Source organism: Notothenia rossii, assembly GCF_949606895.1.
Source record: "Notothenia rossii genome assembly, chromosome: 10".
Taxonomy (NCBI): domain Eukaryota; kingdom Metazoa; phylum Chordata; class Actinopteri; order Perciformes; family Nototheniidae; genus Notothenia; species Notothenia rossii.
This window is the reverse complement of record NC_136908.1, coordinates 63,770,101-63,842,189: the sequence shown is the minus strand read 5'-3', so window position 1 is coordinate 63,842,189 and position 72,089 is coordinate 63,770,101. Positions and strand designations below refer to the sequence as shown.

Sequence of the window (72,089 nt, the reverse complement as noted above, 5' to 3'; positions counted from 1 at the left end):
AGGAGAGGACTCTTTAAAGTAGAGACAGTAGATTCATGTGGTTCTTAGAGATGTTTTAATCACTACAACTTTATCACAGCGGAGGGAAATTATCATTCTGCGTTGGCGCTGATTGACTTTTGATGAAGGATCTATTGTTAGTTTTTATTCCTCGAGTGTATTTCAGGAGAAAGTATGCTGCGCTGGAAATTATACCAGCATCATCCGACATGTGTTAGAAACTGTTTCCTTACACGCGTGATAATGAGCAGCAGATAATTAAAAAAGAAACCTAAAAGTAGATATTGTCGTCCTTTTTGTAAAATAAAATCAAGCAACAATCTAAAAATATTTGGGAAAAGTAAATACAGTCTGTTAGTATTAAAAGTCTTAAATAAAAACAAAATTATTTGCATTTAAAATATTTTTAAAGAACTGAAAGTGAGTTATGTATTTATCCCTTTTATATCGATTAAAATTACTTAATTATATATTTTTAAATTTATATTTTTTTGCACACAAATTACTAGTTTTCTGTAATTTATTTTTATTTCTTCATTCATAAGTATTTGTATCCCTAGATATATATGTATTTCCACACAGTTATGTATTATTAATTTATTGCCCTCATATGACTCCCCCTGCAGGTACCACACACACACACACACACACACACACACACACACACACACACACACACACACACACACACACACACACACACACTCTCTAACAGGTGTTCAATGTGTGTGTGTGCGCGTGTGTGTGTGTGTGTGTGTGTGTGTGCGTGCGTGTGTGTGTGTTGGACGGCCGCCTGATAAAAGATGCCAAATGCAACCAGGGCGCTTTATTTGGCAGGAAGTCAGCGGGATGGAAAATAAAGGGAGCATGAAGAACAAACATGGCCTTTCTCTGGTGTCTCGCTATGAAGGAGGCAGCGCGCCGTGAGGCCGGACACACCCTGCCGCTCACTTCCTTCTAATAACAAGACCCAAAAATAACACGTGTCAAAGTGCAGCTTGTGTCCAGCCTGTGGGGTGGAGTGTAAACAGGTTATGTTATATAATTTAATGATATAATTACAAACATCGTTAAATAATTTAATACTTAATTCAGTTGCCACAAAGTGTCTGGGCTCCCAACGGAGTTCCAATTTCATTTCACATTAATTTGTTAAAAACACTTTTTTTGAAAACGTATTTATTGCTTAAAATTTTATTTTTGGGTTTTTATTATTAGTGTCATTTCTTTGTAATTTGTTCTTCTTGTTCTTCCTATTGTTTTTGCTTTTCTCTGATTTTAGATTTGATTATTTTTCTTAAAATGTTCTTATTTGTTACCTAACTTTTCTTTATTTTGTATTTCTCTTTCCATTTTTTTTTTTTTTTTACCTCTTATCTATTTCTCTTTATATTTCCACATTATGAATCAAGTCATTATTTTCTGGATTTTTTTTATAGTTCCAAATTTGTATAGTTACTTACTCTTTTGTATTTACTTCTATATTTTTTCCTTACCACATTTTTCTTTTTATACGTTTACCTTTTATTAATAAATAATATATCCTCTCTCAGATGGACATATTTCACCGGAGGAGAGAGTCCCTCGTTGACCTCTATAAATCCTCTTGACCTCTGGAGGCCGTTACAGAGCGCCAGGACTCGGACACACGATCCATCAGATTCTCCTCCCAGCAAAATCACCGTCTGACAGCAAAGAGATGAGTAGAGGAGCTTCATGGAGCCGTTCAGGGACAAGAGACACGTTTGACTCCTCCGATCAATAAGTTACTGTGACTCCGATACTCAGGAGGAGCATTAACCCCTCTAACATCAGAGAATAACCTTTAAAGAGTCCTCTCCTGCTGATGTTCAGGTGTATATCAGTATGTAGTGTCTCTACTTTAAAGAGTCCTCTCCTGCTGATGTTCAGGTGTATATCAGTATGTAGTATCTCTACTTTAAAGAGTCCTCTCCTGCTGATGTTCAGGTGTATATCAGTATGTAGTATCTCTACTTTAAAGAGTCCTCTCCTGCTGATGTTCAGGTGTATATCAGTATGTAGTATCTCTACTTTAAAGAGTCCTCTCCTGCTGATGTTCAGGTGTATATCAGTATGTAGTGTCTCTACTTTAAAGAGTCCTCTCCTGCTGATGTTCAGGTGTATATCAGTATGTAGTGTCTCTACTTTAAAGAGTCCTCTCCTGCTGATGTTCAGGTGTACATCAGTATGTAGTGTCTCTACTTTAAAGAGTCCTCTCCTGCTGATGTTCAGGTGTATATCAGTATGTAGTGTCTCTACTTTAAAGAGTCCTCTCCTGCTGATGTTCAGGTGTATATCAGTATGTAGTGTCTCTACTTTAAAGAGTCCTCTCCTGCTGATGTTCGGGTGTATATCAGTATGTAGTGTCTCTACTTTAAAGAGTCCTCTCCTGCTGATGTTCAGGTGTATTTCAGTATGTAGTGTCTCTACTTTAAAGAGTCCTCTCCTGCTGATGTTCAGGTGTAGCAGAGGGAACAACCCAATAAGCAAAATAGGGCCTCTTTCTGGAAACAAACACTCACAAAACGTTGAACAGGTGTTTTTGGTTTCAGGTTATTTTTAACCCCCATAGAGAAACATGGAGGGTGGGTGGGGGGTGGGGGGGGTTCTGAGCGTGATAACGAGCGAGTCACGATGACAGCTGCAGTATCAAATCACATCAAAAATAAAACAACAACACGGGAGCTGACACCGGTTTGATTTCCTGTAAGGGAACTTTTTAATTCACATTGCTAATGTTCCCATAACCATTTACTGTAACCGATCATTTACATTTGTAATGATTCCGTTAACACTTCTTTCCAAATCTGATTTTTTGTTTGCTTTTATTGTTTTGTTAGAATTTTCAGTGTTTGCACAAAATTATTATGCAAAATGTTTTGGCATTTTAGGAAATATTTGAGGAAATATTTGGAGTTTGAGTAAATGTCGGCGAAACTGTTGACATTTGTGGACATTTATAGCATATTTTTCATTATTTATTCTCTAAATCTGAGCATATTTTGCTTTTATTCAAACACCAACCTTTTAAACCAGACAACAGGAAAGATATTTCAAGATCCTTTTATTTGCAAATTGTTAATGGGCATAAAACACGTGGTATATAATCAGTGAAAAACGCTGTAGGTTCTTGTTTCAAAATACTGAAATGTCCTCAGTGTGTTTGTCTTGGAGGCCGACTGATATTTCCACTCATTTTTCAGACAAACAGAATCAGTTTGCCTGGTGGCCAGTGTTCAATGGACCATCACACTGATCAACATTAAATAAGCACTGCAGAAATATGCATATTTCCCTGATATTGGACACAGGATTACTCACCGCGGGGGCATTTCAGCACTAATTACTTCCAGATGTACTTTAGGAGTGGGCCGCTGGTTTTACCTTCGAGAAATCCTTCGGTTGTCATTTCTGAAACCTCAAAGAGAAGCAGAGCGGGTGAAAAACTTTGATGAGGATTCAGAAATGTGTCAGGATGTCTGCGCTGTGTAGAAAACAAGATCAAAAGAAGCATGGATCTACGCAGGAGAGGAGAGGATTCATGTTTTTTTGGAAAACCTTACTTTACCACGTCTAATGGGACGTCTCCATGACTTCTATAGCAGAGTGCAAGAAAAACTTTTAGCGATTCCCAGAACAGAGAATGTAAAATTCCCCATATACCAGGATGTTCTACCAGACACAGTTTGTTGTCACTTTTTTGAAACTGCAACAGAGCTGATTAGATTTGAGAAGAAGCATTTATTGTCATTATACAAGAACAACGAGAAGAGTAAAGCTACTCCTTTTGAGGTGCCATCAAAACATTCAGAATGTAACAACGACACGCAGCATTCATTCATACATCAAATAATGACAAAATAAAGTGCAGGAAATAATCCAGTTAGTAGAGTATAGTGAATATGTATGTGTGTATAATACATTATATATATTGCACATGTATGGGTTGTATCTCACACAGGCTCCTCCCTCTACTGGACTCTACAGATCAAGGGCAGTACCCATAAGTCCAGTAGAGGGCTCCGCCTCTGCGTATATAACTAGGGTTACAATACGTAACCCACCGTTATTGCACACTAGTCCTATTAAACAATGACACTAAACATGTTTGTTCGCCGTTTAAGGATTTACGAAACTTTTGGATTTGTGGTGTTCCTCAGGGCTCTATTGTAGGTCCTCTAATATTGATCAAACTTTAGGCTGTTTTTTGCGTTCATTTATTATCAGAAACTCTAATACAAATGCATTTATCTTATTTATTTAGCTAGCATTGACATTTCACAGCTTACAAGTATCGTTAGGATTACTTACATGTGTTGCAAATGTTTGTAGATCTCACTTTGACATTTTCTCTCGTTTCTTTCTGAGTCAGAAACTTCAGATAAATCGTTTTTGAACTAATATGATTTGTTTGTCTGAACAATTATGCATGTTATGTTTTAGAGTAACCCCTAAGGCCAAAATAAAAAAAGAAATACTTCAATACTTAAAATCTAAGAGAGATAAAAAATGCGTTAATAGAAATGGAACTATAGCCACCTGCGGCTGAATTGCATTTATTGACCATTAGAGATAATTTCTGCACCTTCATGACTTACCTTTCCATCAGGATGAACTGGAACAAACTGGTTCAAACTGGTGGACTGGTACTCTAACGTACATCCGTGAATATATCTCACCTTCAACAAACAAAACCTAACTTCTTCTACTGTTAGCGGATCATTAGAAGTTGATGATTGCTCAATTATCTGATTAACGCCACAGATGTTCCCCTGGTCGTCTGAATGATTACAGTAACAGTTTATTCAGAGGCGTTTCATACATCCTGCTCTCTGTTTGTTTTACAAATTCCTTTATAACCGTGCGGTAAAATATCATCATACCACTGGAATAAAGACAAGTGTTTTACTGCCGCTCGTTAATGTAAAGTAATCGATATCAGTCCTTTATACAGGAACACACATGCAGTTTATACCCAATAAAGTGTGTGTGTGTGTGTGTGTGTGTGTGTGTGTGTGTGTGTGTGTGTGTGTGTGTGTGTGTGTGTGTGTGTGTGTGTGTGTGTGTGTGTGTGTGTGTGTGTGTGTGTGTGTTATCTCAGGGGAACAGGTAACAGTCCATAAAACAACTGGAAAGCGAAGTACATCCGTCAGGGAGGAGATGGGACACTTCATTATCTTGATATGTGTGACACGCAACAGAAAATATGAACACGTGGTTCCATCCCTGAAATCAATCAGAGTGAGTTGAGTCTCTTTACTTTGTCTCAGAATTTATTTCTAAGAATATCTTTTTAGAATTTATTCTCAGAAATTCAACCTTTTTTTCTCAGAATTTTTCACTTTTTCTCTCGAAATCTTTTCAGATTATTTTCCGAATTTTCCCCATTTTTTCTGGTTTATGAATCAATAACATTTACAAGACATTGATTTAAACAGGAATATCACCTAAATAGACAAGGTGACAACAACAACACAACCTTTGTAAAACAAACAAACGTCTCTTCTCTCTAACAGTAAATAAACAAACTGTAATGAAGCTCAGCGCAAGTTCAACCAGGAAGACCGTCTTTACTCATTTACTATTCCCATGTTACTGCTCTCTCTCCTCTCAATAAGTGATCGGGGGCGTCACTCCCCAGCTCAACCAATCACTTCGCTCTATTCTCACAAGTCTATCATAGCACTCCGCTAACCCTTTTAAATCTGCTCTCCCCTCTGACAGCTGTCATTTCTGGTGACTCTAAGCAACCCCCCTCCCCCCCTTTCACCTCCTGTCCCTCTGAATCCAGGGTCAAGCTAAGCCATACTTGCCAACCTTGAGACCTCAGAAATCTTATTGTAGTTCTGAGTGCAACGCCTTGCGGCCTGTAGCACCATCCTTGATGGAGCATTGTGTGGGCTGGAACAGGAAAGGAGTGAGCAGATGGTCGAGTTGTCAATTCGTGTTCTGTTTTCCTGTGACTATCTAGTTGTGCGCGCTACTAAAGAGACGCGCTACCATGGAAACCAAACAATGGTGTGGCTGTAATAAAGTCCGAGTGGAAACAATTGTGTGAAAATCTGATTTTGTCAGAAATCGGGAGAAATGCGGGAGAAATATGACCCCGGGAGGAAACCGGGAGAGGGCAGTGAAATCGGGAGTCTCCCGCGAAATTCGGGAGTGTTGGCAAGTATGAGCTAAGCCCCTCCCCTTCAGACCGAACCCAACCATCTATTCACCACCACCAGGTTCTAGACCCCGGGGGGTCTCATCGGATCGGTTCTCCCTTCCCGAATGATACTTCCTGCACAACGGGGCCTAATCGCCAAAACTCCATTATATTCATTTGTTTATTCCTGGCAATAAATATGTACTCTAAAGGCACGGACACACCAAGCCCATTTTGGCCGTCGGTGGGCGTCAGGCCGACGATGAGCGTCAACATGCCCTACTCAGATTGGTGTGTCCAACACCGTCGGGTCTTTTCAGCTGGGCCAACGCCTTTTTGGCCGAAATGTTGAATCGGCGGGCAGTCGGCCAAATAAATCACTCTGATTGGCTGTTCAGCTAGCGAATCAGTGCATGAGAAGCGAAACGGAAGTGAGGGACCCAAACAAACTATTAAGAAGGCAAATCTGAGATTCATTGAGCTCCAGCTCTCGACACAGGTTGGGGAAAGCCCCGTGAGCTTCTGCTGGAGAGGGAACATGGAAGCTATTTGTTGTTTGCTTATATCACGCAGTCTGTTCTTCTTCTCTCGGTTATCACGCAGCCTGTCTTCCGCTTGTTGCCTCTTTTGAATGACGAATACACACTACCGCCGCCTGCTGGTAAGGAGAGGTATTGCCACTCACGCATGCGCCGTGCATACGTGCTTCTTGGCCGTCGGCTGAAGTCTTTGCGGTGTGTTCCAGTGCGACACATGGCCAAGACGCAGGCGACACAACAGTCGGGTCCGTCTGCGTGAGTTCTTTGGACTCAGCTTGGTGTGTCCGGGCCTTAACATCAAAACCGTCTCTCCTGATTGAAATGTCATCGATTTTTGACCTTTGCTCGTTAAAGTTTAAAAGAATAGAAGAAATACAAATCACCTGCTGTCAGTGAACGCATCACTTCAATCAGAGAGAAGCTGTTAACGCAGACACATCCATTACTGCTGACAGGACAACAAATACAAAATAAAGAAACACTCTAACCTTCATGTTACGTCCCAGTGGACCCCTGACCTGATGGGGATACAGTAAAAACCATGCCTTATCAAGGTATTTTATTGCTTCTACGGTCCAACGACATTATAAGTAATACAGTTCAAAATAAAAATAAAAATATTAGAGTTGGTCCCATTGAATACATTGAAAACAAAAAATGATTAAAAAACAAACAAAAATAAAACGTCTTGATTTCTTAAGGCTTCATACTTATTTTTATCTTAAATATAATCCTTTGCATGCGTTGGCATGTCAGTTGATTGATTGATTGATTGATTGATTAAAATGCCTTGTGTATCAATTTTTCCAGTAAAAAATGATGTCATAGTAAACATGTCCCCATCTTTTGTCATTTTGCCAACACGCCACAAAACCTCATTACAAATCCCATTTACATCCTAAATGAATCCTATTCAAACGGCACAGACCCCGCATGGTAATCACACCTCCAAACACACTATTTCTTGTATTTAAATTCAGTAGCGTCCCACATTATCAGCATGCAGGCAGCGTTCAGGCCAACGTCACGCAGAATCAGACCATTTTATTCAGATTTGCATCATTTGCCGTGAGCTCTGGCAGCAAATCGACTCCGACTGCAGAAGAAGAGTCTTTTCTTCATCGTGAGGCAATAAAGTGGCTGCAGAGAGACAGGACGAGCCTCAGCGCTCCGCTGCCGCAATCACTCAGCGTGTGTGTGTGTGTGTGTGTGTGTGTGTGTGTGTGTGTGTGTGTGTGTGTGTGTGTGTGTGTGTGATCATGTATGTGCAGGCAGGGGGAGGGTCTCACTTTCAATCTCAAAGGCCATAAATCATGTCATAAACTTCACCTTCACTGTGAGCCCGGTCAACGCTCTCTCTCCTCAGAGACCCTCCGCTGCAGCGCCGATCAATAACACACACATATAATAATAATAATAATACATTACAAATACGCGTGTGTGTGTGTGTGTGTGTGTGTGTGTGTGTGTGTGTGTGTGTTATACTTCTAAAATACCCCAAGACCTCCGTGAGTCTGATTCCCTCACCCTGTTCCAGTCCCGTCTCAAAGCCCACCTCTTCAACTCTGCTTATCCTTAAACCCGCCCCTCCCCCCTCTGAACCAACATCCTCCTGACTGCTTTTCTGTTTTTGTTTTGTTTTTGTTTTTGTTTTTGTTTGTGTTTTTGTTCTTGTTTTGTTTGTCGACCTTACTCATAATGTAAAGCGTCTTTGGGTCTAGAAAAGCGCTATATAAATCCCATTTATTATTATTATTATTAAAATACACAAATGAATCGTATAACGTGTCATTTTCTGCTGGTGGTGAGGTGTAGCAGCAAGGCATCATGGGAGATGTAGTTCGACGCGTTAGGATTCCTTCAGAGCGGCTACAAGCTAAAGGCTAATATTATAGCAACTTGTTTTTTAGTTTCACTTTATCACGACAATACACTGAGCATGTGAGATGGAACTACGACAGATGATGAGCTCGATGTATATTTCTTTCTCGATAATAATAATAGATTTCATTTTTATAGCGCCTTTCAAGGGACCCAAGGCCGCTTTACATGCTGTGAACAAACAAACAAACAAACAAACAAACAAACAAACAAACAAACAAGTAGGGCAAATAATGAAGTAAAAATGAAATATCGATGATCTGCAGATGTGTCAGATAATTTCTAATAAACCGTTTCCTTCAACACGGACGGTTTCTGGTTTCATTAGAACAGGAGGTTTTATAGTCACGTCAGCAAAGTCAAATGTCATTGTGGAGATGGGGGAGATGGGGGGGGGGGGGGCTTCATGTCCTTGTCAACGACCTAATTACCTGCAGTAGTGGAGAGGGGGGGGGGGGAGACTCAGTCCACTTAGTCTTATTTCCTGAAAACACACAGATACAGACAGATCGCTTTTTAGTGACAGGATAACGTAAAAACGACACGACCAAATGTAATGAAAGTTGGTAGAAAGGTGAAGCATTGGCAAAAGAAAGACATATTTCAATTTGGAGAAGATCCGTATTATGGGATGGATAGACGAGCTGAAAATACCCCACGTGAAAACTAGCTTTCTCCTAAGGCTACCTCGGTCTGTCAGAAGGATCATTTAAAAACTGCTCAAATGATTTCTATGAAACTTGGTAGAAAGGTGTAACATTAGCAAAAGAAAGACATATTTAAATTTGGAGAAGTTCTAAAACACGGGACGGATATGGGACCTGAAAGCACCTGTGTGAAACGTCTCTTTTTCATTAGGCTACCTCGGTCTCTCTGCAGGATAAAGTAAAAACTACAGAACCGAATGTAATGAAGATTGGTGGAAAGGTGAAGCATAAGCAAAGGAAAGACATATTTAATTTTGGAGAAGATCCAAATTACGGGACGGATACACGACCACTTTGATTAACACTGGGAGAGTGCCACTTCAGGTCCGAAATACAACGTCTAAGGATCAATGTAATTGCAGAAGTCAATATGTCAATAATATCGTATTGTTTGTCTATTGGGTGATTCCAACCCCTGTCATTGCTAACGAGAAAAAAATTATCCTCTAATCCTTCCCTCAGGCCGTCATCACTCACCCATTATGTCCGGACATTGATTTTAGAAACACACTGCACTGATTTACTGACACATCAAATACACATGAAGGAAAAGGATTCAGTCTCTATTGACTCGTTGTTTAATAAGGGGAAGACGTAGATTAAACGTGCTTTCATTTCGTGTCTTGTACATATTTCTTGTTGCATCATATTTTATTTTGTTTTATGTTACACTTGCTTTATTTAGTTTTGATTGATCTTGCTATGTTTATTTAAAGAGTGGTCATAAACAGAAATATAAACCTGATGTATGCAGTGTCGTCAGCGCTCACAGAAAAAAAAACAACCTCAGCGTTTTTTGTCCTTATTGACGGACATAAAATGGGGGGGGGGGGGCAACAGGTGCAGCATGAAATCAGTCCTCTAAGTATAGAAGTATAGACCCCCTTAATTCCTCTCACTGCATGGTGAATCACAGAGGCTCAGATGACAAGCACTTCCTCCTGCATCATGTGACCCCCCCACCCTTAACACTCTGTATATAAACAAATAGCGTTGGTGAAGCCCCCGAAGGCCAAACAGCTCCTTCCGTTTAATATAATTATTTTGGACACGTTTGATTGAAGTGTAACTATAGTGTGTTTGATTTGTTTTAGTGCATGTAAATGTTCTGCAAAGGCTCAAATCACCAAGGTCCGAAAAAACAACTGAATTAGGAGAAAATTGGGGAAATTTGGAGAAAACTCAAAATGCTGGGAAAAATGAATAAATTATGAGAAAAAATTCAAAATTATGAGAAATAAAAAAAGAGATTATGAGAAAAAATGTGATATTTAGAGAAAAAGTCAACATTCTGGGGAAAAAGGAACATTTTGAGAATACATTTAAATTCTGAGAAAAATAAGTGACAATTTGAAAAAAAAATATTCTTCTTGGAAAAAACTAACAATTCTGAGAAAAAAAAAACTGAGAACATTTGGAGAAAACTCAAAAGGCCGGGAAAAATGAATAAATTATGAGAACAAAGTTAAACTTCTTTCAATATTTTGGGAAAACAGTCAAATTCTGAGGAAAAAGGTCATATTTGGCGAAAAAGTCAACATTTTGAGAACATTTTTTAATTCTGAGAAAGAAAAAAACTGAATTCAGAGAAAAATAAGTCACAATTCTGAATTTGTACTTGTGATAAACCACTTTGATCTAAACTAAAAGCAGACGTATTTCTCCAGATCTAAGAAATACGTTTTATTCCTACAGATTCCACTTTGACCCTTCTGTAAATATGTCTCAGACGAACTATTAAAGCTCCCCCTGTGAGTTTCCACACTGAAGACCTAACCCAGAGTTTCTTCTGATTATTGATTTATTTTCTCCACAGAAATCTTCAGCTGCTTTTTTTTGATAAAACTCGTCTTTCATACATATTTATTTCCCTCCCACAGCCTGACCTCCGCCTCGTCTCCCTCTGAGGAATACTAACTAAAACACTAAATGCTAAACACACGACCGCAGGCGAATGAAGACGAGCTGCGAAAGATATTCAGACCTCATGGGAACGACTTCAATGCCAAACACAACGAGAAATAATCAAAGAAACCAGGAAATGATTTCCCTTTTGTTTGTTCCTTTTACGTCATTATTTACTCAATATGTTTTCCTTTACGCAGCACCCGAAACACACCGTAAGGCCCGGACACACCGAGCTGAGTCCAAAGAACTCACGCAGACGGACCCGACGTTTGTCTCTCCTCGCCTCTCTGCGTCTGGGCCATGTGTGGCACTGGAACACACAGCAAAGACTTCAGCCGACGGCCAAGAAGCACGTACGAACTGCGCATGCGTGAGTGGCAATACCTCTCCTTACCAGCAAGGGGCGGTAGTGTGTATTCGTCATTCAAAAGAGGCAACAACCGGAAGACAGACTGCGTGATAACCGAGAGAAGAAGAACAGACTGCGTGATATAAACAAACTACAGATAGCGTGTTCCATGTTCCCTCTCCAGCGAGAAGCTCACGGGGCTTTCCCCAACCTGTGTCGAGAGCTGGAGTTAAATGAAATCTCAGATGTTCCGTTTCGCTTCTCATGCACTGATTCGCTAGCTGAACAGCCAATCAGAGTGATTTATTTTGCCGACAGCCTTTAGCCTTTGAATCGATTTTTTTCGGCCAAAAAGGTGTCGGCACGACTGAAAAGACCTGACGGTGCGGGACACACCAATCTGAGTAGGGCATGTCGACGCTCATCGTCGGCCAAAATCGGCTTGGTGTGTCCGGGCCTTAAGACAGAACAGATAAAACACTTAAAAAAACAAACAAAAAACTCATTTCAAGATTGATTTGGGTGTTTTTTGGTGACATTTTCGACACATTTCTGGCAATTTCTTCTATAATTTTTTTAAATTTCCCTCAAACTAAAGTCTCCGGAAAACAAAAGTGTTGAATCCACATTGAATGTTTTTGTTCGCCTCTCCCCTCACTTCTCTCTGCATAATGAGAAATGAAAATATAATTATTTGAATGACCCTCTGTGAGACGACCCCAATTAAGAGATCCAGGAAGCAATTACATCGTTAATGAAAACGAGGAGCGGACGGAGAGGAAGTGAGTGACGCTGATAACGGCATTTAAACTGCAGGTATTTAGAATAAATAAAAGTAGACATCGTGCAACCCTGAATGCTTATTGTGTTTCACTTTTGACATCGTGCTTCCTTTTTGGGTTGTTTTGTGTCCCTTGATTTGGATCTGATTGAGTTTCTACTTCCTACTATTCTTTTTGAAGGTTCTGGAGGTGAACCCCTTGATGCTAATCGAGGCTTCTTTGTGGTCGTTTCCCCTGTCGGACTGTTTTGATTCCCCTCGGTAGATTCTTGTCTCCTGAGACGTTTTGCGTCCTTTTGGGTTCTTTGTGTCCCTTTGGGTTCTTTTGTGTCACTTCTTATGCTTTGAGACTTTTTGACAATTCGTCACTTTTAGTTTTTTTGTATTTCCTTATTGGTTTGTTTTGAATATTTGTTTGTGTGGATTGAGAGTTTTGCTTCCTGTGTGTTTCTGAAACGGGCCTTTTAGCAGACAGGTAGCTTCCCTGAAGATCTGGATCTCTTCTCCTCGAACACAGATCTCACTAATCTGTTGACGAGGCGTAAAAACAAACAACAAGTAGGAACAACGCTTTCTGTCTCCACAGCCCAAGTGTTTTTGGACGATGAAGTGGAAACGTGGACTCTGGCACAACGTTCCCACAGACCCCCCCTGCCAACACACACACACACACACACAAACACACACACACACACACACACACAACACACACACACACACACACACACACACACACACACACACACAGTGATGGATGATCTATTTATGCGTCCCGTCACGTCTAAAATCAGAGAGCAGGCACACACATAAACACCCGCCACTGTGAGTTATCGATGTGTGTGTCCTGAAACAATAAATAACCATAAATAAAAAACGTTATTTCATTTATTTATAATAAAACACGTCCATGAAGCGGGAACAACTGAAGTTATTGAGTCAGTCTCAGGAAGTCAGATCAGGATGTTCCTGCACCAGCGCTAAGTGTGTGTGTGTGTGTGTGTGTGTGTGTGTGTGTGTGTGTATATGTGTGTGTGTGTGTGTATATGTGTGTGTGTGTGTGTGTGTGTGTGTGTGTGTGTGTGTGTGTGTGTGTGTGTGTGTGTGTGTGTGTGTGTGTGTGTGTGTGTGTGTGTGTGTGTGTGTGTGTGTGTGTGTGTGTGTGTGTGTGTGTGTGTGTGTGTGTGTGTGTGTGTGTGTGTGTGTGTGTGTGTGTGTGTGTGTGTGTGTGTGTGTGTGTGTGTGTGTGTGTGTGTGTGTGTGTGTGTGTGTGTGGCCTGGCATTACTATACTTGTTGTTCTGCCTTCTTTCTCAGCTCAGCACCGAGCAGTTATTCTGAGTGGTTGTGTGCTTTGGACCTTTTGGTCGTTTTACTTCTTTTGTTGGTAGTTTTTGTCTCTTTTGGGCAGATGTACATCCTTTTAGAGTTATTGCTCTTTAGACTCTCTGTTTTATTTGCACGTCTTTTTAGAAGTGTTGCATCTCTTTGATGTTGTGGGGCTTCATGGGGCGTTTTGCGCTTTGGTCGATGTATTTCCTCTTTTGGTCACGTGACGTCTCGTTGGTGCTTTTCTGTTTTCTGTCCTTTCTTTGTGCAGTTTTTCATTATTTTTGGTTGTTATGCATCTTTTCTCTCTCCAGTCCGAGCAGGGCTTTACCGAGCAACCCTCAGTATGAAACACATTCACATGCAGAACACACACATGATTATAAGCGTGGTGTGAAAGAACACAAGACGCGTCCTCGTGTCGGGGGAAATCTCACGGTGACTTCAGCTCCTGATTTTTAATTCATCCGCTGCTGGTCCAGGATCAGATCTTCAGGGAGCTGGGGGTAATTAAATAAAACTCATTAAGAGAAACTACAGCGAGCGATGAGACAGCTGCTGATTCACCTGCTGAGGACGAGTGAGAGAAACACTGACGAAGAATAACGTACAGATGAACTCATTCAACGCCCTTTCATTCTTGCTTTTACAATTTCAGAGAGAATTCCAGTTTATGGGGTTTTTGTGATTATCCTAATAAATGAACCTTCAAACCAGAAATTCGCACAAATGTATGATTTAATAATCCAAGAGAATCTCCAAGATACTTTAGAGCAGTGGTCAAAAACCCTTTTAAGCCCACGATCCTCGACCTCGACCTCGACCTCGGTGAAAGGTTCTTATTCTCTCTGGCTGTCCATCTCATAATGGACCCCGCATCAAATCATCTGGTGCAACTTCCAATTTGATTAAACCAAGAACACAACTAACATGTCAAAAAGGATAAATATATATATTTACATCATACCTATCATTTTAAGTTTCATTCATTCCTTCATTACAATCCTAAATATAAATGTATGTCGCTTATTTTCCATTTGTTTGAGTGAAGGAGTAAATGATTTTGTTGACAGCAAAAACCACAACAAAGAAAGAAACAACATGTTGCAGTGAGCAGATAACAAAGTGCCGTTTGAACTGTGAGGCGTATCCACGGAAGCTTCTTTAACATTAACATTCAAACTAGTTATTTCAACACAATTTTTACAAATTCAAAATTCTAACAACATTCTTTATCCGTGCGTAGACCATCGGTGCGTTCACACCGGACGCCATTACATGTAAAGTCAATGCAAAGACGCGGACAGACGCGGTTGATGCGAATGACGCGTTCTCGTTGTAGCCAATCAGCGGTGAGGATCTCAGACTGCCGTCACTGACGTTAGCACTCAGAGCTCACAGCTCCTCATATCTGTTCAGAAACTTGACAGAAGTGAAACAAGTACAAACCACAGACTGTCTGTGTCATGGAGAATACAGTCGCTGGTTTATTTCTGTCTGTATGATGTTGTTGTGAGAGTGGACGGTCGGAGCAGATACTGCGTTAACTTAGCCGGTCTCCATTAGAAAAAGTGTTTAAAAAGGTGTTTCTCCTGCCGTCTGTCTGCAGACTTGTGAAAGCATTAATTCATGGTTTTTACTAACCGGTATCAGTATGTTGTTACTTCGGCATCATTTTGAAACGTGTATTACAATTAAATCACGGTCAAATATGTTCATTTTTTTGGTATTATTTACATGGAGATAAGCCCCGCCCCCTCTCCAGCGCGTCATTGTTTGATCATGTGGCCTTAAAAACACTCTGAAATACTGAAAGTACACAAGAAATATAAATCTATGTTCTCTGAAAATCTCAAAAGAATGTAGTCATCCAAGCTCTACGATTGCATTTTGCGTTAGTTAGTGCAATGCATTCTGGGAGATGCAGTTGACTGAATGTCCACAGGATTCCTGTTGCTCTTATTATAGCAGCAGATCTTTTCTAACTCTCTACGAGAAACATGAGCGGCTGTTGTTTTTGCGGCTCTATATTCTCAGTTCTCTCCACTTTCCCACGTCTACAGATCTCTGCTGTCATCATCATTCATTTCTACACATCTGGAAAATGTCTAAAGTCCTGCAGCTTCAGCGTGTCCACACTCTCCGTTCCCCTTGCATCTTTTTGAGGGGAATCGTGCAATAATGAAAGTGTTTTTCAGAGACTGGAAATCCTCCGCTGAATTTTGAGATGATTTTCTGCGTCAGATTAATTTGACGTTTTAAAGTTTGAACGAGACTCAACAGTAGCCGACATAAACCTGGACCAGAGGGTCCTCCAGAGACCTGCAGTGACATTTAAACTGTGTGTGTGTGTGTGTGTGTGTGTGTGTGTGTGTGTGTGTGTGTGTGTGTGTGTGTGTGTGTGTGTGTGTGTGTGTGTGTGTGTGTGTGTGTGTGTGTTCTAACAGAGTACAGGAAGTGAGATAGTCGAGGCTCCAGCATGAGTCAGAGGGTTTGAGAGACATTGGAAGCTACAGAACAAAATTAATGAGACTTTACAATAAAACTGTTTAAATGTCCTTAAAATATTTTATATGCAATCAGAAAACCCTTTTTATTTGAAAGGTAGATTTTAAAGTGTTTTTTGAGACATTTTGAATCTAAAAAGTACCATGTTTTCTATGTTCTCAATGCTAACTCACTGATATGGGCAAGTTGGACGAACTCAAACTGTTTTTTTGTCACTCAAACTGTAATTTATTGAGTAAAACCCTCTTAATATGAATTGGCAGGCACATTTTGTGGGTTTTTACTGTCTTTTTGAGACTTTTCTGGTGCTCTTGACATTGTGGCTGCATTCAAACACAGCATTGGATGTTCTCTACTCATGTGTTATTACTTTAGATTCCCTTACAGTGGGATAACATCTGCATGTTTCTTATTCTCTCACTGAATTAGCCGAGGGTTTTGAGACTGAAAGTGTGTTTTGGTCACTAAACCAGTAACTTATTGACGGTTCCTCACAGAAAACCCTTTTATTTGAATGGGCAGGTACATTTGTAAATGTTTTCTAAGTATTTCGAGACATTTTGAACTTTGACAATTTTCTCAATGCTTTCTGACTAATATGGGCAAGTTAGACGAACTCAAACCGTATAGAGAGGCGAGGTCCCTTCTCTTCCGGGTAGCTCCATGGACCTTATTTCAGAAAAAGTATGTATTGAAGTCAATGGAGAGAGAAAGATTATCTTTCGATCCCGTTTGAATTGTGTTACAGACATGATGTTTGTCAATTTAGAAGATCATTTTGCAAGTCAAAAAAATAAAATGTGTTGTAAAAATGTGAAGTAACACTTTGTTTTGTGTGAAACCGCTCAATGAACTACAACTCCCATCTCACACCACACACCAAGATGGCCGTCACGTTGGCACATTTGACTTCTTTGTTTCAGAACGAGGCGGAAAGTATTAAAAGAGGTGAAAATCACTCCAAGTCTGGGCACGTTGAGAGCTGTGCACACACACAAGGGGAGTTAGTCGGTTCCTAAGAGCCAGCATGCGGGACCGGGACTCTGGGATTTGTAGTCTTTCTAGTTGCATATTTTTCATAGTCTTATATTTCAACAGTTTTACGACAAACTGTGACTTTTCTGACACGGAAATGATTTTTTAAGATTGACAAACATCATGTGTGTAATTCATGGCACAATTCAAACGGGATCGAAAGATACGTTTTCTCTCTCCATTGACTTCAATACAAACTTTTTCAGAAATAGGTCCCATGGGGCGGAAGTAGATGGGCGGGACTTCGCCTCTCTATTGTTGTCACTCAAACAGTAATTTATTGACGGTCCCTAGGTAAAACTCTATTAATATGAATGGGCAGTATTGTTACGTTTTGACTCTTTGAGACCTTGTGTGGAGCTTTTGACAGCAGGCAAACACAGCATTGGAACTTCTCTACTGATACACTTGTGTTTTATTATTTTTGGCTTCCCTTCAAGTGGGATGAAATCTGATTGTTTGCTATATTCTGAATGACAGTTTTCTAAGTTTTAACTGGCTTTTTGAGAACATTTGTGGTACTTTTGACATTGTTGTTGCATGCGATCACAGCATTGGATGTCCCACATGTTGTTTCGTGACTTTAGATCCCCTTAAAGTGCTGTAAAACCTGCATGTTTGCTCTTTTCTGAATGACTTCACAGTCTTCTTGCTCAGAGATGCAGATCTGTGTTTTCCTCTCATATCATTCCTCCTCCCCCCCGTCGCTCCCTCGAGCTCTTCCCTGGGAAAAGACTCTGTTTTCCTGCAGCCCGGAGAGAAATGGGGTTATTTTGGGAGAACACGTCATGGCTTTGAGCCGCAGCCCAGAAACTCTCCTTCTTTCCAGCTTGCCCTGGCTGACTTGTTGCAGCTCTGTTTACCTTCTTCTCCGAGACATTTAAAAACCTGCTCGCTGTGGAGAAGAGGAGAAAGTTGGTTCTGCTGCAAAAAGATGATCATTTGTGGTTCTTCTTTCAAATTCTGGTTCCGCCCAAACACCATTAAATGTCTTAATTAAATCTGCCTGTTTTCTGAATTACTTTTTTTGCATCATTTTCACAAATATCTCCAAGCTAGACAAATGTTTTTTTTAACTCAAATTGGTTTTAGGTCATTTATTAACGGTCCCTAAAGGAAACCCCTTCTTATATCCTTTTAGTTATTTTTAGGGGGCATTTTTGGATAATTTGTAGTAGTTTTTAAAATGTGGATACATGCAAACACTGATAAATGTCTGTCAATATGTTTTTATTATTATTTGTATGACTTGTTTCACAGCACAGGACTGTTAGCCTTCCTCTCTGAGACTTTTAAAAACCTGCTCGCTGCGAAAGGAGGATATAATTGTTCTTGTTTCTGCTGCAAAATACTTGTAATTTGTGGTTTTTCTTTAAAATTGTAGTTACGTCCAAACACTATGTCTTCAGATGCAATTCAAGTGGGCTTAAATCTGCATGTTCCCTATTTTCTGAATGACTTTTTAAGGACTGTCCACTCCAAGTGAATGAGTCCTTACCCTAAGTGAAGGAGTTCAAGTATCTCAGGGTCTTGTTCTCGAGTGAGGGAACAATGGAGCGTGAGATGGGTCGGAGAATCGGAGCAGCGGGAGCGGTACGGCCGTCGCTTTACCGCACCGCTGTGACGAAAAGGGAGCTGAGCCAGAAGGCAAAGCTCTCTGTCTACCGGGCCATTTCCCTTCCTACCCTCACCTATGGTCATGAAGGATGGGTCATGACCTAAAGAAGGAGATCGCGGGTACAAGCGGCCGAGATGGGTTTTCTCCGCAGGGTGGCTGGCGTCTCCCTTAGGGGTAAGGTGAGAAGTTCAGTCATCCGGGAGGGACTCGGAGTTGAACCGCTCCTCCTTCGCGTCGAAAGGAGCCAGTTGAGGTGGTTCGGGCACCTAGTTAGGATGCCACCTGGGCGCCTCCCTAGGGAGGTGTTCCAGGCACGTCCAGCTGGGAGGAGATCGAGGGGTAGACCTAGGACCAGGTGGAGGGATTATATCTCTTCTCTGGCCTGGGAGCGCCTTGGGACCCCCCAGTCAGAGCTGGTTGATGGGAAAGGAACGTTTGGGGCTCTCTGCTGGAACTGATACCTCCACGACCCGACCACGGATAAGCGGGAGAAGATGGATGCACTTTTTAAGCATCATTTTCACTAATATCTCACTAATATATATAAGTTAGCCAAATGTTTTTAAACAAAAATGGTCATTTATTAACAGTCCCTAATTATATGCCTGGGCAGAGACTTTTATTGAATTCTTTGGGTCATTTTGAGACATTTTGTAGTAGTTTTTAAAATCTGGTTACATTCAAACACTGATAAATGTCTCTACATATATTTGTATTATTATTGTTATGGCTTGTTTAACAGCACAGCACTGTTTATCTCCCTCTCAGACACATGTTGACTTAAAATAGGAATATTTTCATGAAAAAGTCTTGTTTTTTTTCAATAGCTTCTTTACAACAGGACACTTGTTTTAAATCAATGCAGCATTGTATTAATGGAGTGTGACACACCTCTGGAAATATACTGGATTTTAAGTGAAGGAAACAGTGTAATAATACCAGTTTGGAGTAACTGGTTTACATGATACGGAAGCTATGGAAAAAACCTCCATAAGACACATTTATTGTAATTTATAAATATTTTTCACTCATATGGGAAAATGTAAGCATTGGGTGTACGAATGGTGAGAAGGATTTAATGACGGTCCCTAAATGAAGCCCTGAGATTAACAGCCTTTCTATGAATGGATGAGAGGAAGCTGCTCTCAGTGAAAAGGAGAATACATGTGTGTTTGTGTTGTTCCTCGTGCACACAGCTCCATCGCAGAGCCTCGTGCAGGGTGTTTGGCTGCAGGAAGACAACAGGTACTCAGGTCAAAATCATGAATGAAAAGCATCGTTTTCCTGCACGAGAATCGCGTGTTTTTGCATGAAATCTCACGTTTTTCACGCCTCCATTCATGATTGCATGCGCGTATTTGGAAACATCACACCGTGTTTCACCTTAAACATGAACCCACGCGCATAACCTTGAGCCGGTGCGCGCGCTGGAGACAACAGGTTCCTTACGCACGACTCTTTGCGCGTTCACGTGTCCTCATGTTTACAGGCAGAAACAGGGGTTTAATGTGTGCACGATTTCTGTGGTGTTTGGGTAAAATCGGACCGGTTTACTACTTTCATCAAATCCTAGATATTGTGCTAAGAACAATAATCAGGAGTAACCCAATTTAAATGTGTCTGTGACTCACATGTGCAGATATTAGCCATCAAGGGTAACCAGAATCAAAGGGTGGGTCATAAAAAATCTTAAATGTTAAAAACATATAAAGTCAAATTATGCTCCTTAGAATTAATAAATAATAATAAACAGTTTTTCTAATGGAAATCAGCAGCAACACAAATAATAAGGAATTTGAAACAGGGTTTAATGTGTGCACGCTTGTTGCTGAATATCTGGATTGGATCCATAACGAGCATATGTGTGTGTGTGTGTGTGTGTGTGTGTGTGTGTGTGTGTGTGTGTGTGTGTGTGTGTGTGTGTGTGTGTCTCAGAGTGAGCGCATACACACACGTCAGCGCGAGGAGGGCTCTGTGAATGTGACAGTCCAGACAGCCGCGGCAGAGAGAGCACGCGGAAAGGTGAGAAGCGCAGCGGGGGGGGGAGGGCAACACAATGCCAGAAGAGCCAGCTCACCTGCAGACGTGACACGGAGAAACGAAGAAGAAGTAAAAAGAAAAGACAAAGAAAAAGGAGGAAAAAGACGCGAAAAAGCCAAATTACGCGCAGCGGCGGAGGAGCGGCAGAGGAGCGTTGGAGGAGCGCAGAGGAGTGCAGAGGAGCGGCGGTGCGTTGAGGAACCTGGGGAACCATGACCGTGGTTCCCGTGGAGAACCTGGATGAGACTGTGGCTCTGGACCCGCAGCAGAGCACGAGGAACCAGGACTGCTGCTGCGAGCGCGTGCTCATCAACATCTCGGGGCTGCGCTTCGAGACGCAGCTCCAGACGCTCGCGCGGTTTCCACAAACGTTACTCGGGAACCCGAAGAAAAGGATGCGTTTTTTCGATCATCTTCGCAACGAGTACTTCTTCGACCGCAACAGACCGAGTTTTGACGCGATTCTGTACTACTATCAGTCCGGGGGGAGGCTGCGGAGACCCGTTAATGTTCCCGTGGACATCTTCATGGAGGAGATCAAGTTCTACGAGTTAGGAGAAGAAGTGGTGGAGAACTTCAAGGAGGACGAGGGCTTCATAAAAGAGGAGGAGCGCCCCCTGCCGGAGAACGACTTCCAGCGCCAGGTCTATGTCTGACACTCATTAAGAAAACTAAACCCCTTTGTGACCTTATATTCCTTCAGATAGTGAAATAATTTACCTAAAGAGTTCTCTGTTCAGGTGTATATCAGTATGTAGTGTCTCTACTTTAAAGAGTCCCCTCCTGCTGATGTTCAGGTGTATATCAGTATGTAGTGTCTCTACTTTAAAGAGTCCTCTCCTGATGATGTTCAGGTGTATATCAGTATGTAGTGTCTCTACTTTAAAGAGTCCTCTCCTGCTGATGTTCAGGTGTATATCAGTATGTAGTGTCTCTACTTTAAAGAGTCCTCTCCTGCTGATGTTCAGGTCAGTATGTAGTGTCTCTACTTTAAAGAGTCCTCTCCTGCTGATGTTCAGGTGAATATCAGTATGTAGTGTCTCTACTTTAAAGAGTCCTCTCCTGCTGATGTTCAGGTGTATATCAGTATGTAGTGTCTCTACTTTAAAGAGTCCTCTCCTGCTGATGTTCAGGTCAGTATGTAATGTTTCTACTTTAAAGAGTCCTCTCCTGCTGATGTTCAGGTGTATATCAGTATGTAGTGTCTCTACTTTAAAGAGTCCTCTCCTGCTGATGTTCAGGTGTATATCAGTATGTAGTGTCTCTACTTTAAAGAGTCCTCTCCTGCTGATGTTCAGGTGTATATCAGTATTCAGTGTCTCTACTTTAAAGAGTCCTCTCTGCTGATGTTCAGGTGTATATCAGTATGTAGTGTCTCTACTTTAAAGAGTCCTCTCCTGCTGATGTTCAGGTGTATATCAGTATTCAGTGTCTCTACTTTAAAGAGTCCTCTCTGCTGATGTTCAGGTGTATATCAGTATGTAGTGTCTCTACTTTAAAGAGTCCTCTCCTGCTGATGTTCAGGTGTATATCAGTATGTAGTTTCTCTACTTTAAAGAGTCCTCTCCTGCTGATGTTCAGGTGTATATCAGTATGTAGTGTCTCTACTTTAAAGAGTCCTCTCCTGCTGATGTTCAGGTGTATATCAGTATGTAGTATCTCTACTTTAAAGAGTCCTCTCCTGCTGATGTTCAGGTGTATATCAGTATGTAGTATCTCTACTTTAAAGAGTCCTCTCCTGCTGATGTTCAGGTGTATATCAGTATGTAGTGTCTCTACTTTAAAGAGTCCTCTCCTGCTCATGTTCAGGTGTATATCAGTAAGTGGAACTATGAATGAACGGGTACTTTTATGATGTTTATTCGTAGCCACTTCCTTTCTTCTTTTTAATTCCTGGTTGCAGTAAAACTCACCTCTCTTTCTTCCCCAGGTGTGGCTCCTGTTCGAGTACCCGGAGAGCTCGGGTCCGGCGCGAGGCATCGCCATCGTCTCCGTGCTCGTCATCCTCATCTCCATCGTCATCTTCTGCCTGGAGACGCTGCCCGAGTTTCGTGAGGATTCTCAGCAGCTGTTCCAGCAGGTAGAGAGGGGAAAGCACATCCTGTACTCCAGTAGAAGTACAGATACTCGTGTTTAAAAGTACTTTGGTGAAAGTAGAAGTACTGACTAAACTTCTCGACTCAAGTCAAAGTAAAGAGTCTTTGAAATGTCCCCTTCTCCCCCTCTGCCCTCAGGTGAACGGCACCTCGACTCGAGTGGAGAAGCCGAACCCCTTCACCGACCCGTTCTTCATCGTGGAAACGCTCTGCATCATCTGGTTCTCCTTCGAGCTGCTGGTTCGATTCCTGGCGAGCCCGAGCAAGGCGGCGTTCTTCAGGAACATCATGAACACCATCGACATCGTGGCCATCATACCGTACTTCATCACGCTGGGTCTGGAGCTGGCGGAGCACCAGGGGAACGGGCAGCAGGCCATGAGCCTCGCCATCCTGAGGGTCATCCGCCTGGTCAGGGTCTTCAGGATCTTCAAGCTGTCCCGACACTCCAAGGGGCTGCAGATCCTCGGGAAGACCCTGCAGGTGGAGTACTACACACCTAGGATACCATACTACTTTTGTGAAGTGTTTGTAACCAGTGTGCCGAGACGGTTGTCCAATTTGTTAACTTAATCCGTCCCAAAGATATGATTTAGTCGCTGTTGAGCCTGTGTCTGGATAAGTAATGAAATACTCTTCCAGGCCAGTGGGGGCAGTAGGGAGGGCGCTCACCTTGTTAATTAAAGCCTGTGGAGGTTGTGGTGACAAAACAAACAGCGATGGATGAATAATTGAAAAGGAAATATGCAGACTGAACCGGATCCTGCACACAATCCTCAGTCAGATGTAGAGCCTGGTTTTAGTGGTGGTGGAAAAGAAGAGGGACGTGAGCTCGAGGAAATACAGAGAAAGTTATCCTTTTTTAGAATTTACTTTCCAAACTAAACACCCTCAAATGATCAAAAACCTTCAAAGGTGTCTGAGACCTCACCGGTAAAGCAGCTGAACTCAGAGCCAGATTGAGAGACTAGTCATCACACATCAACAGGTTGTGTTAGACTACAATCAGTCATTGAGGCATCTCTTGGTTGAGGCTGGGCCGCCGCTCATAACAGGTCAAAAACACGGAACTGGACGACACCCTCAGAGAGCAAAATAACTATCAGTGTATGAGCTTTAGCAGATGTCTAAGGTATTGGGCAATGTTAGATAACAGCAACAACAACAACAACAACAACAAGAACAACAACAAACTAGCTGAGAGAGGACATTAGGAGCATGTCAGTTTGACCCTGAGATATCAGGTTTGTAGAAAGAGGCTATGAGTTAGTTCAACCTCCTGGTAGCAGATACAGGAGCAAGTGCAAGACTCTTTTATTTACCTAACTCATGAACACTTGAACAAAGAGCTTTGAAATGCACTGTATACCCTGCACCCCCCCACAATGATTGTTTCCATCACTGTGGAAGGCTGCGATCCTAAACCTCGTTGCATATTGTTGTACAAAGACAGTGAAGTGTTTGTGTCCTCACCCCCTGTTGGACTTTGTGATCCGAACACTTGTTTCTCCTCCAGGCCAGCATGAGGGAGCTGGGCCTTCTCATCTTCTTCCTCTTCATCGGAGTCATCCTCTTCTCCAGCGCCGTGTATTTTGCAGAAACAGACGACCCAGATTCAGGGTTCTCCAGCATCCCGGACGCCTTCTGGTGGGCCGTGGTCTCCATGACGACGGTGGGATACGGAGACATGTGTCCGGTGACCATCGGAGGAAAGATCGTGGGTTCGCTGTGCGCCATCGCCGGGGTTTTAACCATCGCTCTGCCCGTTCCTGTCATCGTGTCCAACTTCAACTACTTCTACCACCGCGAGACGGACCACGAGGAGCACTTCCAGTACAAACACGTGACCTGTGGACAGCAGTTTGAGATCAACAGTGACAACAAGGACGAGTTCCTGGAGAGCAGCGAGGAGGACGAGGAGTCTCTGAAACACACCAACTGCAGCCCGAGGAAGGCCTACACAGGGAAGCTCACCGACGTCTGAGGGGGGGTGTTGGGGTCTTTGGGGATAGAGTTACGCAGCAACAAGGATTGAGGTTTAGCACCAAGACAAGGATTCATTTAGGAGGGATTGTACTCCTCATATTCCCAAACACTGTTCTTCCATTACACACTGTGGGCGGGAGGAAGGGGTCCCCGTTTGCACCAAGACAAGGACTCATTTAGGGGTTAGGGTCCTCATTGATACCCCCAAAACTGTTCTTCCTTTACACAAGGCCTGAGTGGAGAAAGGGGAACGTTTAGGACGACTTAAATCCACGTGTACCCAAAAAACTGATATCCATTACACTGTGGGAGAGAGGGAGGGGCGACATGGATTCATTCAGGGGTTAGGGTCCTCGTTTATACCCAAACACTGGATTATAATCAGAGGAGGAGGAAGTACTCAGATCTTGTTCTTGAGTAAAAGTAGAAGTACTCAGATCTTGTACTTGAGTAAAAGTAGAAGTACTCAGATCTTGTACTTGAGTAAAAGTAGAAGTACTCAGATCTTGTTCTTGAGTAAAAGTAGAAGTACCAGAGTGTAGGAATACTCTGTTACAGTAAAAGTCCTGCATTCAAAATGTTCCTCAAGTAAAAGTAGAAAAGTATTCTCATCAAAATATAGTGAAAGTCTCAAAAGTAAAAGTAGTCGTTGTGCCGATTGGCCCATGTCAGAATAATAGATATGATATGTTTTATAATGATTGATCATTCAAGTTTAGTAGAGTAGAAGTACAAATTAGTACAACATTGAAATACTCAAGTAAAGTACCTTCAAAGTGTACTTGAGTAAATGTACTTAGTTACTTTCCTCCTCTGATTATAATCCACTTTGATCTAAAGACTGTCTTCCTTTGCGCGGCCTGATGGACAGCCAAGCACTTTATTAATGTTCTTTTTAATGTTTATCTTAGTAAAGGAGTAATTTATTGCCATAATGATTCAGGTTTAAAGTTTACATTTGCTTATTTGTATATTATTTGAAGGAGGAGGGACACAACACAGGACCAATTTCATCTAAATACACAAAAAAAGCAGTTCTCTTTCACCCAAACGAGCAGCGCCACCAAGTGGATGAAACGCAGCGCTGCGTCTCCAAATGAAATGGAAGCAGTTTCTATAGCAACCTTCAGACTTTCTGTATTGTCTGACACGGGAGTGAAGGACGAGCCACGGAAACCACCATGTTGTGCAAAAAGCCTCCATGTTGTCTGATCCAGAGCTTCATTTCAACATTTAGCACTGAAAAAGATACAATTCAGCACATTTCCTGCAAGACACGTCCTGCAGGGGACGTCATCTAAACAACACATTATGCTCTAATTAGGATATTTTAGGGTTAAGATGCACAAAAAATAACCAGAAATGTCCATCACAAGTTCTCAGAGACACTACTGAGCTTATATTTTTATATATAACAAGGGATAGGAAGTAACAAAACAAAAAAGAAATTGTCACATTCAATAGTTTGACTGAAAAATAGGACATTCGGGATGTTTTAGAGCCCGAGTGATGCTGATTTTGGGATGGATTTGCCCAATATGGACACCAAGATATTAATGTATACCTTAAGCTGGACACTTTAGCGTCAACGAGCAGTTTTCTTGATAGTTTGTATGGAAAAGCAAACATTTAATTAACAAAACACCCAAAAAACTAATTTAAAAAAGACTTGAAAATTCGTTGTATGGAAGGTAAAAGGTGCCATAATGTGAATCTTTGGCATTGATGTTATTTTATTTGAAAAAAATTACAAATGTATTGCCACCTGTCACCCTCAGTAAAGTTTAGTAGTTGTTTAAAATCTATTGATATTGAATAATTGCCAATATTTTAAGCATCTTAGGTAAGTCTAAAAAAACATCCAATAAGGTTATGATCTTCCAGTCACATGACCCAAGAGATAAAACTTATTATTATTGAAAAAGGGTTTCAAAAGTCAACATTTCAACGCCATAAACGCAAATTGAAAAGTCAACACACTGAATCGCCTGCTGTGTTTTCCACAAAAACCTCCGTCATTAAAGCACCTTAGTTTCTGGACTCAGTCAACAACACCTGATGGAAGAAAGGGGAATTTCTTTTGGGAAGAAACTGAAGATTTAAAGAGTTTCCTGGAGACGTTGGATTATTATCTGATGGATGGAGTTTAATCATCGACGGACGGACGGACAGACGATGGACGACCAACATCTGGACGTCTCGTCACAAAGAGAGGTGAGTTAAACCAGAAAACCTTTAAGTTTATCCTGTGTTGGTTTGCAGGGCTCGACAGTAACGGTTGCCAGGTTGCCATTGGCAACCATTAAGAAAAAATTTCAACCACTTCTTGGCCTTTGGTTGCCATCAGTGGCAACCAGTCTTTAACATAGAGAAAGAAGGACAGCAAACAGCAAAATGTGTTCCCCAAAAGAGATAAATGTTATTTATTTGTTGTATTAAGAGTGATATTTAATTATTGTTGTGACCAGTCGGAACCTGATACTGAAGTTTCACGTGCATCGGTGCGATTACGGTCCGGAGCCAGAAAGCCATGCACGTTTACTTGCGTGCGCGGTGCGCCGTGTGTTTGTTTTACAAAAAATGGCAAAGCAAATGAAGTTGTTTGACTGTGCGGTAAAACGTTTGGCTAACCCGTCAACATCTCAAACGAATGTTCAAAGTGATTCAACTGATAAAGTGCAAGGGGAACCCGAACGAAAAGCAAAGAGGAAATGTGTAAAGTCTGCTCTGTTGTGTATTCACTTCCGGTAAAAGTTCCTTCAAAATAAGAGTCCCGATCTTATTACTACCAAAATAAAACAACACTTTACCATAGGAAAATATTTGCATAAAAATATAATCAATTCTATAAAAAGGTATTTTAAATATAGTTAGACATATTAAAGGAAATTTACAGCATTACAAAATAATATCTAATTCTTAAATGTGAATGGTTTTAATTTATTTAACATTATAAATGTATTAGTCTGGCCAATCCAAGACTTCAATGCTGAAGGGCCAGTGGATCTATGGTGGGGGTCAGCACAAAGGTCAAACCCACATTTGAAAGGAAGACAATGGATGACCAAGAAACTAGTGATCTGTGAAGAACATGACAGCAGCTGCACTACTGGTGTTTAGTATACCAGCCATTGAGGGTGGACAAGTTTCCTACCACTTAGGTTTCAACTAATTGTGTTAATTACTTATTGTAAAGCATTTGAACATTCTTTTGTGTCACATGTTCATTATTCAGTTGATGTATAACTGTATAGTATCTTAATTATTTAAAATATAAGGTGACTAAAAATGGCAACTGTATTTTCAGTTTTGGCAACCAAAAGCTGATGCCTGGTTGCCTGGCAACCACTTTTAAAAGTTAGCGTTGAGCCCTGGTTTGTCACAAGAACTGATGATTTGATACAAATTTAAAGACAAAATCCTGGAAAATGTGTTGTTTACGAAAATAAAGTCAAGACTGGGATGCAATGTTGACAGAGGAGGAAGTTAATTTACTAAAGTATTCAGATCTATTTTGTCATACTTGTAACTTTACTCCATGTTACGCTGCTTTTATCCTTCTACTGCACTTCAGCTGCAATAACTCTCATAGTCCGGTTTTAACATATACTCATAAATACATCGTATATAATATGATGCAGTACTGACTGATAATATACACAGGTAAGCATCTCAGCTGTGCTTTGAAATGCTCTTACATGTACTTGTAAGACATACAAACAGAATGGTATTGGAACAAAGGTATAACTTAGCATGGCTAACCCACATGCTAACATTCAAACGTCCATCAATAAAAATACAGATTAACTTTTTCTGTAGCTTCTTATAGTTTTTGTAAGACCGTTAACACACAGATATATATGCCTTCACATACACCAGACTATAGGCAGCATGTAAACACAAACAAATGCAAGATTCCTATAAGTATTAAACAGAAATGTACTCTATAGAAACACAGCTGCACACACAGCTACTAGTTACCAACAAGCAACCCTTAAAATGCAACACAATCTTCTATTTTAGTCACAATACTTGCAGAAAATGTGTCTCTGAGGTAAAGCTTGATGGTTTTTAATGCAGAAACATTTACCTGGGTATCAGATATTAAATAAAGCAGAGCCATTACTCTGACATGTTTTCAAAAAGCCCTCCAAAAAATGAAATATTATTTTATGAGTTGTTTTGATGGTTGGCAGCAAAGTGCATAACCGCCCCCTACAGGACTGGAGGGTGGAGCAAGTGGATACATGGCAGAATCTAAATGTACCAAAATTATCTAACTTTTTAATCAACTAAATACAAAAATAAAGAAAAATAAGAAAGTAAAAACCCAATAATAATAATAACAGAAGAAAAGAATACAGTACAATAAAAAAAGTCTAATTACAATCGAGCAATAAATCCACATTTATCACAAGCACACGGCATCGATCATGTTAAAACCGCTAAAACTGGTCTAAAAAGGTGAGTTTTGGTGTTTTAAAAGTTGGGGGGGTTCAGAGGTGTTGGAGTTTGATCACTTAATGGTGTGGTCCAACATAAGGTTCTCATTACATTAAGGGACATTAAATATTATTTGTACTGTGAGGTATTAATACTTATCCTGCAGACAGATGTGTGAGTGCAGTGTGGTGTCGGTGCAGGTGTGAGCCAGCAGGGGGCAGCAGCTTCCTGCAGCTGGATCACATCTAGAGACAGAGCCCTTTCAAAACACCTGCAGGGTCAACATGGTTTATTACACCTGCATTTACTGTATTATACACATTTTAATGTTATAGTTGTTATATTATAGAACAAGATGCACGTTTTTAAAAAATATTTATCAAATGTTATTTAATTGTATTTAATTAACTCTGATTCAAATGCATATACAGATCTTATTTAATTTGTTATGTTATGAATGATCTACTTTTATTTAGTCTTTTAGGTCTTTTTTATCAGTTATTTCTTGTTGTATGTATTTATGGGTGTATCCCCTGCGCGGTGTGACAGGTTTTTGGCTGCAGGTCAGAGGTCAGCGGTATTTAAAGACTTGTGTGTCACTTTTACACTTTGATGCATGGCGGCTACAGAGCCTGAAGCAGCGACACTAAAAAAAACACTGTGACAACAGCTGCTGGTTGCCATGGTGACGGGACCACAACAATGTAAACAATGTTGTGTTGTTGTATTAAATGCAGGGACTTATTATATGCAGCTGGTGGAAAATCACTTTAAAAAATCACTATTTTTTTTTAGGCCATGTTATAGATTATGATTTTTCCCCCCATAGCAACAGAGAATACTGGATTCTGATTGGCTGGAGATTTTTTTTAATTGTATTATCATTAAGAGATTCATGCTGCAGTGCCCCCTGCTGGTATGGAGGGGAGATTATAGGGTTTATACATAATGTATTAATTATTGAGTCAATTACTTCAACACAAAAAAATAAGTTAATATATTTAATTCAATAAAATATATATATTCTTTTGTAATGAAACTCAGGTATTCTATTAAAGAAAAGAAAAGAATAAAAAATAATACAAATAAATAAATACTTAATAAAAATAATAAATACACTCTAGTATTTAATCAATAAATAAATAATACAAATTAAATAGTTGTTCGAATGTGTTTATAAAATCAAATACATTAAAACATAAAAAAACTAAAGGCAGCAGTTAAATTAAATGTACATAAATACACGCTGCAGTAACACCACTAAACACAACCTCATACCTCCTGTTGTCGACCCCTCTGATATTGATTAGATCTCATAATACCTCTTCCTGGAGAACAGTGTGTTATTCATTGCAGCCAGGCGGAAAGAGACCCTGAGTTTCTCTGGATTACTTTACCAAACGATGTCTCCGGATCACCGTCATCCCGTCCTGCAGGAGACCTTTTATTAAAGCTTCCCACCGGCGTCCATATCTGAGCCACCTGAGAATAAACTGGGTCAGGATTACAGCCTGCTGGGGCCCCGAGGGGTTACATCTCAGGGTTTTTTTTGTGTAAAATGCTATGAAAACATGAACTCTGTGCTGCACAATCGAGTAATATCCATGTTGTTTTCGTGACAAGCTAAGCTATCAGCACATGTAGACAACAGGGATGTCACATGGATGTACACATAGTTATGAGACCATAAGTGCAAAAGAAAAACGAGACGAAAATGTTATTGCTCAGAAATGAATTCAAACCCCAAAGTGAAAAGTAGTCTATAATATTCTTGACGTCGGAAAAATGTTATTTCCAGCCTTGGGGACCATGGGGAAAAATATATATATATTTCAGAGCATCAAAATCAATATGTATCTACAATATTTAAAAGAAAAGTCATGGCACTTTTATGTCAACAAGGTTAGTTGTGCCATGAAACTTAAAGTGCACCTACCATGCTATCTTTAGGCATTAGCATAGGTCTCAGATATATACAAATATATAAAAACATGTCTATGAAGTGTTTTGCTCCAAACACCAAACAGATCACCCATTATAGCCATGCCTCATATCCCTCTGTTTCACTTCCTGTTTCTAAAGTGCTGATTTGGGTATAAAGCTTTAAAGAGGAGGGGTCTGAGCTCATGCGGGACCCGGCAGCTACTGTCTAAACTAAATGCTGCCGTGATGAAACGCCATATCATGGATTATCAAGGATTCTCTCTGAAACAGTTTGGAGCTCAAAGGCTTTCTCTCTTGCCGGTTATACCACAAGGTGAGTTCCTTTTTACTTCCTGCTTCTTCACACACATGCTCTCCAGTACAGGTTAGCTCTGAGTGTTAGCCATGCTAATGTAAACACCGACCATATTACGTCCAAAACAGTCGGGCATTGTTTCTGATAGCAACGTTTCTGATAGGGCCGTGGGTCCACATTTCAGATATTACCTCATATCGGACTTCAAATGATCATATTTTGAGACCAATTATCTATAAGTCATACCCTAGAAACGAAACAGTCGTATGACATGATGTTTTTCTGAAACCCAACAAAGTAAACACGTAAATATGTTTCCTAGCTTTGTAAATATCTTTTAAACTTGTAGACTATAAACACCCACTAAGTGAACAGGAAGTGCTTCTCAGTGGCGGTTCTAGACCAATTTGAGTGGGGGGGCCAGGCTGGGGCCAGTTATTTTCTGAGGGGGGCCCAATAAATGCAGGACGAAAAAGACAAAGACAGTATGAAGTAATTGCGCATAAGTAAAACAATGCAATACAGGGGGTGCGGGAGGAGGGGTGAGGGAGGAGGGGTGAGGGAGGAGACGAAAGCCACACGCGAGCAGACTACGTGGAAGTGTTTTCACTACTCGCGTATAAAAGCCCCGCCCCCACCTTCACAGCTGGCCCCGCCCCCACCTTCACAGCTGGTCCATTTCAACAGAGGAAAACAGACAACTGGAAGATGAGTGGAAAAGCGTCACATAAATGTATAAGTGCTCTCAGCTCCGTGGGAATTATTATGTGCAATTCATTTCTAAAAGGCTTTCACATTACTATCATTATATTTGTATTTAAATGTAGGCTATTTACACCAAAACGGAACACAAAAGCAGGACCAACCATCATACATTGAATTCATTGACTAACAAGAGAAAGATTCATTCATTTAAATGAATATTTAACCAGAAATGGTCCGGTTCTAAAGAGTTATTCAGTTCAGCCCGATGAGAGGGGATACAGCTGAGCACATGTCATCATTAACAGACGTCGTTTAAGAGTGACGTTTGAGTGAACGAGGACATTTAATACCTGAGGACTCCTCTGTCCTCGCGTCACCTCCTCGTGTCTCTCGCTCGCATCTTACCAGGCCCGGACTGGCCATCGGGAGCACCGGGAGGTGTCCCGATGGCCTGGCCTGCTAAGTGGCCTGCTGGCCTCAGGATTCTTTTTGTTATGTATGTATTGTAAACGCAACGCAGCGCAAATGTGGGTCTGACTCTGCCTCACAGAGGGTGACTGGCTGTCTACATGATGTGGCCTGCCGACATGGCCACTTTCATACAGATCATACGAGACATGCCCTCGATTGGTCTCTGTGTGTCATTCAAGCTCGGGAGGGTGTGTGTTAGTGTGTTTCGCGAGCGAGCGAGAGAGAAAGCGTGCGCACCGGTGACGTGAATTGTTGTTAGCTTCTCGTGCTAGCTAGCTGCGCTAACGGATATAATGAGCTGTCAACAAGGTGGAGGAGAGACAGGATTCTGGAGGAGGACAGTAGGGCCTGGCGCATTTCGTGGCATCTGCAGGCAGTGGCAAGTACTTCCGGCATCTGCCACAGAGGCCGCTACTCCGTGGTATCTGTGGCAAGTATATGCCAGAGATGCCACAACTTGCTGTGGCAAGTAAATGCCACAACTTGCCGTGGCATTTGCGCATGCTGAACGGGAGTTGCCTCAAGATGCCAGAGATAAGAGAAGGTTTACGGTAGCTGCCACTCGCCTTCCGTGGCAAATGCTGATATTTAAATCCGTATTTATCGTGTAAAATGTTGCTGTTTTGGCATGACTTTATGGAACTGATCTGTACACAGGACTGATGATCTGTATACAGGACTGATGACCTGTACACAGGACTGATGATCTGTACACAGGACTGATGACCTGTACACAGGACTGATGATCTGTACACAGGACTGATGATCTGTACACAGGACTGATGATCTGTACACAGGACTGATGATCTGTACACAGGACTGATGATCTGTACACAGGACTGATGATCTGTACACAGGACTGATGATCTGTACACAGGACTGATGATCTCTATACAGGACTGATAGTCCCATCTCTTGTTTTCAAAGAGATTAAACATTATAATTGATATGAGATTTTACTTGGGGAACATGGTTTGTTATAATAAATAAACGTGCTATTTTTATGATAATACTCGGTACTCGAGTTGAGGGGGGATGACATCCCCCCTGAAATAAAAACGGTTAAAATCATCCCCCTTCTAAAACTGCCACCATCCATCCTTTATGTACGCCTGTTTTACTGCTGTTTCCAGAGAGAACAGCTGTGAGGTCCGTGCAGAAAGCAGAGCAGTGTGTATAATATATATCACTCAGTATAACAGACCTACTCTCTGTATCTGCTTTAGTTTAGATATCTGTCAGCGCCATATATATTATATGGCTCTGGGTGCTGTGTACCGGAGGGGAAGGGAGAGAGAGGAGCGAAGGGAGGAGAGAGAGAGAGAGAGAGAAAGAGGAGCGAAGGGGGGAGAGAGAGAGAGGAGCGAAGGGGGGAGAGAGAGAGAGAGAGGATCGAAGGAGGGAGAGAGAGAGAGAGAGGATCGAAGGAGGGAGAGAGAGAGGAGCGAAGGGGAGAGAGAGAGAGAGAGAGAGGAGCGAAGGGGAGAGAAGAGAGAGAAGAGAGAGAGAGAGAGAGAGAGAGAGAGAGAGAGAGAGAGAGAGAGAGAGAGAGAGAGAGAGAGAGATTTACCCTCTCCTCAACAGTCACCAACTTGGGTGTGAAAATGGACGCCCATCTGACCTTTGAGGCCCACATTAAACAGCTGTGCAAAAACTCCTTCTATCACCTCAGGAACATCGCCAAACTCCGCCCCTCACTCACTCTGTTTGACGCGGAAAAGCTAGTCCACGCCTTTGTCTCCTCAAGGCTGGACTACTGCAATGCACTCCTCATCGGGATCCCTAAGAAAAGCATCCAGAGGCTCCAGTACATCCAGAACAGCGCTGCTAGGATCCTGATGAGGGTGCGCAAATATGATCATATCACCCCCATCCTGAAATCACTACACTGACTCCCCGTGGAATTGAGGATCGAATTCAAGGTCTCCGTCCTCACACACCAGTGTATCTATGGAACAGCCCCTCCATACCTCAAGGAACTCCTCACCCCCCTTACCTCCGTGCGGACCACCCGCTCCAGCAACTCAAACCTCCTCAAAGCCCCGAGGACTAAGCTCCGTACCATGGGAGACCGGGCCTTCTGCTCGGCTGCCCCCAGTCTGTGGAACGCTCTCCCCGACCACATGAGAGCATCACAGACCGTGGAGGTTTTTAAAAAAGGCCTCAAAACCCACCTCTTCAATAGAGCCTTTCCCTAGACCTTTTATTTATTTATTATCACCCTTTTATCTTATTTTATTCTTTTTACTTATTTATTTTTATTTATTGCTTTTTATTCTTTTTACGATGTTAGCACTTCGGGATTTGAATGCAAATATGAAGTGCTTTATAAATTAAAGCCATTATTATTATTATTATTAGAGAGAGAAGCGAAGGGGGGGGAGAAAGATGTAACACGGTTTCCTGATAAACGTTTTTCTTGATAGGCTTCAGCTGTGGAGAGGTGGATGCACCCAGGAAGGAAAGCTAGCTCCAGTCCTTTTCCTGTGAGGGAAACTGTGGACTTGATGTCCTGACAAGCAGGAGTTTTTAAAACCTGCACAAACTTCTGCTCACCATGATTACAAATTGTGAAATGCAATGTAAAATTACCAGCTCACTAAATCACAACCACTACAAACTACTACCGCGGATTGGGCAGAGAACGAGTCTGAGAAAGTTGCTCCCCCATGTGACGTAATGTGACGCGTTTGACGTTAAAAAAAAGCAGTTTTTAGTAGCCGAGCTCAAAACGGCTCCTTTCCCTCTGAATTCCTGATGTCTCGTAAAACATATCAAATCCTGCATTCACTTTTTTAATTGTAATTTTCAGGCAAGGTTAAGCATAAATCTATAAAAAAAAAACCCTGCAAGTTGCTCTTTTAATTATAACATGGGGGTCTGAGGATTGACCGAGCTCCAGGGACATTGAAGCACATTGTCGTAGTGGCCAAACGGTGTTACTACAACTACCAAAACAAATTCTTCCCATTGACTTAAATCGGGAAAGAGACGTCTGTAAATCAGGGGCTAATAAAAGCTGGAAAGCCCTTTTTTAAATCAATCAGGGTCTAAAGGTTGTAAAATGGGCTTGAAGCTGAATCGAATGCTGTGGAGCCTCAAGTGGCCGTTAAAGGAACTGCAGTTCTGGAAAGTCTTCGCTGTTCAGTCGGATATTAACGCTTAGATGTTATAATCAGTCTTTAATACTTTGTAACAAAAACACGTTTCTCTGTTTTTGTTTTTCAAGGTGAAGAAGCTGCTCCTGCATCACCTCGTCAAACCAAAAGAGTGTAACCTCCCATCCTTCCTCTTCTTCCTCCTCCTTCTTCATCCTCCTTCCTCTGATGAACGGGATAAAACACTGACACTCGTACACGGTTTGGAGACGCCTTCCCATCACAAGAGGACTCTGAGGTACGACAAACGTTACTTGAATCATCGTATTTACAAAATGTCTGGAGTCCTTCGTATATTCGTGAAACAAAAGGCGGGAGATTTGCTCGTCTTGCGGTAGAGAAGAAGAAGTCCTGTCTGCACGTTGCATATCTTAAACCAAAACATAATACTGCATGCTGGGAAAGTAGAGCATGTCAACAGAAACACGGGATCATCGATAATATTTATTCAAATAATTCACGTTCGTCCGGTGGAGTTAGTCTAAATCTATATTTTTTAAAGTGTCATGCTGTCTATGTTTTATATGGAAAGGAATTGTTTAATTATTTTGTAGATTTTTAACTTTTGTCGTTGTATTGTTTGCCTTGGCCGCTCTGATGAAAGTGTCTGCCTGCCGAAAACACTTTAAAAAGAGATGAGTCTGCCCCCATGTGAAGAAACGGGAAGATAAGAGCGTTAAAATGCATTTATCGCAGACCTCTGATTTTCTTTGGATCGTTCTGAATGTGTCCGATGGTGTTTGGGTTTTTGATCACAATGCTGTAAATCTGTTATTATTGATAACTTCTACCTCAGTGTCGCTCATTACGACAGAAACACCTGTTCGTGTCCCTGAACGCCTCTCTGCTCATCTGGAGCCACTAGATAGACCCAGACTCTCTATGGACTGCTGTTCAGCGTAGGGAAGTCCAATAGGCGTCTTGAGGCGATGCATTCAAGACCATAGTAACTGGGGTTGAGTACAGCAGACTTCACAGTTTACTTTGCACAGTTCATGTATTGTTTAAACGTGTTTGCATGAGCTTTCCTACGATTTATGAAAGGAAGTGGGTAAGCCCGTCTTAAGAATATAAAGAGTTTAACGTAGTTCCGTTAAGTTTTAGATAACAAATGGTGACATGGGGAAAACTTTAGAGGTGTAAGGATCAGTTAGAGCCGAAGCTATTTGGTGACAAACATCGACTTTATTAAAGTGGTAAAAGTCGACACCAATTCAAAATGTGTACACGAAAGAGAAATAGCACTGGGACATGTTCACCGGTGGGAAGATGAAGACATTAGCTTAAAAACAGACAGGAAGAAAGGGGAAACTGATAGCCTTAAAAAACAACGACAAACAACCAGTCAACAACTCTAAGGCTAACTTCTCTCTTGCTACAGACTTCCACCAAATGTCATACAAATTGGACTTGTAGTTTTTCTCTAATCCTGCAGACAAACAAACAAACAAACAAACAAACAAACAAACAAACAAACAAACAAACTGAACCGAACTAATAAAGCTAGCTAGATGGTGAATCTAACTGCTATTTATAACACAAGCAATTATAAACAAACCAACAAAACCTCCCAATCAGAGCAAATGAGTTTTTACTTTGATGAATGCTAAGAGTTTCCCCTTACTTCCAGTCTTTGTGCTAAGCTAAGCTAGCATGCCCTTGACTTCTCACTTCTAAAACGATATCCAAAAACACTTTCCGAAATGTTTATTTTATTGTAATTATCATCAAAAGCCCTGCAGAAGCTTCCCTCAGACCCCCAGCCAGTTGTTGTGACTGCTCTGCGGGACAGAAAGCAGCCGGGGGGATTCTGCTGCACAGAACAGCTGACGAGCTGTGACTGCGTTAGAGACATGATTAATGTATTCTGCATACGTCCATCAAGAACGTCCTCATGACTAAAGACTTGCAGTCAGTCATGTTGGTTTATCTTCACTTCGTGTGACATATGTGTCCGAGGTCTTCTTCACTTTCATCACCAACTCCAGTTCACACTCGTCACCAAATGATCTTATGTTCACGTTAAAGAAGAAGCAACATGAGTGTGACTGGGGAACTTCAGTGTGAAAGCAAAATGCATTTTTTTAAACGTTTGTTCCTTCTTCAGTTTTTATTTTTATTTCCACTTATTGTTGAATTGTTTATTTTTGACATTCTTTTTAATTGTGATCTATTTTTGATAAAATAAATACTTTATTCTGATGAATCTCATGTGTTTCAGAAGACATGCAGATGAGTTCCTTTCTTTCTGTTTCTTGATGGTTTTCATGTGATATGTTGTTGGGATGAAACCATCACTTCTGAATTCTCTTCCACCCAGCGGTCCCTCGTTAAGAGGTCATCCAATCCAACTTTATTCATACAGCACATTTCAAAACAACAGAGTTGACCAAAGTGCTGTACATCAATACAAATATAAAAAGCAGCATAAATACATTTAGACAAAACCGATAGGACCAAAAAACTAATGTAAAAACACAAGACAATAAAAACATACTGGTTCCACTTTACATTAAGAACCATTTATAAAACAGTTCTAACATAGAACATCAACACAGGCTCACTATTTGGCAAGATGACTAAGCCTTATATTGGCTACTTAGCGAGAATCAACTCAGTGAACAACAGATACCAAGGATGCTGGCTGATGAAGGAGACCAAGTAAGCTAGGTAGCCAATATAAGGCGTAGTCATCTTGCCGAATAGTGAGCCCACATGTATCTGTACTGCTAAGCCTTATATTGGCTACCTAGCTTACTCTGTCTCCTTCATCAGCCAGCATCCTTGGTATCTGTTGCTCACTGAGTTGATTCCCCCCTTCCATCTTGATGTTTCTTGGCATCTCTTATGACCATTTATTTACGAGTGACTAACATTTATAGTTGCCCAAAGGGAGCCTTATTGTAAAGTGGGAAACACATCACTACCATTTCTAATAAGGCTTAGCAGGACAGATACATGTGGGCTCACTATTTGGCAAGCACCCGGTCACAGTTGCCCTGTTTATCTCATGTCTTATAAAAGCTTATTAATGATTTATAAAATGTTCACAACCTAATTAATGAATGAATTACAAACTATTCGTAAACCCTTTATCAGAGTAGTCTTATTGTAAAGTGGTACCCACACACTTATAGCCACAGACTGAAAAACTCTCATACACGATGTAAAAACATTTAAAACACAAGTATAAAGAAGAAGGGATGGATCCGTCCAACTTTAATTGAATTGTATTTGATGTCGACTACAGCAAACCTACCTGTGTGTGATTTAAGAAACACATCTGACATCAAAAAGGAAATCCATCCCATTTCATGTGTTTTGGTTCCTCGATGGTCAACAAACCGACATCTTGAATTTCTTTGTTTGCCAAAATGTTTCTGAAACATAAATAAAGCCAGAGGTCTGCAGGGTTAGGATTACAAAGCTATGCTCCGAGAAGCTTCATAGTTTTAGCTGCATGTTGAAAAACAGAATGCGGATGTTATAAAGACACAAGCACCGATAAGCAATAAGGCATGAATAGTAGGGTGTCATCAGCAAACAGTGAGTCATCTGGTTATTCATATGAGAAGCTACTAGTGCCTTAATCATAACCTGATTCAGTTGATAACCCGATCAAATGCATCCGTACCATAGAAGAAGAACGGTAGTATGTTAGCACTGTAGGGATGCGATGGAGTGGTAGAAATAATGTTAATGTAAATGAATATATTGAATGTAAGTAAGACGTCTTCCTGGTTGGTGTTTTGAGAGGAAACAAATGTGAAAAGAAAAAAGAAATATCTCTTTAAATGGAGGTACGAAGCGGAGAGGATCTTTGAGGCCAGGTTCTGATATCTTCTTCAAATGATAACCCCGGTTATTATCTCACGATTAAAATAAAAGGATCAGGTCTTTGGGATTTCTGTCGCTGAGTGGTTTTCATATATTTTCTGAAAATGTGTGTAAAAAGAGTGATTTTCGGATGACAGGCCGAAACTAATGTGTCCCTTCTGAGCTTCCTTAGTTGTTTTTTTTAACTTACATTCCTCAATAACGTTCAATATAAAACTGTGATTTTAACCATGTCTCCATTTGGAGCGTTTTTCATACAACATGTTGTTTTATTTTTATATAAATGATCATTATTGTTGCATTTATTTCTTATTTTGGTCTGGGTGATAATCAACGTTAGAACTGATTTCTACGAATATGCGATCGTTTGTTCAAATGAAAGTGAAACTGCTACACTGAGAAAATGTGATCAGATAACTAAAAGACTGATATTCCTAATTCAGACAAACCTCCGTAGAAAATATAAAAAACTAAAAGCTGTTTTTTATTCAGCAGTTAAAGAAAAATATCAACTAAAGTTTAATTTACTGGCTTTTTATCTCGTAGTTTGATTTGAACGTGAAACCAGACGGAGAAAGATTGAAAAAAGAGGTCAAAGTAATTTTCATAGACTTCCATGTATTTGAGTCCTGTGTGTTCGTCCAAAAAAAAAAAAAAGCGTTACTTCTGCAAAACCTCAACTCGTGTCCTCAGTGTTTGAATCTCAAATAATATTTTTGTTAACGTCTGTGTGTTTCACTGTATGACAGGTATAAAGTCAAAACAATGTCAAATCTGATTGTCTTGGGATTGTACGTTCACTGTTTCTGCACAACAGGTGGATCGTTGTGACGTTTAATGTGGCCTTTTCTTTCTCTGTAACGTACTGCGATGTTGTAAATGATCTGTATAATATGACATAATGTATATTAAAGTTACGAGGCTTTGTGTTTCTACCACCTATGTTTAATAAATAAATGAACTGTGCTCAAATGTTTGACTTTTTACCTTTTTCTATACCGGGCTTAGCTCAGATTGTTGTCTGAATACAGGACAAGCAAACAGACACTGAACAAAAATATAAACGCAACACTTGTTTTTGCTCCCATTCTTCATGAGATGAACTCAAAGATCTAAAACATTTTCTATTTACACAAAATAACCATTTCTCTCAAATATTGTTCACAAATCTGAAAAGATCTGTGATAGTGAGCACTTCTCCTTTGCCGAGATAATCCATCCCACCTCACAGGTGTGGCATATCAAGATGCTGATTAGACAGCATGATTATTGCACAGGTGTGCCTTAGGCTGGCCACAATAAAAGGCCACTCTGAAACGTGCAGTTTTGCTTTATTGGGGGGGTCTGGGGGGGTCCGAAAACCAGTCAGCATCTGGTGTTAGGGTTAGGGTTAGGGTTAGGGTAATGTTGTGAATCGAGTGGCCTGAGTTCATCGTCCATAACATACGCCTGTCCATACCATAACCCCCCCACCACCATGGGCCACTCGATTCACAACATTACCCTAACCCTACCCCTCACACCAGATACTGACTGGTTTTCGGACCCCCCCAGACCCCCCCAATAAAGCAAAACTGCACGTTTCAGAGTGGCCTTTTATTGTGGCCAGCCTAAAGCACACCTCTCTGAAAACGTGCAGTTTTGCTTTATTAGGGGGGTCTGGGGGGGGTCCGAAAACCAGTCAGGTTTAACCCTAACCCTAACCAGATCACAGATTTTTTCAGATTTGTGAACAATATTTGAGATTATTTTGTGAATATAGAAAATGTTTTAGATCTTTGAGTTCATCTCATGAAAAATGGGAGCAAAAACCAAAGTGTTGCGTTTATATTTTTGTTCAGTGTATGTTTTTAATGATCCGATCTCAGATTTTGTTTTGAACTGAAGTCTTATTTCTCATACATGAAAGAAAACTCCAACATTTAGGAGTTCATTTCACTAATCTGGTTTATTTGTGTGTGTGTAGATTTCTTCCAAACGAGCATTACTAATATCCTGATTTGTATATTTCAAAATAACACAATCATAAAACTTGTAATATAAACACATATGGTGTGCATGGCAGTAATGAACTGTTGAAGTTTCATGATGATATCTCTTGGTTAACCTTTTTACCCTAGTCATCATTTGTAGTCGTTTTTGTGCGTCCAACTCGACTGTCCCCACGGGAACATTTAAGCAGTTTTGTTTTTGTGACTTCTTGACTCCTGTTTGCAGTTAGAACCAGCAGGTAGCACGCTATCGTCCTGCCGTCTTTAAAAGCTCATCCAAAATGCATGACTGTTCGCTGCAGATCGATTACACAAAGAGGTCTGCTGTGGAGAAGTGTGAGGAGACAGCAAATGGAAACTGGACTCAGTGAGTGGCCATTAGTGCTGAGAACGGCTGAATCAGCAACTCACTGTTGTTCCTCAGCCGTCCATCCGTCCATCCGTCCATTGACCGCCACAAGTCCAGGTCAGAGGGTCGAGTTAAGAAGCAAAGAAGATCCTCTCAGAGACGACCGGATGGCTTATGCCTTTAGGGATCTATCTCAGGGTCTCTACGACCACAACGCCGCTTCAAGATGTGATCGAAACAACCGGTTCTTGTTCAGGTTGGAGTTACATTTGTGTCACTTCTGGCCCAGGATGAAGGTGGACAGAAACCAAGAAGGTAACCACCAATACCAAGATGGTGACGGACAAAAATGAAGATACAGATGGAAAGAAATCAAGATGGAGACAACCAAAGCCAATCGATTGGACACAAACCAAGATGGTGGTGGCCAAACACTAGGTTGATGACGGCCAAAAGTCACTAAGAAGGTGACAGACAGAAACCAAGAAGGTAACCACCAATACCAAGATGGGGATGGTGAAATACAAAGATACCAATGGAGAGAAAGCAATATCGTGATTGGACAAATAGCAAGAAGGTGACGGCCAAACACCATGATGGCGACGAGCAGAAATGAAGATGAAGATGGCCTGACGGGGATGGCCACGGATTCTTTTTTGGTGTAGTTTTATTTTTCAGAGTACAGAAACCAAGAATGTTATTGCCAAAAAACCAAGATGGCGACGCACAGAAGCCAATATGGTTTTAAGTGCTAGCCGTTATTAGCATATTTGATTACTGGCAGTCTGACTGACCTTACATGACCTTCAAATACCACAAGTTGGACGAAACAACAATACATCTCCTTTTCTTAAATGTTCATTAAGGTTTTAAGGCTTTCTTCTGACCTTGAGCACGACATCTTTCCTGTTCGAACCGAGTGAAACAATTCTAATTGCTTGTTTTTGAGTATAAAACACAAACAAACCCAAGATTGAAGATAGAAATAAAGAGAAATGAGTATTTCCGGGTGACAGCCCTCTGTTATATTGAGGCTGTTCGTCTGCAGTGAAACCGTTTCAGCGTTAAAATAGATCTGGTGTTCCTGCAGGCTGGAGGGCAGAACAAGGTCGATCCCTCTCTGAACAGAAAGGGGTTTTATGTCTTTTGGGTCGTACCATTGTGGAAAAGAGCCATGGGAATAGGGGGGGAGGGCGAGGAAATACAGAGTCAGTCTGGAGAGCGTCAGACTGTTAGCCGACACCTTGCTGAGGCTTAATGCATTTAAACTGTCTCACACACACACACACACACACACACACACACACACACACACACACACACACACACACACACACACACACCACACACACCACACACACCACACACACACACACACACACACACACACACACACACACACACACACACACACACACACACACACACACACACACACACACACACACACACACACCACACACACACACACCCCCAGGCATTGTTACATTTAAATATAAATGCAAAATGTTGGTATATTCTATATATTCTTAAAGGCCTTGCTAATTTGCCTTTCTTCTCCTTGGTTAGACTTTTAAGGGATGAAACACTGTTACATTTCCACTTCCAACATCAGGTCAAAGGTATCCAGTAAGTGAACGCACCATCGTTAGAAAGCATTTGAGTACAAAACAGCAAGTGAATGCATCGCTGTGCAAAAATGCATTTCAGTACCTGAGTGAGTGAACGCGTCACCGTGCAAAAGACCCTAAAATATGTAACAGGAAGTGAAGGAATCTGAGTTGAAATGTTCCTAACAGGAAGTGAAGGAATCTGAGTTGAAATGTTCCTAACAGGAAGTGAAGGAATCTGAGTTGAAATGTTCCTAACAGGAAGTGAAAAGCTCTAATATTTCTCAGAGACTGTAAAAAGTTGCATCCCTATCTCCTCGTTGTGTTCTCCACGTGTCAGAGGTGTGAGTCATGCTCGGCGGTTGAATCCACTGAAGCGTTTTTATGGATTTCTTCTCCATGTTCTTCGTGTTTAATTCATGTTTTTTGTTCCTTCAGTCTCTCGTGTTCGACATGTCGGATGAACTCTCTGAGTCCGACTGAGTTCTTCTTCTGCTCCTCTGTAAGATCAGGAATGATATTCATCCTGTTTGAGGGGGGGGGGGGGGTCTGTCCGTCCTGCTGCTGGTCCCCTCTGTACGCCGGGAACCAAACACATCATTAATTCATGCTGCACAGCTTTTCACAATCTGCCTGAGCGCCGTCCACTTCCTCCTGAAGGATCTGAAGCAGAAGAGCAGCGAGAAGGAAGAGAAATAACCAAATCATCATTTATCAAACGACCGAATGAGGCCTCGCTGGTGTTCGAGCATGAGCTACAAATGAGTTAAGACAAATGCCCAAAACAAGAAGATCAAATTGCATTAAATCAAAAACAAACGACTCAGTTATATCTAAATAATTTGGTCACATAAAGACGATGCATCCAAGCATAAACAAAGCAAGCAAGTAAGCTTCAGCACAAATATGTCAGCAAGAAGAATATCTAGCACACAAGCTAGTGAGTAAGCAAGAAAGCAACCAAATAAGCAAGTAGGTAAGTGTGCAAGTAAGTAGAAAAGGAGGCAGTAAAGTAAGCAAGTAACTAAAGAAAGTAGACAAGCAATACGCCTTAGTAAGCAAGCGAGTAAGAACAAAGTAAGTAAGCTAGTAAGCACAACAGCTAGTAAGTATTCAAGGAAGCAAGGATGCAAAGAGTAAGATAGCAAGTAAATGAACAAGTAAGCAGACAATGAAGGTACGCAACGAAGGAATCAACCAAGTAAGCAAGCAATAAGCCTCAGTAACCAAACAAGTAATACAAAAGTAAGTAAGCATGCACAACAGCTAGTGAGCAAGTAGGAAATTAAGCTAGCAATTAAGAAGGATAGCGAGTAAGCAAGCAAGGAAAGAAAGTAAGTAAGCAGCAGTAAGAAACAAGTAGGTAAGTAAGAAAGCTAGCAAGCACAACAGCTAGTAAGTACGCCAGTAAACAAGGAGGCAACAAGCAAGTACATGAACAAGTAAGCAGACAAAGAAAGTATGCAAGTAAGGAATCAAGTGAAAAGTAGGTAAGTAAGGAAAAGAAGAAACCAAGTATTACCCAAGCAAGCAAGGAAAGAAAGTATGTGAGCAAACTAGTGAGTAAGCAAGGAAGCAAGCAGTAAGCTAGCAAGTACATAAACAGTCAGTAAGTAAAAAACACAACAAAGGAAATGCGCAAATAAGTACAAAAGCAGGCAAGAAAGCCATCAAGTATGTTCGAGAGTATGCAAGACAGCAACCAAATCAAGTAGGCAAGTAGGTAAGCTAGTTAAGTGAGCAACCAAGTAAGTAGAAAATGAGACAGGTAAGTAAACAAGTAACTAAAGAAAGTAAGCAAGCAAGCAAGCAAAAAGTAAGCTAAGAAGTAAATGAAAAAGCAAGCAAAGAAAAGTACACAAGTAAGGAATCAACCAACCGAGTAAGTAAGAAAAAGAAGAAACAAAGTAGTAAGCAAGCCAATAAGAAGCAGGTAAGTAAGCAATCCATAAAGTAAGCTAGTGAGCTAGCAAGGAAAGAAGGTTAGCTAGTGAGCTAACAAGGGAAGAAGGTAAGCTAGTGAGCTAGCAAGGAAAGAAGGTAAGCTAGTGAGCTAGCAAGGAAAGAAGGTAAGCTAGTGAGCTAGCAAGGAAATAAAGTAAGCTAGTGAGCTAGCAAGAAAAGAAAGTTAGCTAGTGAGCTAGCAAGGAAAGAAGGTAAGCTAGTGAGCTAGCAAGGAAAGAAAGTAAGCTAGTGAGCTAGCAAGGAAAGAAAGTTAGCTAGTGAGCTAGCAAGGAAAGAAGGTAAGCTAGTGAGCTAGCAAGAAAAGAAAGTTAGCTAGTGAGCTAGCAAGGAAAGAAGGTAAGCTAGTGAGCTAGCAAGGAAAGAAGGTAAGCTAGTGAGCTAGCAAGGAAAGAAAGTAAGCTAGTGAGCTAGCAAGGAAAGAAAGTTAGCAAACACAAAAGCCAGATAAATAAGCACTGAATAAAAGCTTTGTATTTATGTTTGATTCTGTGCAGCCTGTTAACTACAGTGATGGATCCGTCTGACGCTCTGCTCCCTGAGACAGGAAGTGATGTATGCTTCCCCCCTCTGATCCCCCTGTCGCTTTGCATTGTGGGTATTGATCGGCTCATTGACAACCCGTCGCTCTGCGGATCAAAGAGCCGTTTACACATCGACTGGTCAGGTGACACTCCTGTGTTTACTGCACACACTGATTTACAGTGCTATAAAACACACACACACACACACACACACACACACACACACACACACACACACACACACACACACACACACACACACACACACACACACACACACACACACACACACACACACACACACACACACAGAGGGAGCGACATGCTGTACAAGTGAAGAGATATGGGAATATAGAGGAAGAGAAAACACATGAGTATGATCTATATGTTGTTGTTGTTGTTGTTGTTGTTGATATGACAACAGGTTTTATCAACTAACGGTGGATTATGAATGGGACAAAAAAAACATTGTGTAATAATAATAAAAAAATACAAAATAATAATAATACTTATAATTAGGCCAGTATATTAAATACAGTTAATACGTACAAATAATATTACTCCTTATAACCAGAGTAATAATTATACAAAATAACAAATATAAAAATAAAAAGTATACATTCTTCTGGGCCTCATCCCATGGTCCTAAAAGAAACTCAAATCATCACTTATTTAATATATTCTAAACATTACGTTATATACAACATAATCATATAAGAAACATGTTGATTGGTTAGCTGTTCAGCTCTGTTGTGATTGGTCCACCAGCTTAGAGGTGTCCCGCCCCCTTTAGCTCACGTACAATGTGTTGGAGCGCTAGCCAATAGGAGACAATATTACAGACGCTGCTTTGGATATGGTTACTATAGGACAAGTACTCAAAGTGGTTACCTGTTATAAATACCTTGGTATCTGGCTTGATGATTGTCTCACTTTTAAACTTCATGTCATTAATCTGCTTAAAAAGCTGAGGGTTAGACTAGGTTTCTTTTACAGAAACAAGTCCTGTTTCTCGCTTGAGGCCAGGAAAAGGCTCTGTGACCTTTTGACCTGTGCTGGACTATGGTGATCTGATCTATATGAATGCACCTGCCTATTGCCTGAACAAGTTAGATGCCGCCTATCACAGCGCTCTGAGATTTGTTACTAGCTGTAAAGCACTTACTCATCACTGCACCCTGTATGCCAGGGCAGGTCTGCCTTCACTAACTGTACGGAGGCTCAGTCACTGGTTCACGTTCATCTATAAAGCCATGTTGGGTAAACTACCTTTTTATATCTGCTCTCTGATCTCTCGACGAATTGAAAGTACTTATTGCCTGAGATCTCATGATGTGGTTTTATTAAATGTGCCAAGTGCTAGGACTGTCTTAGGGAAGAAAGCTTTTAGTTGTGCAGCTCCACTAACTTGGAACAGTCTGCAAACATGTTTCAAACTGAGTACTTTGGTTCCCCTGCACCTTTTAGGAACTGGGCGGATTGACATGCTGTGTGATGCTCATGGTACCTGTCACTGTGAAACTGGGCTGGGTGACATGCTGTGTGATGCTCATGGTACCTGTCACTGTGAAACTGGGCTGGGTGACATGCTGTGTGATGCTCATGGTACCTGTCACTGTGAAACTGGGCTGGGTGACATGCTGTGTGATGCTCATGGTACCTGTCACTGTGAATAGGGTTTGTAAACTGTACCCTGTACATGATGTTGTATGTCATCCTTATTGTTGTTCTGTTGTTTGTATGCTACATGTGTAACTAATGTCCTGCAGGTCAAAGAGATCAATGGTCTCAAGGGGCTTCACCTGGTTAAATAAAGGCTACAAACAAGGAGTCTGTCTTTAGTGATGTCACTATGTACCATCACTTTGGGATTTTAGCCTTTTTCAGACCATTGACATAGAACACACTACAGGAAGCAGAATAAATTAACTGTTTGAATTAAAAACACACTTCCTGTAGTCCTTTCCCAATCAGACCCCCCCCCCCCCCCCCCCCCACCTCGTTAATATAACGGCTGCAGTGAGTCACAGATCTGCATACAGTGTAACCCACGTCACAGATCTGCATGTGTCTCGTGAACACAGTGGGTCATTTTCTCACACACTTCTATACAACCCCAAACACCTCATGTTTAGTGAGTTCTTCATTCAGCTGCAGTGAGGAAGAGGAGGAAGAGGAGGATCAGTGAATTCATTAAAGCCTTCCTCTTCCTCCTCTTCCTCCTCTTCATCTCGGCCTCTTTTCTGCTTCGCTCAGTGAAAACCCCTCAAGAGCTCGAGAGGAGGGTGAGGAAGAGAGGCTGGAAACCACACCAGGCTCCGGAGACTCCGATCTGTGCGGGCTTTACATGCGTTTATCAATTAAAGATAATTCAACGAGCTCTCGTCCGCCTCCACGAGAGTTCTCCAAAGGTTTTAGGAAAAGCAGTTACGCATAATTTATGAGAGAAGGTTTTTTCCCCATTATCACTTTCTGTTTCTGTGCTTATTACCATGCAGAGTGGATTCAAGTGGCTTCAAAGAGTGCTCATTACCTGAAGCCGCTGGTATCTGAACACAGACCTCATGTTTGTTACCGAGTATAAACCGCAGGGAAACCGAGATCCTGCGGACAAACAACAACAAATAAATAAGAACGATTGTTTTTGCTAATAATAGCAAATATGTCGTGCCTGTTGCTTCCTGTCTCTGTGTTCACCTGGTGCCCCTGGGTTCTCTCCTTCCTCCTCACCTGGCTCTTGTGTGTGTGATTAGTGTTGTGTGCGTTTAGGTTCTGCTTTTCCTGTCTGTCGGGGGAGATTCTTGACGTTGTTGGATGGTTTGTGTTCTGAGCGACTTTATGTTTTGTCTTGCCCAGTTTTGACTTTATTTGCCTAGTTCTGGAAATAAAGTATTCCTGCTTTCAACATATCTTCTGCATTTGGGTCTATATATACATAATGGTATCTTGTCGTTTTTGCACGTTTTATCGCCAAAATGTGACCGGATTTAAGACAAACATGTGATATAGCTTTTAAACATCTGGTTGATCTAAGTGTCGCTGGTTTCCCAAAAACAAGATTGTGACGACCAAAAGCTCATGGGAACGAAGAGTCAAGGCGGGAAAACAAACCGGAGTTAATGGTTTTTAAGACAGATAAGTGTTCAGTATTGTTTCTGTAGGACTACAACAGGAGTATTGTGATTTTAAAAAGGTGTCTATTATCAGCTGGACATTAGCTAAACAAGAGAGACATTTCAAACGTGTCGATCAGGACAAAGTGTGCTCTTGATGTCAGCAGATCTCTGGGTGATAACTCCTTCCTGCTGAGAGCTTTATTGGCTCTTGTCCTCGTGAACAGATCTGTGGGAAGGGTCCGCTAACAAGCCCTGCCTCTAAAAACAAGACTGTTAAGAAGTTAATCCCTAACCAATCAGTGCCTCCCATACAGGAAGCTGCTCTGAGCCGCCGCGAACATCAGCTGCTGCTTTTCACTCTCTGAAAGTTCAAGAGCACATGAAAGTTTCCACTGGCTCTGAGGAGGGGGTTCAGGCTGCTGTTTCTTCCTTCTTCAGTTTCATCGGCTGTGAAGCGGCTGAAACTCGACCCGCGGACGCTTATAGACGCTCGCAGCCTCTCCTTTGTCCTGCGAGTATCAGCTAACAGCGGGGATAACACACAGCGCCGTGCTTCAGGGATGAAATCATCTGTGCCCTCGAGCGTCAACGTGTGAACACTTCCTGGTTTCCCAGCTCCAGGTTTTTCACGTTTTCCTTCAGGAGAGTGAGCAGCTGCTCTAATCCCCCCCCCTCCCCCCCCCGGAGTCCGAAGTCTGGGGTCTACTTTGACCTTTGGCTGCCACCTAAAATACATTATTCACCCTATGGTGAAGCATTTGTTTCCTTTGTTTTTAGAGGAACGTTTCTCATAATTCTGTCTGTATTCACAAAACAGAGAATCAGAGGCTCGCCAAGGCCAAACTGCCCATCACACAATGGTAATAACATGAAAAATAATGTACGGATCCAGTCCAAATGTTAGCGGTTTCTTTATTGGACCATGTGTCATGGTTCGACCAATTTTCATTAAAATTGGGCAAGTATTTTTTCCGTATTCCTGCAGACAAATAGACAAAGCAACTGAAAAGATTGAGCTTTATGGCAGAGGTAACGCTTTGGTTAAAAATTACACTGTTGGAGATCTCCTATTGGCTAGCACTCCACCACATTGTACGTGATAGGCTAAGGGGCGGGACATCTCTAGTTGATCAATCACAAGAGAGCCGGCCAGCAAACCAATCAGAGCAGACTGGGCTCTGGTTTCAGACAGAGGGTGAAAAGAGGTGCTGCAGCTTTCTGAACATCAAAGCAAGGAGACAAGCATCACATCTGTTCACACAGCGCCATTAGCTTAACTGAAGTCAATCTGGATTAGAATAATTAAACCTTCGGGGTCAAAGGTCACCGTAACATATGGAGATTGTGCAGATTGGCTCTTCATGCATGGCTGAACACACACAACACATTCAAACATTTACTTTTCTGTGTTTCAGTCAGACCTGAGGAACAGGCTTCGATGCTCAGGAGGACGGTTTGGAGCAATCTGATTTGGGTGTTTCCAGGTTTTTTTTGACTGAATTTCAGGAATTCTTGCGACGTGCCGAAACTCCTCCAGCTGTCAAACACTAACAGTGATAAACTGACTCTGTGACTCCACATAGAGATCAGATACAGGGGCGCTCCTTGCGAACAGGCAAGGCAGGCAACTGCTTGGAGCCCCGGACCAGAAGGGGGCCTCAAAGAAGGGGGCCCCAAAGAAGGTAGATTAAGAAGGTCCACAGCAACGACATGTCGAGAAACCCCCTCAAGGCGGCCCCATGCATCGCGCGCCGTAAAATGCTGCTTCTTATTTTAAGTTTCGTTGCCTTGCTCCGCTCCGAGGGGGGGGGGGGTTCGAGGGGGCCACAGTGAGTGTTTGCCTCGGGCCCCCACCGACTCCCCACTGATCAGACACAGAAACACTTTATAATTCCTACTTTTTTTTAAATGGCAGCTGAATTATTTGCATAGTTTCTGCATATATATATTTTTTTTTCGTTGCTCTTACACACGTTTTACTGTTTGTATATTTACAAAAGAAATATGATTCATCAACACAATTATTTTTTTGATATTTCATCAAATCAATCAGACACCATTGTTTTTTAAATACCCTGAATTGAACATTAAAACAATATTAGATATGAAAACTCAATTATATAGAACAACACGTAGTTTTGCTGAGATGAAGTTAAAATCATACAAACATTTAAATGTAAAGTTGATTTCTATTATTTTATTATGTATTCTTTATGCTTCTAAAAAAGCCTTAAAGGTCTCCTATCATGTAAAAGTCACTTGTTGATGTCTTTTCTACATCACCATGTGTCCCTGGTGTGTCCCCGCTGGGTCCCCGGTGTGTCGGGGAACTCACGCAGCGTCAGGAATTTACAGTTTTTTACTATGTTCAATCTGAATTTTCTTTAAAATAAAAACATCTATATTGATTCTGACTTTTCTACATCCAACTCACAGGTTTATCATTACTTTGAGAACAAATATTATTAATTCAACCCTTTTAGAAGATATGGTCATTTGTTCTGGGAATGTCATTATCGAGCCTGAAACCTGAAAAACAGGCTCAGGGCTAAAAAGCTTTATACCCAAATCAGCACTTTTTAAACAGGAAGTGGAATAGAGGGATATGAGGCATGGCTAGAATGGGTGATCTTTTTGGTGTTTTGAGCAAAACACTTCATAGACATGTTTTTTATATATTTTTGTATATATCTGAGACCTATGCTATTGCTTACAAATAGCACTATAGGTGACCTTTAATATCTGATTATGTACATGCAAACCCAATATATAACCCAATAGTATATTTTGTTATATTTGATGTTCTGGGAGTTCCTGGTCGGGATCCAGCTCTGCAGCGGACGTCCATCTGCTGCTCGCCTCACAAACACACACACACACACACACACACACACACACACACACACACACACACACACACACACACACACACACACACACACACACACACACACACACACACACACACACACACACACACACACACACACACTGCTCACCATCTGCTGCACACACACTGCAGCACACACATGGATGCAGAATAGAGTGTATACAGTAATGATGGAAGAAGATAACATAAGACAAGATGTACTTTATTGATCCCAATTTGGTTAACATGTTTGTTGCAGCAGCATAAAACAAACAAGGCATTGCACATAATAACAAGTTCACAGAGTAGAAATAAACAATTCTAAGATATAAACATCTCAAAATAGAATTAGAATGAAACCAGCATTAGAAGCAGAATAATATCTGTGAGAATAAAATATAAAAGGGAAACATATCTCAGGATTCTTCGTGGAGCTGTCCTTGGTGCTGAAGTCCAGACGATTCCTTGGGTAAAAAAAACATTTTGTAAAAATATAATAAAAAGTGACATTTGAAATGTATTTATTTCCATATCTTTCTCCAGCTGTGAATGGATTTAACCTTCCTCTCGGTGAAGGTGAGGTGACTTCCCGTCTCCGGAGAATTAAAGATAAATTAGGCCTCGGAGCGGGCTCGGGTTTTTATAATTTAAGCAGGAATAAGTCAATCCTTCCCGGGGTTCCCCATTATCAGAATCACGCTCAATGAAGGTCGACTTCAGAGGTTTGGGAAAAATGCAGAAATATATAAAAACACGTAATAATTCATACATATACTTAAAAACATTTAAAAATTAGATTAAATAATTAAATACGATTTTATCTTTTTGTTAAAAAATGTACAAATTTCAAAAGGATATAAAAAAGCACATTTAAAAATAATATATATATTTAATAACTTATTTCATTTCATTTGTTTTGGCAGGATTAATCCTCCATATATTATCTTATATTACATTTTAAAATATCATACCAAATAAAACATATAAATATTTACCATAGAGTTATGTTTAAAAGCTATAAAATGTCTGATCAGCTAGTAGTGCCTAAAACAAGGAAAAAGACCAGGGGAGACCGAGCCTTCTCAGCGGAAGCCCCCGGGCTGGAACGACCTGCCCCCCCATGTCAAATTGTCGCCCACTCTTGAAGCTTTTAAGTCCCGCCTGAAGACCCTCTTCTTTCCCCTCTCTTATGAGTCAGTCTGAGCCCTAGTCTATGCTTTTAGTGTGTGTCCATAGCCTTCGTGTGCCTTTTATCTATTGTTGTAATATTATATTTAATTATAATGTCATGTTCGTTGTGAAGCACTTTGGCAAACCCTCTGTTTTAAAATGTGCTCTAGAAATAAAGTGGATTGGATTAGAGTTATGTTTTTTATTTGTCATCTTTAATATTTGTTTATGCATGCTTCTCTATTCAAATAGGTAATACAAAAAAGTATATATTTTTCTAAATAATATCTTGCAAACAATAGGCTTCTTTTTTAAACGTGCTGCAATAAAAAAGAAATAATAAATAAAACAATTATGTTAAAAAAAGAAATACTTGATAAAATAAATATTTCTAGGTTTTTATCTGGACTGTAGTTCTCACACATGACCAACATGAATAATTAAATAAATACATATAAATAAATACAAACATCTCTGTGCTGGTTTCTCCCTGTTACCATAGCAACACCGGTGGTATTTACACCAACACGCAGCCCTGACTGTCGCAAAGTGCTCAGCAGCCAATAAACGTGTGTGAGCCGCTTCCTGCTGCAGAAAAGAGAGACATAAAAAAAATGAAAGAACCACCAGCAGGAGTGTGTGTTCCCACCTGCCTGCTGCAACACACACACATATATTCATTTATTTATTTATTGAACGGGTTACATAACATGATGCAGTGCTGCTTAAATAACATGTGTGTTGTCTAATAAGCTAATTAAAATGAATCGTGTGTGTTTTAGAACCTGCTGTATAGGAGAGCAGGTTGTTCAGATACTGTAGCACCAACTGTGTTTTACAGTCTGTCTGCATTGCGTCGAAACCCCCCCCCCCCCCTCACTCTCCCTCCTAACCCCTCCCTCCTTCCCTCCTTCACTCCGTCCTCTCCACATGAAATCCTGCAATATGCTCCTAAATCACCGGACATACATCCTGTCCGGTGAGTCGCCTCACTCCGGGATTTGAACCTCGTCAAAACACACCGGGATTTATTTGGGCTTTTTTTTGTTGGTGTTGTTCCGCAGCGCGAGAGAAGCTGTGTTTGTGCTGATGCTGCAGGATCCTCCCGTTCCTCCCGTTCCTCCCGGTACTTTGGGAGCAGCGCTGTTTGTCCGCTTTGTTTTTAATCTAAGCATGATTCTGCTGATCCTCCCGTCCGGCTCTCCGCAGCTCGGTGCGAGTTCCTCCTCCTGCGGACTCAACAGGACACGGAGCAACACTACATAATTCTTTTCTCTTTTTACTGTGAAGCCACATCGGGATTAAACCCCGGAGGGAAAGGGGGAAAGGTGTGAAGCTCCCTCCCATCTGCTGCCCTGCAGCTCAGCACAGGTTGGTGTTTTACCCCTGAGTAGCTTGTATGTGTTAATGTGTGGGTGATTGCATGAGACTGCATTGCGCAGAGGCAGCGCAGCAAACTTGATGTATGCGGTAAAAAAAAAAAAAAAAGATAGGGCTCCAGAACCGCATGGTGTCTTTTCTCTCCTGCAGAGAAACCATTTGTTTCCTTCTGGTTTCCTGTTGCAGGCTCTGAGGGAGAGAAGATGTTGGAGAAGATGGAGGGGACGGAGAGGGAGAATGTGCTCAGCTCGCGGCCTCACTAGAGGCTTCTCCTGCTCCTCGACCTGCTGTCCTTCACCTTCACGCTCCCTCCTCTTCCTCTTCCCCGCCCGACCGCCAGGATGACCGTGGTTTCCTGCGAGAACATGGACGAGACCTCCACGCTGCCGGGCCACCCGCAGGACCTGTACCCGCCCGACGACGACCACGACGACCACGACTGCTGCGAGCGCGTCGTCATCAACATCTCGGGGCTTCGCTTCGAGACGCAGCTCAAAACTCTGGCTCAGTTTCCAGAGACGCTGCTCGGGAACCCCAAGAAGAGGATGCGTTACTTCGACCCGCTGCGAAACGAGTACTTCTTCGACAGGAATCGCCCAAGTTTTGACGCCATCTTGTACTACTATCAGTCCGGGGGGAGGCTACGGAGGCCGGTCAACGTGCCGCTGGATATGTTCTCAGAGGAGATTAAGTTTTACGAACTTGGCGCGGAGGCCATGGAGAAGTTTCGTGAGGACGAGGGATTTATCCGCGAGGAGGAGCGCCCGCTGCCAGAGAAAGAGTTCCAGCGGCAGATCTGGCTCCTCTTCGAGCACCCGGAGAGTTCAGGGCCCGCCCGGGGGATCGCCATCGTCTCCGTCATGGTCATTCTTATTTCAATTGTCATATTTTGTTTGGAGACTTTACCCGAGCTGAAGGAGGACCCCAGCCAGAGGTTCAGGGTCGTTGGAAACATCACCGTTTACTACAAACCCAACTTCCTCACCGACCCCTTCTTCGTGGTGGAGACGCTCTGCATCATCTGGTTTTCTTTTGAGTTGATCGTGAGGTTCTTCGCGTGCCCCAGCAAGGCGGCGTTCTTTAAAAACATGATGAACTCCATCGATATCGTGGCTATAATCCCGTACTTCATCACGCTGGGCACGGAGCTGGCAGAGGACCCGGACGAGGTGGGGAAAGGAAGCGGAGAACAAGCAACTTCTCTGGCTATCCTGAGGGTCATCCGCCTGGTGAGGGTCTTCAGGATCTTTAAGTTGTCTCGGCACTCCAAGGGTCTTCAGATTCTGGGGCAAACTCTCAAAGCCAGCATGCGAGAGCTGGGTTTGCTCATCTTCTTCCTCTTCATCGGAGTCATCCTCTTCTCCAGCGCCGTGTATTTCGCCGAGGCCGAGGAGAAAGAGTCGTTCTTCACGAGCATCCCGGACGCCTTCTGGTGGGCCGTGGTCTCCATGACGACGGTGGGATACGGAGACATGTACCCGGTGACCATCGGAGGAAAGATCGTGGGTTCGCTGTGCGCCATCGCCGGAGTTCTAACCATCGCTCTGCCCGTTCCTGTCATCGTGTCCAACTTCAACTACTTCTACCACCGCGAGACGGAGGGCGAGGAGCAGGCGCAGCTCCTCAACGTCAGCAACCAGAACCTGGCGTCCGAAACCAACTCCAGCCGCAGAAGCTCGTCCGCCGTCAGCAAGTCGGAGTACATGGAGATAGACGAGGACATGAAGAACAGCATCGATAACTTTAGAGAGGCCAACCTTAGGACTGCCAACTGCACGGCGCCAAATCAAAACTGCGTGAACAAGACGAAGCTCCTCACCGACGTGTGAGCCGGAAGGGAAATCACCGCCGCTGTAAATACTGTAGAAAAATAACCTCGATGCTTTTTCTCCATTGGTGCATTTTACTCTTCTTTTGCATTGAATCATTCAAAAGACTTTCAGAAAGGAGACACACATGATTGGTTAATTTATATCGAACAGTTATTTCACGAGGAACACTTCAAACTAGAAGACTTTGGCAATAGTGCAAAATATCAGCAGGTGTCGGGGGAGGATTTCTGGTTCATTGTTCGTGAGCTGTGAGACCGACAGGAACAATGATCAGCCAGCCTCTCAGAGAGCGACGTCACGCTTCTCTGTTTTATCTCTGACAAAACAAGACGTTTAGAAACTAGGAGACAGAATAGTCTGTCTAGGGAACGACTGATAGGAGGTTATCTCCAGCCTCGCTGCTTCAATTTGGACCAAATGTACCAGCTTTTATCGGACAAGAAGGGTCTAAGGAGAGACATTACGGGACTTATTAAGGAGGTGCATTATGGGAAATGTAGGAACCAAACTTTAGACAAAAGTCATGATATCTTTGGGTCCAATATTTTTTTAAAACATCCTAGAAATGCAATAAAAAAAACAGGGAGTGTCCCTTTATCAGTACTGCCATATTCCATGTTGCTTGGATGTTGATTTTTGACCAAGATTTTAAAGTGTGCACAACTTCCTGTTTCTCTCGAACGCAACTTTAGAGACAAACAGCTTCTTCTGTTTTATAGATGCAAATGGATGCACGAGAGAAAAAAGGATTTGTGAAATGTGTGCAGCTTCACTTCCCTCAAAGGGAATGTACGTGTTGCAGCTTTCACAGGAATAATAATACAAAAAGAGAAAAACAAGTAGATTAGCACAAACCGCCGTGCAGTGTGATACGTGAAGACATCGTTACATGTTCAGTGATAGGGTTGAGTACAGACGCACACAGCACTTAAGATAAGAAGTAGAAACTGCCATGTGAGGTCAGGAGCTCATTGTGACGTGAATGTATCCAGAAGTCTCCCCGACACCTCGCAGGCTTTGTGCAAAAGACTCAACAATAAAAAAAAAAAGCCCATCTGAGATTTGAGCAACACGTTTTATGAGGACGGCGCATTTCGAGTGGATTACAGTGAAAAAAATCAGGCGTGTTTTTCCGTCTTTCTGCGGAACATCCAGGGACACATTTTGGGAAAAGCTGGGATGTTTTTCCAGGCACCTTATTGGAGGAAAAACAGGAAGTGTTGCCTGACGGAGGGTTTTCTGCTGCTACAGGCCATGCAACGCTCCTTTATATCAAAGCATGTGGAGACTCTCTTCTCTTATATCGGCATGCACGTTACCTCATTCTTCATTTTTCATCTTCTGGAAATCATTTGTTTTCACCAAAAGTGCACTGGCTATTTATTGTTTTTATTTCAGTTATTTCAGAGCATTACGTGTTGAATGTTTAACGCATTAAGGGAACAGGAACACTTCTTTTTCGAAGATCACGGCATGACAAAAATACTAAAGCATTATGGCCTAATTAGCTAGCGCTATGTATACTCAGTGCATGACTACAGTATTACGTTGCTTGCAGTTGTGGAGGGACATCGGGGAAGATGCTCCTCGTTAACGTCACGTTAACGTCACGCTAACGTCACGCTAACGACACGCTAACGACACGCTAACGTCACGCTAACGTCAAGCTAACGTCACGCTAACGTCACGCTAACGACACGCTAACGTTACGCTAACGACACGCTAACGACACACTAATGTCACGCTAACGACACGCTAACGACACGCTAACGACACGCTAACGACAGGAAAACGGTGCATGACGGAGATAACTGCGGAGGGGACAAATCTGCTAAAAAAAACAAAGGAGACAAATATCAGAAGAGACATATCTGACTATCTCTTTAAAAAAAAGACACTACAGAAATAACATTTTCATTATTTGAAGCTTTGATCTTTCGATGACGGAGTGCATGGGATCATTTTTACGTGAATGTGACCCGATTTCTTTTTTTTTTTACAAACAGCTTGAAGAAAAGGACAGCAGTAATATCTTGACAAATTTCAAAGATATATCTGAAATTAGTTTCTAGTGCCTTGAAGCCCGTCTCTGATACAATTGAATGAAGTGCCTCCCGTTAAACAGACGCAGCTCGTCCGTCCGTGCAGATGCGCCTGCGCTCAAAACATGTCGACAAAGTTACCGGAGATTCCTTTTTAATGGGCCGGCGTTAAATCACTGGTTGATGACACATGGCTGCGATGCACAACGAGCACAGATATGGAAACATGAGAGGAACTGCTCTTTCTTTTTCTCACGTCTGCAGACAACTAAACCACATTCCAGTATGTTATGTATCTCAAAGAAGGTGACTAGTTTGACAAAGTCAAGTTCAATCAGCCGTCTAGAGTCGCTGCTGAAACTCCACGATGTGTTTGTTGGATAATCTACAAACTCAATTTTCCTCTGAACCCAAAGTACCCCAAAATAATTAGCTTCGTGCGTTAGCTACATTAGCTAACAGCAGGAGGTAGTGTTCTGATATCTACAGTTCAGTGTCAGGTCCTAAAGGCTCATTCTTTTCAAGGTTCCTACAAAAAAAATACAGATCTTTACAAGAAGTTTTCAGACAAGGCCGTAACCAGAATGTTATAAATGTTGAAGTCAAAAGTCTGTGTATGGATGATGGTCTCGTGTTCAGACCCAAACTGTCTGTGAGCTCATGTGGTCCTACTGAAGACGTCAATCTGTAAAAAACACAGAAATATAATTCAAAAAGAGTGAAGCATCTGCTCAGTTGAGTTTTTGATCAGACGAGTGGGAGGAAGTAGTGCTTTTGTTTGGGACTATTTTCAGTGGTGGATTAATCTAGATTTGGTTCTCTAATGACTTGTCGTGCACACGCAGATTTAGCTTCTGTGCACCTAACTCCATTTGTAAACCAGGCATTAGAAAGCTGCCCGAGAAGTGAGCTTTGTGTTTCAAACAGAAGCTTGAAACATCACAGCGTCTAATAAACTCTTCACACTGATCCTCAGAGAGAGCATCTGATCAGACTCTGTGAGGACAGGACAAAGGAAGGCACTGGTTCTGTGTCTCAGGCTTTCAATCAACTTGTTGAGATTCATCACTGTTGGTTGGAGTTTCAGCGTGAACACATTGAAGACCCTCAGTTTGCAAACACCTCAGGTTATGTTTTTAAAAGCAGTTGCAGCCTTTTTGCAGCACAACACATCTCAAAGTCTCGAGCAGATCTGCAGCTTCGCCGGCAGCTAACACTTCTTACTCTTTATCAGGAGTTCAAAACAAAATCACTGCCGTTTTCTGATATTTGGACCAAACCCAGCTGCCAAAGCAGGTCTGCTGCTCCTCAGAGAGGAACATGTGTGCATCTGGACTCAGAGCTCCTTCATGGTTCGTCCTCAGAGGCTTTGGGATGTTAGGAGGGTAAATATGTGTTTCTCTGCAGATAGAGAGACGCTCCTCTGCAGAGAAACATTAGTCACTCTGAACGCCAGCAAAATGGCTGCTGCTGTTTGGATTTGAGGGAGGAAGCACATGAGAGGAGAGGGACTGGTTATTAATTCAGAGATGGAGAGGCAGCCGGAAGAGAAAGCAGAGTGTTGGATTTAATGTCAAAAATATGAATAATGTACCCGTCGTACTTCAAGCACATACGTCCGGATTCCTTCCTGGCTTTCAACATATTCTGTTCTTTGGGATTTATAACTCCAAACTCCCGTTATCAACTCACTCAGTGGGTGTTTTGAGGACGCACACTGTGTGCAGGTTTTATCATACATTCACTTTGCACTCTGTTAAAGTCAAAGAGAAACTGAAAGGAATGAATTGAAGTCGACTTATTGAGGTTAGGGCGACAGATATCCTTCAGTTTGGGTTCAAATGAGAAGTGAAAGTGAAACAGAGATAATAACGTGTTAGTTTCACAAAGTGAGTAAAAGTCCTTTCATATTTCATTAGTATTCCCTTCTCCATCCTGTGTTATCTAACTGCTCCATTTGGAGTTGATATATTGTATCCCAAAGAAACCTTTAAATCGTTTCTCCTTTTTCTTTTGGGTAAGCATCTTTACCCAAGACACACTCTAAAACAAATGCCTTGGCTCAACAAAGAAAATCAACGCAACAGTTTGCATCGATGTTTATTGAGTTAAGACGACTTCTAATGAAATTGTCTTAAAGCAACAAAGTTATTTGAGTTAGGGGAGAAGGCTTTTCCTCCAATCAGAGGGTTTTTAATGACCACTTACTTAATAATTGGAGGCATAAACACAAGTTTTGAAGTTGATTACTCAAAAAATTAAGTTGTTCCGATTAGTTTTACCACATGATTTAAAAGGAATGTTAAGTTGTATGTAATTAATTAACCTCATTCGGGATACTAGTTTTTAAGTTGACAACCATTTATAAATGAAGTTGCTCCAAATATATTTTATTCAATAGTTTTTTTTCTTAGCTTTTTCATATTTTTGCCTTTAAAGAAAGAAATGAATTGATTCCACAACAAACATATTAGGCAATTCACTTTTGATTTTGAACTGCAGTTATTTATTTCAACACATGATGTTTCAGTCAGGAGAGAATTCATTTTGAACATTTACTGACACATGCCATATGATGAGGTGCATGAACACCTGGAATCACAGCTGGCTGCAGGAGAGAGGAGTTTTATAGTTTGGCTGCAGCTCATTGATTGGCTGCTGGAGAATGAGGTGAAATGTAATAGGTTAAAGAGAACGCCTGTGATGAGCTGATTATAAGCAGCTGTGGAGTGAATGTATGAACACCCAGTCTTCCTGAAAGAACTTGCGCTGAGCTTCATTTAAATCTTGAAAAAAAAGATAAATAACACAAATTTAAATTCCCCCACAAATAATAAATAAACACATTATCCATATTACCATGGGGAATGGGGGCACAGCAAGTACATGCTGCCATCACATCGAACTCAGAGGCCTTTGCATATTTAAAACCAGAGCCAATTATGTAAAATCTGTAAAGTTTTTGTAAAGCTACAGAAACAAACTTTCAATGGCCCCGACCTGCAGATCACACACATACATTTTACAAAAGATGTAACAAAGATGTTTACACTGCGACAGTCATTGTTTCAAACAGTATGAACACATTTAACGCAGAATGCTCATTCATTTGTTTCACGATGGTAGCCATGGTATGGTCAGATCCTGGGATGGACCGGTCACTGAGGAAGGCGATATTCATGTCCTGTTGAAGCTCCTTAAATAATAGGTTAGCGCATTAGAGATAATGAATTAGGTATTTTTGAAACTGTCACTCTTAGCTAATTCAGAGCCATTATTACCAGCTGCTAAAGCAACGCTGGTAATGTTTTCACCTGTTGAGTCTGCATGTGTGTGTCGTCATGGCAATGTGGTCCTGAAGACACACAGAGGTGCTTTGAGTGCTTTGCCTAGTGTTTAAATGCATGAGGACAGATTTTGTTAATCACAACCGTGCAAGTGTTAGTGCACCTTCTCATCTTTTTGCAATATGTGAACTGGTTAAGAAGAGCAGAAACCACTTTTCAAATGTTACACAATCCTTTCCCCATGCCATTGCTGTCAACACCTATCCATGCTGAACGTTGCTAAGATATTATTGATTGGGGTGTGTCCAAAAGAGCAATATGCTTCAGAATGTGACTGACAGAGAGCAGTGCTTTTGTCCTGTGTTTTTACACTGTGCCCATGGATTTTATTTTATTTCAAGATTTTTAATTACGTCGCTAAACTCCTTGAAAAGGTCCTCTTCCTTTTCTCCAAGGCACACGACAAGGCAGCGGATGGCTATAGTTCTCTGCGTACTTCAATTGTATTGTGCTATTTTTGAAAAAGGAAAAAAAGAGATATGACCTAAATGAATATGTTCTGAATGGGTGACTGCCAACAACTTGCATTTCAATGACAACTCTAAATAACGATCCTACCTCAAGAAGCGTGTCCTTGATCTGCTTCACGAGATTCATTCTGAATAAAAAGCGATATCACAAAGTAACCTAAGTATTTTGACTCTCACAGTACCCTCTACTGCTTTGTACCCTCTCACAGAACTACTCACAGTTCAAAGGATGCTCATTTTGGTCAAACAGCAATTTGCCTATACAGTGCAACTACAAGGCTATCTGTATTTGAATGACAAAAGATGACTCACCTTAAAATGTCCTTTGTATATTTCTATTTGTCTTAACTGTGGGAGATTGTCCAGGCATGTTAAGTGGGAGTGGACTTGGAATCCTTAACTCAAGGTTTAGAATAATTAAGTGATCAAGCCAATTGCTTTACTTACTACAACTTGAATTTAGTTTTAAGAGAATTAACGCAGAAATCAGAGTTCAAATTACACACAATATTAAGTTGATGTAATTACCAACATTATTACGTCAACACAACTTATAAATTAATGTTTGAAACTTAAAATGTTTATCTAAATCAATTAACTCACATTTTTATCTTGCAACCGTGCATTTAATGAAGTGGAGGTGAAAGGTCGCCTGAATTCGTTTTTAGAGTGCAGTTTCTGACAAAGTGGTAAATCTTTAGATATTATCTCTTGCTGAATCTTCTCTAGTTCTCCTCTCACTGCCATGTGTTGTTTCGAAGAGGTCGTTTCAAACTCAAATATGGTTTCATTCAGATTACTGTGAGATGTTAAAAAGCCAAATATTGGACTGGAGGTTCTTTATAGAAACCCCGTGTCGGCTCTAACAGGTCTCCGGTGTCTTTGCTTCAAACCAACAGAGAAGCCCCTGAACGCCTCTCAGAGTCCGGAGGGTGTGGAAGACTCTGCAGAACGTTTGTCACTTTTTAAAACCTCTCCGCACCTTAATGTGATCAGAGATCCAACGCAGCTGCTGTCACTCCTTCCTCCTCCTCGTCTGTTCAATCCCAGCAGAGTTTATAAAACTTCAAGTGTTACAAAATATGAAAAAGGACGTTTTATTGTTTTTATTTTAAATCATAATGTCGAGAAGGAGGTTGAACTTAGTGCAAAAGTTAAGACGAATAATAATCCTTCCAACTTTTGGGAACAAATCTTAACTTCCAGTGTTGACTACTTTAATCTTTAAATGCAGAATATAATGAATATCCTCCGTTTGTTCACACCTGGCTGTAATGCTCTTTTGTCAGGTCCACAAATATCAACAGCTTTCTGCTGAAATAATCAAAAGTTGCACTTCTTACTGTCAGAAGGCACTGACACATGAAATCATATTTGACGTGTGCTCGTTTAGGATATTTAAAAAGTATTTATTCAAGTCTCTAAGTGCTGTTTTAGGCATTTTAACCCTTGAAGTCCAGAAATGTTATTTATAAATACGTGTTTTTCCTCATGCACACTTTATTATCTTCATCCACATTTTGTGCAAGATTTTGTAATTTCTTTACACTTTCAGGTTATTTTGCGCACTGAAAATAAGATATGAGATATTGTGCATTCTTTTATTATTTGTGCTTTCTAATATTTTGTATTCTACCGGAGGTTTATTGTGTGCTTTGTGCATCAGGTGTGTGTCATCAACCAGTGCTCGGCTCGCTTCACAAACTGAATGAAATCCCTTTAAATATGATTTTTAAATAAATCCTTCGAAGGTGCTGCGTGTGAAGCTACCACGTGTGAAGCTACCACGTGTGAAGATACCACGTGTGAAGCTACCACGTGTGAAGCTACCACGTGTGAAGATACCACGTGTGAAGCTACGTGTGAAGCTACCACGTGTGAAGCTACCACGTGTGAAGATACCACGTGTGAAGCTACCACGTGTGAAGCTACGTGTGAAGCTACCACGTGTGAAGCTACGTGTGAAGCTACCACGTGTGAAGCTACCACGTGTGAAGCTACGTGTGAAGCTACGTGTGAAGCTACCACGTGTGAAGCTACGTGTGAAGCTACGTGTGAAGCTACCACGTGTGAAGCTACGTGTGAAGCTACCACGTGTGAAGCTACGTGTGAAGCTACGTGTGAAGCTACCACGTGTGAAGCTACCACGTGTGAAGCTACCACGTGTGAAGCTACGTGTGAAGCTACGTGTGAAGCTACGTGAAACATGCTATGTGTGAAACATGCTGAGTGTGAAACATGCTGAGTGTGAAACATGCTACGTGACACATGCTACGTGACACATGCTACGTGACACATGCTACGTGTGAAACATGCTACGTGTGAAACATGCTACGTGTGAAACATGCTACGTGACACATGCTACGTGACACATGCTACGTGTGAAACATGCTACGTGAAAAATGCTACATGTGAAACATGCTACGTGTGAAACATGCTGCGTGCGAAGCTACGTGTGAAACATGCTACGTGTGAAACATGCTACGTGACACATGCTACGTGTGAAACATGCTACGTGTGAAACATGCTACGTGACACATGCTACGTGTGAAACATGCTACGTGTGAAACATGCTACGTGTGAAACATGCTGCGTGCGAAGCTGCGTGTGAAACATGCTACGTGACACATGCTACGTGACACATGCTACGTGACACATGCTACATGACACATGCTACGTGTGAAACATGCTACGTGTGAAACATGCTACGTGTGAAACATGCTACGTGTGAAACATGCTACGTGTGAAACATGCTACGTGTGAAACATGCTGCGTGTGAAGCTACGTGTGAAACATGCTGCGTGTGAAGCTACGTGTGAAACATGCTACGTGTGAAACATGCTACGTGTGAAACATGCTACGTGTGAAACATGCTACGTCGGTCCGAGGGAACAAAACACGACTAAATGAAACACTTTTTTTTGCTTTCTAGATGAAATCACAGAGAAATAACGTTCAATTGAATGATAAAGAGTACTCAGGGTAGCTGGTATGTCTGTGGTTCTGAATTGTAGTCTTTCGGCCACAGGTGGAACATGTGTGCACCACGAAGGGACCAAATGAAGTTTTTCTAGTTTTTCATATCATCGGAGCAGCTGAACAAACGGATGATCAATAAAACAGTGAAGTCTTTTTTAGACTGTGGGTCGTTATGTTTTCACTAAGTGTTTTTTTTTATATATGCAGAACTTGAAGAGGACATTTCACGACTAAATAAAGTCCAGTGTTTGTAGTTTAATTTATTTTACAAGCTTCAAAACTGCCATGTAGAAAAAAACAACGCAGACGATTACACGCTTTATGTTAGAGAGTCGCTTATCAAATACGTCTGCTTCACTCTTCGTATCCGGCTAGTAGAGAAATATTCTGGTTCATTCATCGTGTAGTAATCTGTGACTGCTGACATCAATGCAGAGTTTCTCCACCTTTTTACGGCTTAAATATCGATTTCCGTTTGATATTTAGCACTAAAAGCTGGATTTTGATTGTAAAACTGCCGACAAATGTGGGATTGTCTCTTAGAGCACCTCAGAGAGAATGATTCAATCAAAATACTGTCTGTTCTGTACATTTAATGCTTTATCTGAATCAGAAATGTGTTTATTTTGTCCGTTTTTCGGATAAAAGCAGCTTTTTCAACATTTACCAATCAAATCAGGCGAAAGTAATTCTATTAATTACAGTTGAACTCAGATTGTGGGATTTATGAGTGAAATACAGAGCATTGATATGTGTTCATGTTGGAAATAATGAATGATATATGGATTTTGCTCATTGGGGTCAACGAGTCAAGGTCAAGAATTCATTTCTAACTTTATTATTCAACTTTAGGTCCCATTAGCAGCCTGTAAATAATACGCTTTGTGAACTAAAATAGATCAAACCTTTAAAAATAAAGACAATAGCACGTCATCAGTTCCCAACGTCCTATTTGAGATGTCTCGCGGCTATTTTTAACCGCTCAGAAATCCCACAGGAACTCGGTTTACAAAGACGTGCGGAGCGAAAGTCACGCTAAAAATAACCGGGGTGAGAAACTCTGCATCATTTAACATCTAACAGGAAGTGTGTGATTTAAAAAAGCCATGAAGAAGAAGTAGAATATTTTGTAAGAAGAGGAAGTGGATTTCTGCAGGTGCATGAAGTTAACACTGAATGTTATTATAGAAACACCATGACATGCTTCCTCCCTGCAGAGCACAGCCGTTAGGAGCGCTGGTCATTCAGCAGAATGCTCCCAGTCATAAGCCAAAGTCTCAAAACATTAAAAAAGAATCACGCTGAGATCCTCCCTGAACCCTGCAGTCATCACTTCTTTTTTTAAACTATTTTTCACTGCAGTATGCAATGTTTGTCATTTGTTGGCGAGGCGTAACCGAGGAAAGGTTATCGACCATTCACCACCATGAGCTCATCATATTACAACGATTTCAATAAATTTTGAAAGATACGACTGATGTGCTGTGTGTGCGTTATTGATCTCACTGCTTCTTCAAAAGGAAATGTTTTATGGAAGCCGTTAACGCAGGGGTGTCAAACCCAAGGCCCGGGGGCCAGATCCAGCCCGTGACTTCACTTTACTGTATGCAGCCCCACAAGAGCTTGCAAATATGTTTATTATACGGTTATATGATGCTTTAAAGAAGCACGTTGCCCATAAACTACATGTCCCACAATGCATCTCAAATTTGACTTTCTTTCTCAGAATCTGCCTTTTTTTCAAAATGTCATTTCTTTTTTTTCCTTTTGACTTTTTTTCCAGAATTTGGCTTTTCTTTTTAAATCATTTTTGTGACATTCTCACTGAAGAGATCTAAAATGATTTGCCCCAGACTTCTGCTTTCAGACGTAGTTATGAAGTTATTACCCTATCCCATAATAATCCAATGCAGAGGCAATAATGTGATATAATACATTATTTTATATTATCTTAAAAATGTATATATGTATTTTTATATAGTCTTATATATCAAACTGGCCCTTTGAGTTTAACCATGATGCTGATGTGGCCCGAGATGAAATTGAGTTTGACACCCCTGCCTTAACGGATCTGTTTTACCGAGGTAACACAATATGAATGTTACTATCTTAAAAACACTCCTGAATAACAAGATATCTCTCATTCCCTTTTAAGGACTGGAGGTTTAATGGTGTCCACTTGGGCTTTAATGCTAGCTAATGCTAACTTATGCTAATGTCAAACATCTGCAGGTTAGCGTCCAGCAGTCTATGAGCTGCAGACCCTACTCTCCATTCACTAAGATGGTATTCAGACTATAAATCCCTTTCAAGACGCATTGATAATATATTTAAATATTAGAATTAGGAATATGAATTTATTAATTTAAATAAACGCAATGAACACAAACAACTGAGTTAACAACAGAAATACAACTTTTACATTCAAGATCATTTCAAGTTATAACATTGAAAAGTAATCACGATTGATGTCTGTTTCTTTGATCCCAGCACGAGGACACAGGTCCAGTTTCTTTAGGAAGTCCAACTGGAAATGAACACATTCCCCTGAAATACAATTATTACAACATTATAGACATTTAGGTGGTTTTTTCAGATTAAATTAGGTTTTTCCTGAAATATATTTCTGCCATCATCCCAAAATATCAAATGTTTTGACGACAACAAGATATCTCTGTCTTTCCCTATATGAACACACGTCCCTATGAGATACCTATCCACATCATGCTGTGCAGAGATCGACACATTGAGGTTGTTTTTCCAGATTAAATTGGGTTTTCCCTGAAATATTCTTGTCATTATCCGGAAATAAGGATCAAAGTATTATTTCCAGGTAACATGTTGTGTGAGACAATGACACGTGTATGTATTGTTCCAGATACAGAGATATCCATGCTGATTCATCTCAGGATGAAGCAACGTTTCCTCATGTGTTGTTCTCACAGGAGCAAAGTCAGACTGGAGGAACGCGTGCGGACACGTTTAGATGTGACCTCTTCTCTAAAATAGTCCGGCATGTGAAGCAGCTCAGAGCCGCAGAGAGGCTCTGAGAACATTTACATGAACAGAAGAAGAAGAGCCAACAATGGAGGGATAATGATGACACAACTCTCACCAGCTGTTTATGAGACTATCCCTCTTCACATTTCATTATCCGCTCTATTCTTCTTTTGTCCCGAAGCCTTTTATCACACTAATCACTTCTGCATTGAGATGACTATCTGGAAACTACAAACATCTCTCATTGATATAATACTGCTTTGTTATTTCAGGAAAAACACCATTTATCTGCAAAAACAACATAAATGTCTATCTCTGCAAAATACGTTGAGATGATGATGTGAAGAACACGGTATTTAATTTAAAGGAAAAGACAGAGATATCTTGTTCAGGAGGGTTTTGGAGATAACTGGAAAACATCGCCTAAAACCATTGATCAATCATTTCTGGATATCTCAAGAGAAAGACGAGAGCTCACTGTGTCGGGTAACGGCAACCACTGTCATCCAACACGACCCCTTCATATAGTCACATACATTACATGAGAGAGAGAGAGAGAGAGAGAGAGAGAGAGAGAGAGAGAGGTAGATAGAGAGAGAGAGAGAGAGAGGAGAGAGAGAGGTAGATAGAGAGAGAGGTAGAGAGAGAGAGAGAGGTAGAGAGAGAGAGGTAGATCGAGAGAGAGAGAAAGAGAGGAGAGAGAGAGGTAGATAGAGAGAGAGGTAGAGAGAGAGAGAGAGGTAGAGAGAGAGAAAGAGGTAGATAGAGAGAGAGAGGTAGATAGAGAGAGAGAGAGAGAGAGGAGAGAGAGAGGTAGATAGAGAGAGAGGTAGAGAGAGAGAGAGAGGTAGAGAGAGAGAGGTAGATCGAGAGAGAGAGAAAGAGAGGAGAGAGAGAGAGAGAGGAGAGAGAGGTAGATAGAGAGAGAGAGAGAGAGGTAGAGAGAGAGAGAGAGAGGTAGAGAGAGAGGTAGAGAGAGAGAGAGAGGTAGAGAGAGAGAGGTAGGTAGAGAGAGAGAGGTAGATAGAGAGAGAGAGAGGTAGAGAGAGAGAGAGGTAGAGAGAGAGAGGTAGAGAGAGAGGTAGAGAGAGAGAGAGAGGTAGAGAGAGAGAGGTAGGTAGAGAGAGAGAGGTAGATAGAGAGAGAGGTAGAGAGAGAGAGGTAGAGAGAGAGAGGTAGAGAGAGAGAGGAGAGAGGTAGAGAGAGAGAGGTAGAGAGAGAGAGGTAGGTAGAAAGAGAGAGGTAGAGAGAGAGAGAGAGGAGAGAGAGGGGTAGAGAGAGAGAGGTAGGTAGAGAGAGGTAGGTAGAGAGAGAGAGAAAGAGAGGTAGGTAGATAGACACACACACACACACACACACACACACACACACACACACACACACACACACACAGGAGAATCACTCACAGCTCAGGAGCGTCGGACCATAAAGCCTCTGATCCTGAGACTTCAGACACAAAGCCCCAACATGTGACACGTGAGGAGCTCAGATCAAGTGAGCGTCAAAGCGTCTTGAACAAACTCTCCTCACGGTAAAGGTAGGGTTAGGACAAACTACTGTGAGGCACCTTGATCGCTAAGTGAGCATTCTGGTTTCCTAAGTGAAGGAAACAGAGAAGGACACACAGGATGTGGGCTGCAGTGACTCACAGCCTCAGATGGAGCCCTCAGAGGCTCCTCTGTACATTGAAAGCACGGCTGATGTAACGGTGACTAACAGGACGTATAGAAGCTCAGGTGCTCTCACCTTCTGAGCAGCAAATACCACAGAAGAAGAAGAAGATCTACCTGCACGCTCAGTTTCACTGCAATGCACCAGTTTGACATCCGACTGGGGGTTTGCGTTGGATCTTTCTCATTGTGAGCAAACAAAACACACATTTGGTATGACAGCATATTACCTTCACGTGTCCTGCAGGTTTGTGCATTTGGTTTATTTGTTATTTTAGTGTTAAAAACTCAGCATTTCTCAGTTGAAATGGGACCAGGATTGGGTTTAGAGTCGTTATGAAGGTAGCACGGGATGCTAACCTGTTCAATTCCTCATGTAATGAATAGAAACACAACAGGATGTTCAAACAGTTGCACCCATCTTTATTTAATGATGTGTTTTTTGACTCTTTTTCATTCAACATCCTCACACGTTTGTTTATAACGGCCCGTCCACACACAGGCATGACAACAATCTTTCAAAGCTTCGCCCATTCACTTGAATGGGGTGACGTAGAAGATTTGTAATCTTCGCCGAACTGCATTGTGGGGAGCGGAGCATGGCTTTGGAAGCATCGTGAGCATCAAAAGTTGAGCAATGTTCAACTTTTGATGCTCCCGATGCTTTCGAAGCTGGCATCAGCCAATCAAATCCCGTTTATGCAAATCCCGCCAGTACAAGCGCTAGCCAATCAAACCGCGTGTATGCCGATACCGCAGGTCTTTTCCATGTCATAAAATGGAGGATAAATTAATCATCGCTGTCCCGGTCCTTTACGACTCTGTTCATCTACCGGGACCTAAACCGGAGGAACCAGGCATGGAGGGAGGTGGCAGAGACAGTTGGTGAAACTGGTAGGTTTTCACCTGTTTGGGGAGTTTATATCCATTTACTTCGTTTTAACATTGAATGGACAGCTAGTAATGTAGCATAACATATCATATATTTAATATAATAATTATATATATCATATAATATATAATATAATAAGTATAAGTGTAACGGGTCACAACCGTAAGCGACCTGTTATCGATCAGAAAACACAGCGAAGCATCTAGGTGTCTTTTCTGGCGTTTATTCTGAGAACAAAACACAATATCCTCCTTAAATCCACGCTACACATCTTTACAAAAGAAAAGAAGGGTTAACATGTAAACAAAGAAAATGACGCAGATCGCGTCTAATTCCCGCCAAAACCACACCACAGATATCACTAAAAAAATACAATTTCCTACGGTGAAAACCAATCAAAAACGGGTCAACAAGGTACCCAAATGAACACTCAACAACACACATCACTTCCATCAACCCAAACAGCCGGTCCATCACACAAAACCACAATGATTTGTAACACCTCTCCCAGCACAGCTTACCCTCCAGAGCACTCACTTCAATGTGAGGGGAAAGCGGAAATGACATTCAGGAAATAGAAAAAGATGTGCAACGGGAAAGTGTTCCCACTCAAAAACATCAAAAGTAAACATTCTCATAAAAATAAAATTCACAACCCATTATAAATCGTAATTTATAACTATATTTATGTCTACACATTTTTAACTCCGTTACATAAGCATAATATACAGCTAGCAAGCATAGACAGTATATTTAGCCAGCATGGAATGTAGCATAAAATAGCACCAGAGACATTAATCTCATAAATGTTCGTTATATAAAGTGTGACACGGGCTTTTTTTTGCTTTGTATGCCGGGGGCGGGCGGGAGATTCCTGATTGGTTGTTGGTCGCCTTGGGCCCGTGAAATCGCCAAGCTTCAGACACGCCCAGCATCAGGATTTTTCAAGATTTCTTTCATGCCTGTGTGTGGACGGGCCGTAAGAGTCTTTAGATCGCTCTGTAAAGAATCCCTTTAACATCTGTAAAAAACATTAACGTCAACGTAGCTCTTTCAGCTGAAAGGTGGATGCAAACAGAGATGACAAA

At 41.4% G+C, this 72,089-nt stretch overlaps 2 protein-coding genes across 2 annotated transcripts; both read left to right on the top strand.

The window, feature by feature from the left end:
• The first annotated feature begins 20,763 nt into the window (after positions 1-20,763).
• Positions 20,764-40,764, top strand: LOC307021990 (potassium voltage-gated channel subfamily A member 3). The gene is made up of 5 exons (XM_079654560.1): positions 20,764-21,507; positions 22,794-22,943; positions 23,098-23,442; positions 24,476-27,159; positions 36,033-40,764. The coding sequence occupies exons 1-4, from the start codon at positions 21,076-21,078 to the stop codon at positions 24,941-24,943; spliced, it is 1,395 nt and encodes a 464-aa protein (XP_079510686.1). The 5' UTR covers positions 20,764-21,075; the 3' UTR covers positions 24,944-27,159; positions 36,033-40,764.
• Positions 40,765-49,226: 8,462 nt separating this feature from the next.
• On the top strand, positions 49,227-57,700 carry kcna1b (potassium voltage-gated channel, shaker-related subfamily, member 1b). Its single transcript, XM_079654558.1, has 2 exons — positions 49,227-54,760; positions 54,956-57,700. The coding sequence occupies exon 2, from the start codon at positions 55,111-55,113 to the stop codon at positions 56,596-56,598; it is 1,488 nt and encodes a 495-aa protein (XP_079510684.1). The 5' UTR covers positions 49,227-54,760; positions 54,956-55,110; the 3' UTR covers positions 56,599-57,700.
• Positions 57,701-72,089: the final 14,389 nt, after the last annotated feature.

Coding starts and splice junctions, on each gene's coding strand:
- LOC307021990 (XM_079654560.1), top strand. CDS start 21,076: ATGACCGTGGTTCCCGTGGAGAACCTGGATGAGACTGTGGCTCTGGAC. Junction 21,508..22,793: donor AGAACGACTTCCAGCGCCAG/GTCTATGTCTGA, acceptor TTTCTTCCCCAG/GTGTGGCTCCTGTTCGAGTA. Junction 23,443..24,475: donor TCCTCGGGAAGACCCTGCAG/GTGGAGTACTAC, acceptor TTTCTCCTCCAG/GCCAGCATGAGGGAGCTGGG.
- kcna1b (XM_079654558.1), top strand. CDS start 55,111: ATGACCGTGGTTTCCTGCGAGAACATGGACGAGACCTCCACGCTGCCG.